This window comes from Gopherus flavomarginatus, chromosome 5, assembly GCF_025201925.1.
Source record: "Gopherus flavomarginatus isolate rGopFla2 chromosome 5, rGopFla2.mat.asm, whole genome shotgun sequence".
Taxonomy (NCBI): Eukaryota; Metazoa; Chordata; order Testudines; family Testudinidae; genus Gopherus; species Gopherus flavomarginatus.
Genome location: NC_066621.1, coordinates 6,530,032 through 6,599,705, shown reverse-complemented (window position 1 = coordinate 6,599,705; position 69,674 = coordinate 6,530,032). Strand labels below are relative to the sequence as shown.

The 69,674-nt window shown below is 50.9% G+C and overlaps 3 protein-coding genes across 3 annotated transcripts in view; all 3 read left to right on the top strand.

Annotated features, from left to right (window-relative positions):
• LOC127051398 (serine protease FAM111A-like) overlaps positions 1 to 15,810 on the top strand; it is a 17,334-nt gene extending 1,524 nt beyond the window's left edge. Inside the window, exons 2-4 of the mRNA XM_050953661.1 lie at positions 707 to 2,576; positions 12,410 to 12,614; positions 15,717 to 15,810. Of these exons, the coding sequence (XP_050809618.1) occupies positions 707 to 2,576; positions 12,410 to 12,614; positions 15,717 to 15,810 (2,169 nt within the window). The remainder of the gene's footprint in view (positions 1 to 706; positions 2,577 to 12,409; positions 12,615 to 15,716) is intronic.
• On the top strand, positions 15,807 to 21,074 carry LOC127051397 (serine protease FAM111A-like). Its single transcript, XM_050953660.1, has 2 exons — positions 15,807 to 15,953; positions 19,134 to 21,074. The coding sequence occupies exons 1-2, from the start codon at positions 15,807 to 15,809 to the stop codon at positions 21,072 to 21,074; spliced, it is 2,088 nt and encodes a 695-aa protein (XP_050809617.1).
• A 9,904-nt stretch (positions 21,075 to 30,978) lies between these two features.
• Positions 30,979 to 54,644, top strand: DTX4 (deltex E3 ubiquitin ligase 4). The gene is made up of 9 exons (XM_050957149.1): positions 30,979 to 31,870; positions 38,037 to 38,766; positions 43,496 to 43,557; positions 44,063 to 44,224; positions 44,494 to 44,555; positions 45,347 to 45,499; positions 48,023 to 48,184; positions 50,748 to 50,837; positions 52,520 to 54,644. The coding sequence occupies exons 1-9, from the start codon at positions 31,663 to 31,665 to the stop codon at positions 52,751 to 52,753; spliced, it is 1,863 nt and encodes a 620-aa protein (XP_050813106.1). The 5' UTR covers positions 30,979 to 31,662; the 3' UTR covers positions 52,754 to 54,644.
• The last annotated feature ends 15,030 nt before the right edge of the window (positions 54,645 to 69,674 follow it).

Sequence of the window (69,674 nt, the reverse complement as noted above, 5' to 3'; positions counted from 1 at the left end):
TCCTTGAGCCTGGGCTGGCTTAGACTCAAAACCAGTAGTGCCCAAACTTCTGGTTGCCCACCCCCACCCCCCCACGCCTTACCAGTAATGGAATCCCCCCTTTTTACTGCACAGTTGGTTCAGCAAAGGAGCTTGGGCTGTGGGCAGGAACTGGGGATGGGGCTGAAAGGGAATGAGGGCTGGGCAGAGGCAGAGCTGGGATGGGTGGCACTTTCTCCCTTACCCCCGCTGGTGGGGTCTGGGCCAGGCCTGGCACTCCTGTGCCTCCCCAAATGTTCCTCTGTGCCCCCTAGGGAGGGTGCATCCCACAGTTTGGGGACCACTGCTCAAAACACAACTTAGCTGTAGTGTGGGCAAGGCTTGAAAGGGGATATAACTGTAGATATACACACACGCACTCCCCCAGTGCTGTCTGTCAAAAGATGGAAAAACTTAACAGTTCCCCATTTATCCCCAGTTTCTCTGACTAGGTTCAAATGCTGCCATTATCCAAGTCCCTGTTATTTTTAAAAGTGCTGTCACAGGGACACATGAGGCTCTCATGGTTCCTTCTCCCAGCTGCTCCTAGGTGGTGGTGGGGTGAGGAACCTGTAGCTCCATGTGGCTGGGCAGAGGGCTATTTGATCAACAGTTTTGGGATGGAGCCCTTACCAGGTATACCCACAAAAAGGTGCTATTTCAGTTATTTTTGCTCTGTTTTGTTTAGCCCAATGCGAAGAATAAGGAAAACTCTCCCTTGAAAAACCCACCTCCCAAAAGGAAGAGATCTGTGAACAGTACACCTCCTCTGGGTGACACCAGTAAGAGACAGACAAGAGAGAGCCTCTTAATCAGTAAGAAATCCACTGAAGAGGAGCAAGAATTCACTGTCAACTTGGGCGATGGTGGCAAGGATCATGTGGTGATAGGCAAAACCCATGACAGCATCTACAAAGCCCTGATGGCGCAAGCAGACATCCATGCTCGGTTGGACAAAGAGAAAGGCAAAGAGATACACCTACTGGGGAAAAAAGGGATTGAGGGGTATGTTAACTTAGGGATGCCTCTCCAGTACGTTCCTGAGAATTCCCACTTTGAAATGAAATTTTACAAAATGAATAGGAATCCAAAAGAAGGCGTGGTGGGATACCGTCAGTTTGAGAGCAAGGGAAAGAAATGCGTAATATTTTACGTCTCCTCTTTTGGCAATAGATTGGAGAACAATGCTCGATACAGAATTCTTTGGTGCCGGCAGCTTGTTAAAGACCTGAGCAAGTTGTGTGTCTTTGCTCCAGAAGGGGAGACCATCAAGGATGCCTTATGCAAAGATGGCCGGTTTCATTCTTGCCTGGAGGAAAAAGAGTGGAAGTTGGTGGAGAACGGAAAGTGCAGAACTAGCAATCACTGTGTTGATAATCTAGCTAACAAGTCATTTGAGGTGGTGGTTAAAACCAAGCAACCTTTCAAGGCCAGAGATTGTTCAAGGAATGACCAATCCTGCATGGCCTCCGAGGAGGGGCAGGGGAAGACTTACCATTACTTTAAACCTATTATCCTGGACCTGTATCCTGACTTGAAGAAACAAAGTACAGTCATTGACGAGCTCTTTGCAAAAGCCTTTGCAAAAGCCTTGGAGGAAGGGAAATCGAAGCGTGCTGTGTTCAAACTGTACAGGAAGAACTTTGGGAAGGAGACTAAGAACTCCATTCTTATTAAGGTGCACAAACGCCTTGGTGTTCTCAGTGACTCTGTAGGGTTTATAGAGTGGGCCAACAATGGAAATAATGGCTCTGCCACTTGTTTTGTCTTGCATGATAAGTACGTACTCACCTGTCATCATGTGGTAGGGCATATTGTTGGTGAAGGAGTGGAGGAGAAGGACTGGGCGTCGATAATCAGTCACTCTGCCCGTGTGACTTTCTCTTATGAAGATAAATACCCAAAGGAAAACAGCTGGTTTTCGCTAGCTCCTTGGTTTGAAATATCTGACAAGGATCTTGATTTTGCTGTCCTGAAACTGGAAGGAGATAGAAGCTCATTACCAGCAGGCCTAGTACGATTTTCTCACCCATTGCCATTTAATGGTCTAATCTATATAATTGGCCACCCGGATGGGCAAGCGAAATCTGCAGATGGCTGTACTGTGGTCCCTGTATTTGAGCGGAAACGGGAGTGCCATTGTCGTGTCCAGCGTGGTCAGAAGGTGTGCAACAGTGTCAGATGCGGCTCAGAGGACAGGCAGTGCATTCACATGTTCACCCAAAGAAGTTTCCAGGAGGTGATCAACAATCCCAATGTAGTCACCTATGACACCAGCTTCTTCTTCGGGTCTTCTGGCTCACCGGTGTTCAATGCAGATGGCCAGCTGGTGGCCATGCACACCGCTGGTTATAAATATGAAAAGAATAAGCAGCTGCACAGCATTGTTGAGTTTGGCTTTTCCATGGTGGCCATCCTTGCAGCAATTAAAAAGAAGTATAAAGCCTGGTATGAGTTTGAGCTCCTCTCCCTTGGGGAAGATGCTAGGTCTTGTCCTGGTGAGCATGAGAATTTCACCAGTGCTTACACCAATGACATAGAAATGGAAAACTTGGAGGGCTTGTCTACATCAGAAAGTTGCAGCGCTGGTGAGGGAGTTACAGCGCTGCAACTTAGGAGGTGTACACATCTGCAGGGCACCACCAGCGCTGCAACTCCCTGTTTGCAGCGCTGGCCGTACTCCCGTTTTGTCTCGGGTGTAGAGGATCCAGCGCTGGTGATCCAGCGCTGGTAATCAAGTATAGTCACTTACCAGCGCTTTTCTTGACCTCCGTGGAATAAGCAGGTATCCCAGCATACCTGAGGAAGCCTCTGGTAATCAAGCTGGTCTCCTTCCCCGGCTTGCTCTCGCGTTCCCCGAACCCCGAGCAAGCAGGTCTCCTTCCCTGAGGTTTGCTGGGTGGTTCCGGGAAGGCGAGAGCAAACCGGGGAAGGAGACCAGCTTCGCCGCGGTTTGCTCTCGCGTTCCCCGAACCCCGAGCAAGCAGGTCTCCTTCCCTGAGGTTTGCTGGGTGGTTCCGGGAACGCGAGAGCAAACCGGGGAAGGAGACCAGCTTCGCCGCGGTTTGCTCTCGCGTTCCCCGAACCCCGAGCAAGCAGGTCTCCTTCCCTGAGGTTTGCTGGGTGGTTCCGGGAACGCGAGAGCAAACCGGGGAAGGAGACCAGCTTCGCCGCGGTTTGCTCTCGCGTTCCGCGAACCACCCTGCAAACCGCAGGGAAGGAGACCTGCTTGTTCGGGGAACGCGAGAGCAAACCGCGGCGAAGCTGGTCTCCTTCCCCGGTTTGCTCTCGCGTTCGCCGAACCCCCGAGCAAGCAGGTCTCCTTCCCTGCGGTTTGCAGGGTGGTTCGCGGAACGCGAGAGCAAACCGCGGCGAAGCTGGTCTCCTTCCCCGGTTTGCTCTCGCGTTCGCCGAACCCCCGAGCAAGCAGGTCTCCTTCCCTGCGGTTTGCAGGGTGGTTCGCGGAACGCGAGAGCAAACCGCGGCGAAGCTGGTCTCCTTCCCCGGTTTGCTCTCGCCTTCCCCAAAACCCCTTGAAGCCGCCCAACAGCGCTGCAGTGTGGCCACATCTAACACCACTTGCAGCGCTGGTTGCTGTAAGTGTGGCCACTCTGCAGCGCTGGCCCTATACAGCTGTACTAATACAGCTGTAACAACCAGCGCTGCAAAATTTTAGATGTAGACATGGCCGGAATAAAATCTCCAACTTTGAGAGCCTCCCGAACGCACCCTTCATGTTGATCTCCATGCTTTGAAGTCTCCATTATTCCTGACATGAACTTTCTTTGGTTGGTGATTTCCTACCAACTGCAATCTAGTTATACCCCTCTCTGCTTTCATTATTCTTATTGAAATGCCTAGTGACAAACCTTGAAATAACTTTTTATTTTTAATGAAAGGTGGTTAGAGTGATGGGGTCAGTACCTTGAGTGTGGGATTCTTTCATAAGAAATGCATAATCTTTGGACTTTGAAAGGCTGAGCTAGAGGAAGGAGTGGTTTTACAAATATCAACCATTCTTAAAATATAATGTTTATAAATATAAATATAAAGACAAATTATATAAATATGTAATACATACAAATATTCTATACTGTTTTTTTTTTTAAATACAAAAGCTACTTTAATGCCACCTTAAATTAGCACTGTTTGAAAACGGTCAAAGGATTCCACAGCATTAACTTGTCCCTCTGCCCCTTGTGCAAGATGTGTATTTTGTTATGCATTGAACAGATAAAAATTACGTTAAATAGTGGCCACAGAGGGCCTGCTTTTTTTTGACGTTACTGGGAATGGAGCTCTGAAGAAAAAAATACTGCATATATGCAGTATGGCAGAGGTAACACTATTGTAGAAGCCTTCATTTTTTGCCTTGTCTGACTGATTTTTAACTTCATTAATGTGGCCTTTTGTATTTAATTTCCCTTTTTCTCTTTAAAAAGGGGGGCTGGGTGGAAGTGAGAGAAACACTTCTACTGAAACCATTGGGAGTTGTTGTAAGTTCTGCACAGTTGCCACTATTAATTGCACTCTGCTTGAAATATGCAAGTGATCTGGTACCCTTGAAATGTGCAGAAAGCCAGAAGATCTGGGTTCAATTCCCAGCAATGTCATATATTTCCAAAGTGGCCTTGGGTATGTCACTTAATCTCTCTATGGGTATGTCTACATTACAAAATTAGGTCGATTTTATAGAAGCCAATGTTTAGAAATCAATTCCATACAGTTGATTACATATGTCCCCACTAAGCCCATGAAGTCGGCAGAGTGCTTCCTCACTACTGTGGCTAGCATCAGCTTATGGAGCAGTGCACTGTGGGTAGCTATCCCACAGTTCCTGCAGTCTCCGCTGCCCATTGGAATTCTGGGTTAAGCTCCCAATGCTTGCTGGGGCAAAAACATTGTCACAGATGGTTTTGGGTACATGTCGTCAGTCGCCCCACCCTCTGTGAAAGCAACGGCAGACAATCGTTTCACATCTTTTTTTCCTGGGTTACCTGTGCAGACGCCATACCACGGCAAGCATGGAGCCTGCTCAGCTCACCATCACCGCTGCTGTTATGGGCAAGTCTACTGTGGGGCCTGCTGTGATCCAAGTAGCCAATGCAATCATTGATGTTCTGTTATCAAGGGTAGCATCAGAGGCTTTGAAAACCAGTTTAATGACTGGCCAGGCTTCGGTGTGACAGTTGTGGGTGTGTCTGCTTGATGCATACCTGCCCCCTTTGTTGATTTTAATTCCCTGTAAGCCAACCACCCTCCCCCTTCAAAATAAAGTAACTATTGTTTTGAAACCATGCATTCTTTATTAAAAAAAAAAGAGAGAGAGAGAGACCAGGTTGGGTGGGGGAGGAGGGAAGGACAAGGCCATATTGCATATTGTAGCCACACTAAAAATCAAACTGTTTGAATTACAGCCTTCTGTTGCTTGGGCCATCCTCTGGAGTGGAGTGGCTGGGTGCCTGGAGCCTCCCCCTATACATTCTTGGGCGTCTGGGTGAGGAGGCTATGAAGCATGAGGAGGAGGGTAGGAGGCTATACAGTGGATGCGGCGGGTGTCTGCTCTTGTTGGCTTTCCTGCAGCTTCAGCAGACGCTTCATCATGTCCATTTGCTCCTCCATTAGCCTCAGCATCAGTGTCCTTGCGCTTAATTAATTTTTTTCTGGCCTCTGCCACTGAATGCCTCCATGCATTAAGCTGTGCCCTGTCAGTGCGGGAGGACTGCATGAGCTTGGAAAAACATGTCATTGCGAGTGCATTTTTTTTTTTTTTGCCTTCTAATCTGTGATAACCTCAGGGACGGAGATGATAGGGGGAGCGTAGACACATTCTATGCTCTATGATTCGGGGGAGGCTGCATGGTCACCTGACCACGCTGACCAAACGGGAAATGAAATTCAAAAGTTCCTGGGGCTTTTCCTGTGTACCTGGCTAGTGCATTGGAGTTCAAAGTGCTGTCCAGAGCTGTCACAATGGAGCACTCTGGGATAGCTCTCGGAGGCCAATACCATTGATTTGCGTCCATACTACCCCAGTTCAACCCAGCAAGGTGGATTTTAGCGCTATTCCCCTTGTTGGGGAAAAGTATAGAAGTCGATTTTAAGAGCCCTTTAGGTCAACGGAACGGGGTTGGTTGTGTGGACGCAGTCATTTTTAAATCAACCTAATGTGGCTAAATTTGACCTAACCCTATAGTGTAGACCAGGCCTAAGCCTCAGTTCCTGTTGCTAAAACTGGATCCTTTCTCCCACCCTTTGTCTGTCTTGTCATTTTAGACTGTAAGCTCTTTGGGGCAAGGTCTGTCTTTTACTATGTGTATGTAGAAATCCTGGCCTGGTTGGGGCCTCTAGGCACCACAGTAATAACTTAATAGAAGGATAGTCATAGTAATAGTTAAATTGTAACAACCATAACTTAAAACTTCTATGGCTATGCATCATGTTGATTGTAACCTATAAAACCCTAAATGGTATGGGACCAAGTTACCCAAGCGATTGCCACTGCCGCATCTGAGGTTGATAGATTGACTCTAGCTTGAGCTCCTCTCCCTACTCAGTTTAAAAGGTTTCCATGAAGGTGCCTTGGTTTTGGGAATTCAGTCCTCCATTTGCTCCATCAGAGCTCGGACTTGTTAATTGTTTTGGTCTTGCTGCAAAGTCTGTCTCTTGATGTGGGTGTTAGGGATGGAGGGTTGGTGGGTTAGCGATTCAGCGGGCTTGGATCTGGAGTGATGGATATACATTTGTATAAGTATTTAGCTTCACCCTTTAAGTAAAGCCAACTACATGAATGGAAAATTAAATGTACCTAGAATCTGAGAGAGATGCTGGGAAAAATGCATAATACTGACATGAATCTCTTGAAATTAAGTGAATCTTTCTACTGTGCTGGCTTCTCAGAGCTAACAGTCACATATTAGCATGCACTAAAGTTCACACTTGTGACATGTATGTGCAACCCATCTCTAAATTTGCCAACTGAGTCAATAGCACTTCATGCTGTGCTTGCTGGAGTACTGTGTCCAATTCTGGATGCCACACTTTAATAAAAATGTGATAAATTGAGGAAGAGAACAACAGAAATGATAAAAGGTTTAGAAAACCTGATCTATGAGGAAAGGTTTAAAAAAAAAAAGTAGGTGTGTTTAATCTTGAGAAAAGAAGACTGAGAGAAGACCTGGTAACAGTCTTCAAAGGACTGTTATAAAGAGGATGGTGATGAATTGTTCTTCATGTCCATTGAAGGTAGGACAAAAAGTAATGGGCTTAATCTTCAGCAAGGGTGACTGAGGTTTGACATTAAGAAAAACTTTCCAACTATAAGGATAGTTCAGTTTGGACTAGGTTACCAAGGGAGGTTGTGGAATCTGTCATTGCAGGTTTTTAAGACTAGGTTGGACAAACACCTGTCAGGGATGATCTAGATTTACTTGGTCCTGCCTCAGCGCAGGGTCCTGCCTCAGCGCAGGGGACTGCGCTTAATGATCTCTCAAGATTCTTTCCAGCCTTACATTTCTGTGATTCATAGATGTGAAGGCCACAAGGTCTGAATGTTGCATATTGATCAGACATGGTACAAATGATCAGTACAGGACCAAACTAATACTCTGGCCTGAGATATGCAGGAGATCCTACCAGATTATCATAATGCTCCCTTCTGCCTTAACATCTATGAGTCACTTAATTGCTTTTTTCAGATTTAGTCATGGATGTTCATTTCAACAAGGACTATGTGCTAAGAATCAAGTCTATATGCTTTTTTGTGTAGTTAGTCTAGATATCTATTTTTCCAGTGAGGGAAAAGACCCTTTACCTTCATATGACTAGAACAACAAAGATTTTTTCCTTAAACTCTCTCATCACTCTTTTGAGCAGAGGCAAAGCATGAGGAAATTTGAGACTTTGGTAACTTATGAGCGAATAAATACAGGGTTGTAATGTTACCTCCTTAACTATAACAAGTTGTGACGGGGCAAATGCTAAATGGACTGGCTTGTTCATTTTCAGTGGTTGCAGATGTACCATCTTAGCATTGATCAGATCTCAGATTCTAAGGAGAGCCAGTTTAGGCTAATACTTAGACATGATGTACCCGATGACAGAACAAGGAGTAAGGGTCTCAAGTTGCAGTGGGGGAGGTCTAGGTTGGATATTAGGAAAAACTTTCACTCAGAGAGTGGTGAAGCACTGGAATGGGTTACTTAGGGAGGTGGTGGAATCTCCTTCCTTAGAGGTATTTAAGGTCAGGCTTGACAAAGCCCTGGCTGGGATGATTTATTTGGGAATTGGTCCTGCTTTGAGCAGGGGGTTGGACTAGATGACCTCCTGAGGTCCCTTCCAACCCTGATATTCTATGATTCTGTGATTCTCCCTGTGCAGCTGGTAGTAATGTGGGTGAGCTGAGTGGCTCTCTTACTTCTGAGCCCATTCACTGCCCTTGAGATAGGGGCTCTGTGCTGGCAGAGGTGCTGTTTTCTGGAAGAAATATGAAACCAAGACCCCAATCAGTTGCACGAGCCTTGGTAAATTGTTCCAATGGCGAATTGCCCTCACTTAAAAATCGGTGCCTTGGTTCCCATTTGAATTTTTCTAGCTTCAACTTCCAGCCAATGGATCTTGCTAAACGTTTGTCTGTTTGATCAAAGAGCTTGTTATCAAATACTTGTTCCTTGTGCCATGTACTTATAGATTGTGATCAAATCACCCCTTAACCTTCTCTGTGTTAAGCTAAATACATTGAGCTCCCTGAGTCTCAGTATAAGGCATGTTTTCTAATCCTTTAATCATTCTGGTGGCTCTTCTCTGAACCCTCTTGCATTAGAAATAACTACCTCAGTGGTGGGCAAATGATTCCTATATACATGACTTGTAAAGCACTTTGGGACTCTTTAGGAGGAAAGAAAGATGTCTAACGCAGGCCATTATGATTTTATAGGCTAAATTCTGATTCTTTGAGCACGGGTTATCTAAGAATAATCTATAGTGCTCTGGCTCTTCCACCTCCTTTTTTTTTGCTGTAGTGCTCAGGGATCTTAGGAAGTAAAGAGTTTCCAAGTAAAAGGACCGTTTTTTCCCTCTTTTGTTTCTTAATGTATCATTTGGCTATTGGTTTTTAGCTTTCAGTCTTTATTGAAATATGCCATGTGCTGATTGATCAGTTCTCCGAAGGGACTGCACTTTTGGTTAACTGCATTAGCACTAGTTCAGTCTGAGTCTGCTCAAGCATCTAGAAACCTCTAGTTCAGCATGGGCATGCTCAGAGGCATAACACAGGCATTAGAATAACCAATATGATATCAATAGTCACTTCTGTACTAGCATTACTTTATTATTAGCATAATTATCCCCAAACAAGCAATTTGATACTCACAGGAACATTTAGTGACTATATATAAAATCCTGTTGTATCCACCTCTTTGCTTCAAGGCATAAGATGAGCATCCATGGGAAAGCAGGAATGAATTCCCCCCATTTGTTGCACAATTGAGCAGGTGTATTGTGGGAACTTTTCACCTTGCTTTGAAGCATGCAGAGTTGGCCATTGCTGAAGAAGGCATATTGGATCACATAGACCAGTGCTCTGAGTTTGATACGGGGTCTGTTCCGTATTGCAGTTGTACTCCCATAACCTGAGCTTGGAATATGTTATATGTAGGGCCCTACATTTTCAGTTTTTATTTTATTTTATTTTTCCCAGGAATTTATCAGTGTTTATTACACAAGAAGAAGAACAGGTGAACATCAGTGCAAAAATTACTAATTTTTCTAGGTAAATATCAGGTTTATTTTTGGTGAATGGAAAGCCAGGAGAAAAGTATTCAGTAGATTAATGCTTTGAATTCTGTTCATCAGTGTGGTTTGCTGCAGAACTAAAACTGAACTCAAAACACAATGCCTCCTCTGAGTTTCATGTGAATAAACAGTTTACTGCTGTAGACTTGGAACTATTAGCCTATAAATATTTACATTTATTATTTGGGCCACAACATTTGCAGTGCATACACTCAGCTTCATCTTTGTCTCCTGTTTTTGTTTTTAAACTTTTGAAGACTTCCCTGTGTTCTGAAGCATATTGATGTATTTTTGTTTTCTTCCCATTTTAGTGTCAAATCTTTAAACCATTATCTAACAGCTTGAAATGTATATGTGAGATTCATCAGTATGTTCAAATGCACACGCACTTCAGAGCTTTTGTGCGTGCCTGTCTGTTTATTGTGTGTATCTACACTAATACATAGCACTACTTCAACGGGCTGCTTTGCATATGCACACAGACTAATGAATTATCCTAATATGTATATCTCATGCAATGTATTGTATTTTCCTAATAAAACAAGTTATTTTTTATATATTTGAATGATACAAATTTAGGGTGAAAATCAGAAAATAACTGAATAATACTTTTTGTAAAACCTGGGACACTTTTGTTAAGAATAGTTTTAAACTGAAAACGAAGAGGCTTAGTTATATGTAGATGGATTTCCTAAATAATGAACGGATCAGTATTTTGTGTGCCTAGTGAGTTTGCTCTGGCTCTCAAATGAGGAGCTGTATGAAGTGAGAACCAGGACATCACATTCTCTACAGGGGATGACACACCTATAACTAAAAAATTAGCTTTAAACTGGGCTCAGAAATGACACATTTCTATTAAAGAGACAGTCAGGTTAAGCTTCTCTTAGAACTTGGGCTTGAAGTGAGGAAGGATGGGGGAGTTTCACTCATTTTGTCTTTAATTTCAGTGTGCTCAATGCTCTAAGATGGTAGAATCCTCTTTCTTAGATGCCTGGCTGGTGTGTCTTGCCCATGCTCAGGGTCCAACTGATCACCAGACTTGGGGTTGGGAAGGAATATTTCCCTGGGTCAAATTGGCAGGAGCCTTGGGGTTTTTTGCCTTCCTCTGCAGTGTACGATGTGGGTCACCTGCTGGGATCATATGGGAATATCTCAACTGATCAATTCCCTGCCATTGCAGGGGCCTGGGCATTGGTGGTACTTAGGTCTCTTCTGTTTTCTGCCTATGGCACAAAACAGCTTTAGTCTCCCAAGTGACTGAAATACTTTGATCAGACTAAAGTCATTGTGCTTAATATAAGGGTATCTGGGTGAAATCTAATGGCCTGTGATATACAAGAGGTCAGACTAAATAATCTAATGACCTTCTGGCTTTATACTTTGAAATCCGTGAAACTTTTAAAACATTGTCCTCTTTGCAATCCAAACATTGCAGCCTTCGGCTGAGGCATGAGAATTAAATGAAATTGACTAAACTATTTTCATTTCTTAAGTTGAGACAAATGCTAACAATATATCAAAGTCAGAAGTGAATACTAGCACAACCTTATAAAGCTTTAAAAATCAATCTGAGAAAGGAAAGTGGTATTTCTAAATATTTTTGAACCTGACATGCCCCTCCAAAATATAAACTAAAAAAAAATTAAACTTGGGAGAAAATAAACTGGTAATTTTTTCTTGTTTTTTGTGTTGATGCCCATGTACTACAGATGTGTGTGTATATATACTGCTGTGTGTACCAAATACAAGCATGTGTACTTACATCTGTATCCTGCCAATTTAAGTACATTTTAAAAAACATTTCATACTGATGTCTTCATTATACTGAATATTCTTTACATGAAGGGGAGAAAATAAACAATCCCACTGTATTTACCAACTGTTTCTGGGTTGGAGAAGGGAAGTGGGCAGAAGCAATCTTTAATGTTGAGAGACCGTTCAGTCCAGTGGATAGGACACTGAGAGGCAGGAAACATGGGTTCTGTTCTTGGCTTTGCTACTGACCTGCTGTGAGGTGAGTCACTTCCCTCCCTGTGCTTCTTTCCCCTCCCATCTTCTGTCTTGTCTATTGAGGGTGTAAGCTCTTTGGGTAGGCACTTTCTTTCATTGTGTGTGTCCTGGACCTTTCCCTCTGTCAAGGCAAGCTCTGAAGTTAACAAGGGGCCTTTGGTGGTGTGTACTCTTTACTAGAGAGGGTTCTCCTAGCCCACTGCATCCAAACAGAGCCATGGATGCAAGTGGAACCCACAACTTTTAGGATACTGGGGAAAAATCCAGGAGATGGAGAACAGTAGTAAAGGGCAATATTAAAGCAAAGAGACGAGAAAAAAGTCTTGAAAAGTTTAGTTCCCAAATCGTACAGGTCCATTCACTTCCTGCAGGGAACTGTGCTTTTGCTGTCTAATGCTTTCCTTGTGTCCCAACTCAAGAACTTGCTCCTCTGGTCATGGAACACCAAATTCATCAACATTGTTAGAGATAACAAAGGGATACTGGCAAATTCCCCTCCCAGGTGAGCCCAAAGAGAGCTGTTTTTGCCTCTCCCCGTGTCAGGGGTCCCCAACGCGGTGCTTGCGGGTGCCATGGCACCCGCCAGGACATCTATGTGCGCCCGCCTACTGGCTGCCGGACAAACAGCCACTGAAAAGCAGCCATGTCAAGAAGTGCTGCCGCCTCTTGATGACGCTGCCGCCTCTTGATGACGCTGCCGCATTATATGACATTGCCGCATTTCGAAGGCTGCTTGTCCAGCGACCATGCTCCTCGGCAGCTAGTCATCTGGCGCCCACCCCACGGAAAAGGTTGGGCACCACTGCCCTGTGTTCTGTTCACCTCTGTTATTCAGATTGCATGGAATTCCAGCCACCTTCAGTGGCGTATAGGCCCTGTCTTTCAGCAGCAGCATCCTAACAAAGTAGGTGCTTGCATGACTAGGTGATTTGCTTATCTCTAGAGCTGGTTGGAGACTGTAGCTGTCTTGTCATTGTTGGAAGCAGAGCTGGGCAAAATTTTTCGAATAGTGTATTTGCCAAAATATATAGTTTCAGTCTTAGTCCCTTCGGTGCTGTTCTGTAAAGATAGCCAGCTGAACCCCCAGGATCTGATTGCACCTTTCCACCACCCCATCAGAAGGAGACCCCTTTGGAACCAGCAGTGCTGACTGCAACGTTGGCTGTATCTCAGGATAAGCCATTGCCAGCAAAGCTCCAGTTCTCATTCACATGGGAAGCTTAAAGACCTGATATAAAAGGGGAAAAGGAAATCAAGTCACAGGACAGTGCAACAAATGCAGTGAGTGTCAGTGCCACTTACTGGTACAGATAGGGCAAGGCAAGTGGTTATTGCTAATTTTCATGCCCTTGTAACATTTGTCACCACTGTGCTGTACATATGGAGCAAGGACAGAGCTCAGGCAGGCAGTGGAGATAGAACAATGCTCCTCATGCCCTAAAAACTGAGCTTACTCACTCACCTAGGCTAAAGGAAAATCTTGAGCAGTACAGGGCATATGACAAGTACAAAACTTCTGATTCCCTCCGTTAGAGAGAATTCACACATTCACATTGCCTCGTTCATTGTAACACCATGGGAGAAAGTAGTAATTGTTTTCAATTATTTCAAATAAAGAAGCTTATAAACATGTAATTTCAGGCGGGGCTTAGTGTTGCTTTAAAATTAGTCACTGGGAAATTATTGGGAAGGGGCTGACGTGGAGAGGAGCAGAAATTGATTCTCTGCTGCTTTGGTGTGGGGTCATACACATCTGTACAGAGTAAGTGTTAAAATGTCACCGAATCAGCATGGGAACATTATGTACTCACTGTAGAGCTCTAGGACACAGGCCATTGTCTTCTGGCGTATGGCTTCTGATGGCACAGGGATGGTTTCTCATGCGTGTGTATATAGAGACTGTGCATATTACATTGTTTTAAGTACGAGACTAGATTGTAACACTAAGACTAAAAGCCTTTGTGTATGTGGAAACTTTATACACATTACATTGAAACTACTGTATGTTCTGTATGTGATAGCTATCCTATATAGTCTGTCTTATTTTTGCACCACTTTAATTATATGATTCTTTAAATGTAATTCTATTGCATTTTACTATGTTCTATGTATTTTCTTGCTTTATTAAATACACTGTAATCACTTATTTCTTTTAAATAAATAATTCTTTTGTTTTCAAAGAATTATTGCATGTGTGTCCATCTTTGAGCGCGAGACTGTATCTGTGTCTTTCAGGGTTTAGCAAGACTAGCTTGCTCTAGGGAGCCTTCTGAAGGTCAGAGACAAGCCCCCTGGTAACATCCTTGCAATTCCTTTAGGGCAGATCACAACCTTGTTACCCTTTTGTTAAATTAGACAAATTTGTAGGTAACATAAATGGCATCTAAATTTTAGGATAACAAAGTAGTCACTCTGTCATGGCAGCATCAACCAGAGATATCAAGCCACAAGAAGGCAGTCCATAACCAGCTGGTATATGGTTTGTTCTTAAGCTTCACGTAGGTAGGATGGCAAGCTTGTAGTATTTGGGAATGTCTGCTTATGAGGTGTAGCTCCTTTTAGAAACCCAGAAGAGGAAGAGGCCCTGCCCAGGTGGGGGTCATGTGGAAGAGAAGCCGAGCAGGGGTGCCAGTAAGTCCCTGTGAATAAAGTTTGTTCTTGTTTTCATTGAAACCTGAGTGGTCTTCAAGTTATTGGGATATCACCAAGCTCAAGAAGCTCCCATGGTAAAGATGTGTGTTAAACCACTGTGCCCACAACATACCCTGGTGTAATGCAGAAAAATTTCAGGCTATGTGGTTCTGAGAGCGAGGGGATCACCCTATGGAGATTGGTAGTAGATCACAGGGGTCAGCTGAAGGGGAAGATATTTGTGAGGGAGAAATAATGAGCACAGGGATGAGGGGGGTTAAAAAGAGCAAGAGCTAGAGTAAAATATAAAAAGTGACTTTAACTGCCCATTTCCAGATCAGCCGCTGCCACCCCTCCCCTAAGGCAGGGGTGGGCAAACTTTTTGGCCCTAGGGCCACATCAGATACAGAAATTGTATGGAGAGCCAGGTAGGGAAGGCTGGGGGAGGCTACGCCTCCCCAAACAGTGAGGCGTGGCCTGGCCCCCTATCCAGCCCCCCTGCTCCACACCCCTGACACCCACATCCTAACCAAACACCCCTGCTCTCTGCCCCCGACCATCCCCTATCCAACCCCCCCATCTAATCCCCCCTGGTCCCCACCCGCTGATCGTTCCCCCTCCAACCCTCCCTGCTCCCCCCACCCCATGTTATCTGTGGGGTGGGGGACAGGGGGCTCAGTCCTTTCCCTGTGGTGTCCCGTGCTGGTTTGGCTGCTCTCCCTGGCCGTCGGGCAGGGCTCGCTCCCTGTCTGCGCTCGGCTGCTGCGGACAGGGGCCAAGCACGCTGGGGGTGGCGGGGGGGCCTGGCTTGCTCTGCCCCTGTCCCCGGCAGCAGGGCCCGGGCCCCTTGACCGCCCCCCGGCAACCTCCGCCCCGGAACTCCCCCAGCACCGGGCCTGGCGCCGCTAGAGCCGGAACGCCCGGCCGGAGCCGCAGCCCGCGGCGGTGAGGGAGGCGGGGGGCGTGGACAGGCGCGGCCGGGGCGTGGCGCTGGCTCCTCCCCCAGCGTGTGCTGACCCCGCCCCCCGGCAGGAGCTCGGGGCCAGAGGGGCGGGTCCTGCGGGCCGGACTTTGCCCCGCCCCGCCCCGCCCCGCCCCACCCGCCTTAGGGCTTCGGCCCTGAGGACCCGCCGGCACCTGTGCAGACCATGGGACGCGCTCCAGCCGCTTTCCCGCCGTGTGGGGGCGGGGCCAGGGACACGAGGGGGTTGTCATGGTGATCGAGCCTCTCTCCCAACCTCCGCTGCGCTCCTTGAACGAAGCCCAACTACCTCCCTGCCCCCCCGGCCACCCGGCGTCCGCTGCAAAGCCGGCAGCCAATCAGCTTTCGAGGACGGCGAGGCCCAGGCCCAATGACGAGGTGGATTCGCCCCGTTCTCTCCCCCGTCTCCTCCCAGCGTCCAATGAGACGTGGGCACCTGCAGCGAATCCCGCCTCTTCCCCGTGGCGGGAAACGGGTGACTGTCCTGCGGCCTCCCGAGCTGCGCAGCCGAGACCCGGTGAGAGGCTCGAGCAGCCCCCGGGGACTGGCGGGGAGCGAAGTGGGCAGGACCCTGTGGGCAGGCCGGGGGGGCTAGATGGGGAGAGGATCCCGTGGGGGCAGGTCCTAGGTGGAGGCTGGGAGGCGGGTGGATCCCGTGGGGACCAGGAGAGGGGGCAGGACCCTATGGGGGGCAGGACCCTGTGGGGACCAGGAGGGGGGGAAGGACCCTGTGGGGGGCAGGACCCTGTGGGGACCAGGAGGGAGAGCAGGACCCTATGGGGGGCAGGACAGGGAAGGATCCTGTGGGGACCAGGAGGGAGGGCAGGACCCTGTGGGGGGCAGGAGAGGGAAGGATCCTGTGGGAACCAGGAGGGGGGGCAGGACTCTGTGGGGGGCAGGACCCTGTGGGGACCAGGAGGGGGGGAAGGACCCTGTGGGGGGCAGGACCCTGTGGGGACCAGGAGGGAGAGCAGGACCCTATGGGGGGCAGGACAGGGAAGGATCCTGTGGGGACCAGGAGGGAGGGCAGCACCCTATGGGGGGCAGGACTCTGGGGGGGGGGCAGGAGAGGGAAGGATCCTGTGGGAACCAGGAGAGGGGGCAGGACCCTGTGGGGGGATGGGAGGGATGAGCAGGGGAGGGATGTGTGGGGACCAGGAGGAGGGAGGCCCCCATACGGAAGGGATGGATTTCATGGGCGACCAGGAGTGGGGGAGGACCCCTCAGGGAGGGTCAAGTGGATAAATGAATCAAAAATCTCTTTTGCAGAGAAAACAAAGAATCCCTCCCACCTAGCCAGCTCCTCCCTTCCCTTTCCCCGTGGTATCTGCCTGCTCCACCACAGTGTTGTGTGGTCAGTACTGAGTGTGACCTGTGGCCCCTGGCCAGGTGGGATGATCCATGGGGATTTCCAAAGGGGACAGTGTTTCCAAAAGCCTGTGCGCAGTGGTGCACAGTTCCAGACTCACTCTGCCGCATGTCACGGATGTAAGGGTGGTGATGAGGTGTGAGAGTGAAAGGCAAAGCAAATCGGACGTGCATAGGGATTGTCCATACTCTTTCGCAGCTGTCTCCTAACAGTGAAATCTCTTGACTCCTCAGTTTCTTATTCCCGCTTCTGAGCCAGCATGAGTGCCAGGAAGCCGCCCATCGGCAGGAGTCCAGCCAGTTCCCCCGAGAAACCTACCATCCCATATTCCTTTCCGGTAATTCACTCTTAAGTCAGATTTCCTCATGTGATGTATTATTGTTTTATTAGCAGTATGGTAGCTTATAGAAGCTCCAATCATGGGCTGGGACCTTCCTGTGATAGGTGCTGTCTGCACACATAGTAAGACAGTTCCTATCCCAAACCCGTTACAGCAGCGGTGCTCAAACTTTTCCTGTCATGCCCCCGTAATGGAATCTGTCTGTACCCCACTCCACTACTGCACGCTTGGCTCAGCAGAGGAGCTTGGGCTGAAGGCAGAGCTGGGAAAGAGGGAGGAGCTGGGACTAGAGGTAGAGCTGGCCTGTGGGGCAGAGAGGGAATGAAAGCAGAGCTGGGCTAGGGGCAGAGTGGAGGGTGGTGCTCCGTCCCTCCTGCCCCTACGGACTCCACCTCACCCTGTGGTGGGTGGCCTGGGTCCCACCATGCACCCCCTTGAATGTTTCTTCATGCCTCCCTCGGGAGATGCGTTCCACAGTTTAGAGAGCATTGCCTCACAGGCTAAGTATAAGAAAAAAGATAATAGGTGTGAACAGAGGGCAGGAATACAAGGAAACAATAAGACAGTATTAATCAGAATGATGGGCAGTGACATGAGCACACCAGCTGTCTAACTGTTGTCAACTTCACACTTGAAGCACTGGTCTGGGTTTTGGTTTCAATATAGAGTCCTCGTCACCTCAGATGACCCTGCCATCATGTGTGTGTGGGTGTATTATTTTGCCTTCAGGCCCTATCCACTAAACAGTGCTCTTACCTTGCTTTGGGGTAAGGTGGTCCTGGGTATGGTTTAGTTAATGGGTGCAACACAGAGTTACTGGGTTTGCAGCAAAGCTATATTAGTCAGTTCTCCCAGGCAATCCCACAATGCTAGGGGAAGGGATTTGGTGCATGAGTGAGCACCAAAGATAATTTCGCCAATCAGAACATGTTTGGAAGGAGTGTTCACGGCTGTTCTCTAATCTTCTTTTCTTTATATGTTACTATTAAAATTCTGGATTTTAGGAAGGGAGCTGAGTTAGGGTTAACAGGAACAGGTGCAATATTCTGGGATAATCACCTCTGGGTTCGTAACCAGAACTAGAGGAATCATGCCAGATTTTATACTTGGTGCGACAGGACTTTATGGGAGTGGTGTGTGAACATGCACACAGTGCAGACATGACCAATAAAGCCTGCAGTGATGTACCTCAGTACTGAGCCTTGGTGCTTTGATTTAACATAACGTACGGCAGCGTTCTTCATTGCAAGGCCTGCGAATCATTGGTGGCTCCCATCGACCCTAAGTGTGGGTCCTAAATTCTCTAAGCTGTGTGGGTGCGCAGCAGGCTATAAATAGCTGTGCAGCAGCTCTAAAGGGCCAGGGAGCAGGGACCTGGAGAGGAGAGGAGAGAAATAGGGGGTGGGTGGGAACTGGGGAGGGGAGCAAGTTGAGGCTTGCAGGGCTGCTTTGGGCCTCTCCCTCAGCCCCGGCCGGAGCTCCCGTGTTGCCTGCCAGCAGAGAGGAGAGAGGGCCCCTTTGGCTGGAGCTCCCATGCCACTTGCAGGCAGGGGGGAGAGAGGCCCCTTCCCTGGAGTTAGCTGCTGCTGGCAGGGAGAGGGCTGAGGGGAGTCTTCTGGCCCCAGCCCCAGGGCAGCCTGCCTGCACCCCAAACTCCTCATCCCTGGCTGCATCCCAGATCCCTAACCCCCAGCCAGAGCCCTAGCCCCCCGCATACCAACCCTCTACCCCAGCCCTGAGCCCTGTCCTGCACCCTGAATCCCTCATCTCCAGCCAGCAGCACTCACCCCCGCACGCCACCATCTTCCCTACCCTGGCCCACCTCTCACACTCTGAACCCCTCAGCCCCACCCCGTGTGGCTCTCACACTGAAGGTTTTTTGCCAAAGTGGCCCTCACTTCAAAAATAGTGAAGAGCACTGACATAGGGCTACAAAAGGGAAACTGCAGCTGTTGTTTATTCACACTGTTTTTGTTGTTGTTGTTCAGCAAGAGAATGTGAAGGGTTCAAACCCCCCCACGCCAAAAAGGATGAGATCCAACACTGGTACCAATGCTCTGAAAGACATTGGTAATGTGCCGATGTCGACTGAGAAACCTGGAACCCAAGACTCTGAATCCATTGCCAGTGAGGACAGAAAATTCACTATTAACTTAGGTAAAAATGGAGTGGAGTATGTGGTGAAAGGCAAAGCCAATGACAGTATTTACAGAGCTCTGATGGCTCTGAAAGATATCCGGACTCACATCAAGAAGCAGCAGGGCAAGGAGATGCATCTGCAGGGGAAGAGGGAGATTAAGGGGTTTGTGAACTTGGGAATGCCCCTCAAGTGCCTGCCTCAGAAGTCCCACTTTGAAATGAAGTTTTATAAAGTGAAGGGAAAACAGGGAGGTGGTGAGCGAGGATACCGCCAACTCGACAGCACAGGGACTGAATGCGTTGTATTTTATATTGCACCCATTGGAAAGAAGGGGCCTGATGGGGCACAAATTCAAAAAATAATGCGCCAGGAGTTTATAAAAGAGCGTTGCAAGATATGCATCTTTGCCCCGAAAGGGGAGACCATCAAGAATGCTCTGTGCGAGGATGGACGGTTTCTGCCCCTCTTGGAGGAAAAGGAGTGGTATCTAGTGGAGAACAGCAAAACTTTACACGATAGTCACTATTCTGTCGATGACTTAGACAATCGGTCATTTGAGGTGCAGGTTGTATCTGAGCGTGCCGTTAAGACAAGGAATGAGCAGCGTGGTGAGGCCACTCGGGAGCGACAGGGGGAAGCATTCTATCAGTTTAAACCAGCTCTTCTGGCCCAGTATCCTGAATTAAAGAACCAAGGTGAATTGATCAAAGAGTTCTTTGAAGAGGAAGTTACAGATTCAGGCAAACATGTCAAAGCTCTGCTGGAATTGCATAGAAAAAATTTTAGTAAGGAGGTGAAGAACTCCACTCCGGTTCGGGTGCATAAACTCCTTGCTGGACTCAGCAACTCAGTAGGGTATGTAGAATGGGACTACAACGGAAAGAGGGGCTGTGCCACTTGCTTTGTGTTATGTGATGGGTACATCCTCACCTGTCATCATGTGGTGAGCGATGTAGCAGGATCAGGAGTTGAGGAGCAGCACTGGGCAGAAATTAGTCAGTCTGTCAAGGTTTCCTTCTCTTATGAAAACAGTCATCCTAAGGAAGATGATTGGTTCTACATAGAGCCTTGTTTGGAAATCTCAGACCAGGCTCTTGATTACGCCATCTTGAAATTGAAGGAAAGGAGCTCTAAATTCCCAAATGGGTTGGCAAAATACATATCTTCACCACCATATAGCGGCCTGATTTATATTATTGGCCACCCAGACGGAAAGGAGAAGTCCACAGATGGGTGTTCTATAATAACTCCACTTGAGCGGGGGTGGCGATGCATTGAACGCCTCCAGAAAGGGCAGGTGGAAGGCCACAGCAGTACCAATTGTGGTACCATCCCTGAGAGCAGAACCAGCCAGTGCATCCACATGTTCACTCCAAGGAGTTTCCAGGAAGTGACTATCAATCCTAACATAGTCACCTATGACACCAGTTTCTTCTGTGGCTCCTCAGGTTCACCTGTGTTTGATGCGTCTGGATGCCTGATCGCCATGCACACCGCGGGCTATTTGTACCGTTACTGTAAACAGGAGCACAGCATTGTTGAGTGGGGCCAGTTGTTAAAAGCCATTTTGTCTGATATCAAAAAGAAAAATCCAGAGTGGTATAAGTCTGTGCTCGAAGGCCATCTGAGAGATACTGGTGGCTCTGAGGACACAGCAGAGGTTCCCCATAATAACTGTGAGGGAGCCCTCAGTGCTGAGACCAATGATGTGATAATGGAAAGTGACAGCGACTTGGAAAATGATGACTTAGTGGCGGATTTAATTCCATCTCCAAGACCCATTGCCTGAATCCTTGCAATGCTTTTCCAATGCCATCTCCCAATGGCCAGTTTGTTGGAACAATTTTATCTCTGCGTTCCATAACCTTTGTCATTCGACTTATTTTTCTTGGCAGTTCCCATCAAAATTGACCTGTGGACTTACCCACCCATAAAATCCCCATTCAGCTGACTTGGCTTCACTTAATCCACATGAATGATCACTTGCACCTTGGAAGGTAGTGGTGGTAAGAAGAGACCCATACCTTCATGGGTCCTGTTCCATAATTTGGGCTGAGTAACATGCATCTTCACTGCCAAGAGATGCAACTAATTAGTGGGCTGTTAAAATGGATTCTGTAATTAAGCAATCTTTTAAAATACCATGTTCTGTCTCCCACAGGAAGAATCTCACTCTGAGATCTTTGTTTCTGGTAAGGAAGCAACAGGGTCAGAGTTTCAAATTAGGGAAATTTTAAAGCAGAAATCTAATCCAAAAATGTATGATTTCTTAATTTTTGTCCGTGTCTTATTTTTTAAACTAAGTCATGAAAATAAGTGTTATAAAGCCTTAACTGAATCCATAGTCTGTCAGGGAGGGATTGAACCGTACTGCAGGGTTTTTTGTTTCATGCTGAGGTTTTGTCTCCACAAAAAAGTTGTACTAGTTTAAAGGTGTGAAATTAAACTGATTAGTTCACACAGAGATCTGCGCTAGTTAAACTAAATCACTTTCATTTCACATCTTTGTTTTAACTGATGCAACTTTCTCATGGTCTCAAAACCAGCTGAGTCCTTACGGAACTGTTCCATCTGGCAAACAAGTTTTATGGAGAGTAGAAACTTTGTGTGTTGAGAGGAAGCAACTAATAAAACAGTTGCTTTACTTGATTAGAATGAAAAGACCCCAGGACAGCAGCATCAGAAGTTTACCCTGACGTGGTTAATTTGACTCACCGAGATAGAAAGGTGAACTGCAAACCACTTTTAAAACGGTGCTTGTGCTGTCTAATACCTCCAAGAGGCAAAAAGGTTTGAAAGTTCTTACTTTGTGTGTCTTGATCTCTGCAATTTCTCATGGAGCTTCATTGTGAGCTCTCGCTCCTTAACTAAAAGGGTGAGGGTGTTGAATCTTCCTTTATCCAAAATGTTAATCAGTCATTGAAGTTAAATAGGCGTAAAACAAAACCCAAAGCTTTAAGCAGGCTGCACTTTTACAGCACGTTTTTGGAGCAAAAACAAGGATATTAGCCAGGCTATCCTAACTAAAATCTGTCCTTGATAATTAGATTTTAGCAAATAGGAAGGAAAAACTTGTAGTTTCAGTCAAAGTTCTTCATATCGCTTCCTGTACGTTGTGCTGTGCATTGTCCCTGTTAAATTGTCGCTAGCGGTAACGGTGTTTTAGTGGTAGGCAAGTGATCCCTATATATACAATATATAAAGCAGTTTGGAAAGGATGAAAGATGCATGTAACTATAGGCTTTATAGCTCTGGCATTTTAACCCTTTCTCCTGCCTGTGGTACTCACAGGTGATGGATCTCTGGACTAAGAGTATTTCCACATTGCTTTCTCTTGTAGTCTATCATTTGGCTAATGAGTTTTCGCTTTCCATCTGTACTGGGAATAAGCACTCAGGAATCAGGCTTGTCAGGAGAGAGGAAGTCACTGCACTTTTTATTAGCTGCACTAGCACTTAACTGACTCTGGGTCTGCTCAGGATTCTGGAATCATCAAGTTCACCCTCAGTACGTTCAAAGGAGTAACACAGGCATTAGCAGCATCACTTCCATACTAACACTCCATTATCATCAGCATAACTAGTAATTTATCCCTAGCATTACAAGCTCACTGGCAATATATAAAATCCAGATATCCGAGTCCTTGTGCTTCAGGGCGTGATATGATCACGCATGGTGGGGTCTGAGAAGGAATTTCCCTCTTGTTTGACACTACGGGGTTGGCAAGGTGCATTATGGGAGCTTTTTGCCTTCTGCTTAAGCATCTAGCGTTGGCCACAGATGAACTGGGATTCTGAACTAGATGGACCAATGCTCAGGTTTTATAGGAAATCTGTTCCTCTTTGCTGTTTGTTCTTTCTTCCAAAACCCCAAGTGATGAGTTATAGTTGGATTGAATTTTATATCTAAACAATCAGTGTTTTGTGTGTGTGGCTGAGGAAGAGATTATTCTGCCTTGTAGACTGGGAGTTGCATGAAATTTGAGTTGGTGCAGCAAACTCTACATGCAGGGAACGACATGCACACTTGTAACTGAAATATTGTCTTTAAACTGGGCCACAGAATGACATCCTCCTTCAGTTTAACCTGACAGATTCCTTTTTATCTCAATGCCTGGGGAAGGGGGGGAGTTTCCTGCTCTTTTTGTTCTTGCTCCTGTGAGTCATTTTAAAGTAAAGTAAACAGTGCACTACACTGCTGGCAACCCAGAGGTTGCAGCCTTATGCTACCTCATATGAACTGCAAAGTGCAAGTTTGGACAAGTTGAGACTTACACAAAGAATACATCAAGATCGTAAGTAAAAAAAACAAATCACTCCTCTATTTAATCTCTAAAATGAAGTTAGTCACTAGATAAAGGAAATAAAGGCTGTTGAATCTGAAAATGTCTCTTAAAAATTCGTAATGGGATAAAATTTGTTCCTATCTGTGTATTGATGCTCATGTACCAATAGCTATGCAAGCTGTCAATCTTTAAATAAATGTTTTAAAAAATCTCTCATATTGATGTGTTCATTGAGTTTTTATTAAGCCAGTAAGAAACCTCTACCATTTAGTATGTGTATTGGGGGTGGGGAGCAGTCAGGAGTGGAGTTTGGTGGGTTGTCAGAAGCTGCAGAGTCCAAAAAGCCTCCAGTGGTATCACCTTGTGCTGTGACCCCTACAGTCAGCTCAGCGCATGGATAAAAAGTCTCCAGAGAAAATCACTGTGCTGTAGGAATCAGTGTCATTTCAGTAGGTGGTGCTCTTCTCCCTCTGTACTCAGCCAGCCTTGAGAGCAACACAGCTGCAGGGAGATTACAGCCTATGGCACTCTAACCCTAGTGCCCCAGGCAAATCCCCCACTAGTCATAGGTCTGCAAAGCTCTGGATGAAAAGGCTTTGCCAGGGAAAACTTGCCTACCAGCGCTGACTCTTCTCTCTTCCGTGCTGGCTGGAGATCTCATGGCTGCATCAATCCCCTGCAGTGACTGCTAATCACACACAGCGCTGTGCTGGGCGTTACTGGTGGCCAATGCCAGGAGCTCCCTGGCACAATAGCCAGGACACTGATGGGTATCCATGCAATCCCACCAAACACAGCTCTGCCTCAGTGTCAGGGAGCTCAGTGCTAGTGGCTAGTTTGCTGCCTTATCTCAGCCCATGTGCTCAGGACTGTTATCAGTTTCATTTGAGGAGGGAAGTGGAGTCACTTGAATCTCCATGCAAGAGCCCAATGATGCCATCTCCTGCTGTGCATCCAAGAAGGGGCCTTGTCTAGGGTGACCAGATGTCCCGATTTTATAGGGACAGTCCCGATTTTTGGTTCTTTTTCTTATATAGGCTCCTATTATCCCCCACCCCTTCTCCCAATTTTTCACACTTGCTCCTGATCACCCTAGTCTTGTGTGCCAGCCAGGTCTCTGCTCTCCGCCTGCGGGGCAGGGGCAGCTGTTCTGTCCAGTCGCTGTCTCTCTGGGCGCCTTGTCCCTGCACCGAAGGCGTTGGCTCAGCCCTGAGAGCTGTGCTGTGCCAGTTGCCAGGAGTGCAGGGAGACATTGTGACCGCAAGGGGGAGAGCCCAGCTTTGCTCCTGAAGCTTCAAGGCACTTGGGCATTGGTCCCAGACTCGTTTGTGTCCTCCTCAACTTGGGCACTGGACTGGATTCTTTGTGGCGAAACCGAAAATAGACCTGTCAGCTCATAACAAGTGGTCCCCTGTACTGTGTCAGAACAGGGATCGTAAGCCTCCCTCTGTCAAACTCCCCTGTCTGCTCTGCTCCCCACTTCCTTAGTTCCAGCCAAGTTACAAAGCTTGTTTTGTCAATGCCAAGAACAAACAGAGAACGAGATAACAAAGAATAAAGAGTTAAAAAGATGCCTGTACCTATTGGGTTCCGGGAAGCCTGCCCACTGCTAAAGGATCCCCCCCTCCAGCCTAAGAGGAGGAGGTGCTAGCCCTGCAGTCCTGGCCAAACTCCAGTGGGATTGGGTCAGTGGGTCTTAAACCCCACCCCTGCAGCTTCATTTGACCATGGGATCCCTTCCTGATTTCTGTGCTAAACACCACGCGTGTGCTGTTCCCCAGAGGTGGCTGTATCTTGGCACTGGGGGAAGCAGCCCTTGCCTGTAGGTTATATCAGTCTGGGTCATTCAGGGAATGTAAGACCTTTGCTCTGGGTATTAACCCTTGAACCCCAGCTGGTGTGACCCCTGGCAAAAGCCTGACATCAAAGGGTTACCTCGCTTCTCCTGAGTCCAAGGTCCATGCTAGTTCTCCCCTCCCTGCTCTGTCCTTGCTCCCCAGCCCTGCCCCTGCCTCAGCGTATTGATGTGTTCTGCAGTTTCCCTGCACACAGCTGCAGTGTGTGTAACTGCTCAGTCCAGAGTGACGGGCCAGGCAGCCAGGAGCTTCTTAGACTCCCGCTGCCCCTTGGCTTCTGCCCACCTGCTTATCTGTGGTGAGGGCTCTGGTCTTCTGCCACTTCGCTCTACAGTGTCCTAACTACGCCCCAGCTGCCCTTACCTTGCTGATCTCTGCCAGCTGCTCTCCATTCACCCCTCTTCCCAATTATTTTTAAATCAGGAACAGAAGAGAAACGAAGGGATTTTTTTCTAAACAGGTCTGCCCTCTAATTACCTTTTGCCTGGGCCTGGAAAGCCCTAGCAGCAGTGGGCTAAGCGCAAGCTCCCTGACAGTTTTGCTTGCTGGAAGGGCACAGAGGCACCCTTGCTATCGCTGCAGGAACCTGCTTTCTGGTGCCTGCCCTGCCAGAACAAACTGAGGCTTGACTGTATCCATTGGAAGCTCACAGGTTTGACAAAGCAAACGATCCTCAGGATCTCTGCTTGTTACCAACCATTTTTCTTTCATTCCTCTTTGCTGGTACTCCAGGCACAGAGGAGTAAATCTAAGGTTGTCTCGTACTAGAACTTTTAACTGAGTTTGTAGCCAGCAGTTGCTCTGAACGTAGTTTGTGCCTGCCCTTCTCATGGTGAGCACAATGGCATGGCACGTGGGCAGATTCTTGCAATCAGAGCCTAACACTGTCTTAGCTGTACAGAGGGGAGGGAAGTCTCCCAGCTGTGCCCCTGTCACTGAACCAGCTGAGCTGTCTTTGCAGTACTGTGTCCCAGAATGCATTGCCTTGCCAGTGCTGCTCCGCGTCCTGTGCAAACTCCATCCCCTGGCAAGGCAGCCTGGGAAAATGGCCTAGATTTTTCCCTACAATTCAATGGTTTAAAACACAGTGTGGGTTGATGGCAAGGTGTGCCATGGGACAGCCCTTGCTGTGCAGCTGCAGCCCGGTTGTGTTGGTAGCCAGGGCAAAGGAGTGTGCCCCAAACAGCTTATAAAAATGGGGTGGGGCTTGTAAGGCCAAGTTTGAGTGTCTAGAGTTTTGGAGGGGGCCTTAATCTTAGGGGTGCATGGAAAGGGAGACTCCCCACAAAGGCCTGGCTTCCAATGAGTTAGTCTCTCCAGCTGACAAACCCACCTCCCCCACCCCCTGGAAACTGAAGCCCTCAAATTTGCTAACCAAATCTGAAAACCATGGCTGTAGTGTAGACAGCGAGTCTATGTCACTGGCACAGAACCTCTAGTGGGTATGTAGGTGCCTAACTCCTCTTGAAACCAGTGGGAGTTAGGAACCTAAATATTTTTAAGGCTCAGGGCCTCTGTTCTCCCTCTAAGTCTTCTCATTGCTTCCAGAGAGCTTTGGCTCAGGCCTAGTAGGGGAGACCCGCAGGCCTGAGTGTTAGCAAAGGGCTAGTTCCCCCCTTAGAGCTGCAGTGCTTGCCTGCCTGCAGACTCAGGACTACGGTACAGCAGGCTCATGGTTCTACGAGTTCCCTTACAACCAGAAGAGCGAGTAACTGTAAAGTGAAATCCTAAATCCTGCAGCCTAGCTATGGAATTTATCTGGGGGGACCTGGCATGGGAAGGGGGGAGTCTTGGGAGGATCCAGAACCCCTGGCCTGAGGGGAGAAGCAGGGGAGTGCAAAGTGCCTGCAGTACAGGGGGAAAGGTGGGTGGTATCCAGGGAGCTTGTGGAGGAAGGGAGAGACAGGAGTCCCATCCCTGGGGTGTGCAGTAAGCTCAGCTGACAGCCACTATGACGTGTGGCACAACTGCAGTACTAGCTAGGCCACAGTCGCAGCTGTAATGTAGACATGGCCTGAGAAGGCCCTACACTGGAATGCTAAACTAGGCAGCACCATTTGTAATATCCCTTCCCTGAGCCTATACCAGACATACCTGGCAGTGTATTCATGTCCCTTAAAGGGAACGCATCTTTGGTAACTCTTTCTCTGGTGGAAGCTCTGCAGCCAGTCCATATCTGGTACAGGAGCCTGACCTGCTAGGAGCAGCCCTGCAACCTACCGTGCACAAGGTGTACATGACAGGCCGAGCTCCTCATCTGTATTTAGCTGCCTGAGTCACCCAAGGCCTTGGAAAGAGTCCAGAGCAGAGCTGGGAAATGAAGCCAGACACTAAACCCACTGGAAGGATGTGAGGCCTCAGCGCTGTAGCTCGGCACTTGCTCATGTCACATAGCGAGGTGTTTGGGGGCACCAGGAAGCAAGGTGTTTGAGGGCATCTAGGAGGGTGGTGAAGCACTGGAATGGGTTACCTAGGGTGGTGGTGGAATCTCCTTCCTTAGAGGTTTTTAAGGCCCAGCTTGACAAAGCCCTGGCTGGGATGATTTAGTTGGTGTTGGTCCTGTTTTGAGCAGGGGGTTGGACTAGATCACCTCCTGAGGTCCCTTCCAACCCGATATTCTATGATTGAGCTGGTTCGTGAAGGAAGGGTGAAGCTGAGATCTTAGCTGGCTCCGACCTAGTTTTCAGGGTTCATCACTAGCTCCACAATAATGATTTCCCTTTTTAGGTCAATGATAATGAATCCAAGAAACTTACGAGGTGCCTGTGCTGGGGGTTGTGGGAATTTCCTAGTGGTATTGGAGCAGCCCCAGCTGTGTGACTCAGAACATTCTAACTTGGCTGGGGCAGCCCCCGCTACTGTGAAATTATCGGACCCTTGGCTCCTGGCTTGGTGTCTCAGGACTGTAGGTGGCAGCTGTAGTGCTGCTGATTGCTCCCATCCAGCTGGCATCTGCTCTCTCAGCTGCACCTACCGCTGCTGTATTAGGGAGTTGCTGGGCTTCATGCTGCTGGGGATGAGGGGGCCTCTCACATGTGTAGGAAGTGGGAGGCTCTTAGGCAGGCAAAGAGGAAACCAGGGCTGGGTCTCCTCCCCATGGTTGGGGGAGATCTTTCTCTTAGCAGCCAACCCTGTTGGTTGGAAGAGATTGGAGACTCGTTCAGCTAAATGGGGAGCGGAGGAGGAAGGGGAATCAGTTGAGGGATGGGTAGCAGCCAAGAGTGAGCAGGGTCGCAGTTAGGAAAGAGCTGAGATACTTAGGGGACAATTTTCCAGCCATGCTATAACCCTAGCATCCCCAGAGAACTGCCTATGTCTTGGTGAGGGGATACATCTTCTCGACCAAGGCAATTCCCCTCTGAGGAGTGTGATTTTTTTTTTACCAGTTTAACTCAAAAGCTAAGCAAACAGCTGGGAGAAACACTCACTGTGTGAAAGGGGCCTCAAGGTTTCAGGGCAGGCTGGCTGCAGTCAGGAAAATTTATTGCCATTCACAGACAAGTGGGGCAGTGTGCTGTATGCATAACCCAGGCTAGCAGCACTCTGTCTTCCTCTAGTGGCAACCTCACTTACAGAGATTTATGACTTCTACAGCCCCGGGGCTGCAGGAGCCCATCCTTTAGCTCAGGCAATCAAAGCCCCTGCTCTATAGCTGCCCAGAGTCACAGCTACTCATGGGTTCAAACTGCAGCGGAGCTATCTAGGGTGTCACTGCAGTGCATGCAATAGGTGAGACATGATGGGTTTGTGGCTGTTACAGGTGTGAAGGGCAACAGGGACAGGAATGGTGATCGTTGCTGGTGGGTTGAATCTTCCAGGTTTCAGCTGCTAAGCAATGGTCACTGTTCCCCTTGGGCCTACGCCCAAGTTTCTAGGAAGCCAGCTCCAACGGAATGACTCAGTGCACAGGGTTGATACTCAGGTCACTTCTCAGTAAAAGCCAAGCCCAAAGACTCTGGCTGTGGGGATCCTGTTCCTTTGCAAGGATTTGCACCACTGGCAGGCTTGGGTCATAAAGACCCAGACACCTGGCTAGCAGTTGCCTATTAATCAGAGTTTGCAGCTGTTCAAACCGGTTCTGGCTGTGCACAGCGCTCTGTCTGCAAACACCAAGCAGATTGTGTTGACAAATTCTAAGGATTATTAGGAAGGGGAGTGCTGGCTGGGAAGCAGCCAACAAGCCCTGAGAGCTCCTTAAGGGAGTTTCTAAAAGGGATCCTGCCAGGCTAAAAAAGCCACAGGTCTGATTTCAGAATTGAGTTAGGCATACAACTGCAGAACCATGTGAGGAAGGCCCAGGCTGGGATAGCAGGTGGTTGCAAGTCAGGATCAAGGGGCACAAGCAGAGTTGAGGGGGTGCAAGGCTGGGATATGGGAGGGAGCTGCAGGTTTGGATTGAGGAGTTCTAGGGGCAGGGCTGGGATAGTGGGAGGGGCTCAGGTTGGGGTTGAGGAGTTCTAGGGGCAGGGCTGGGATAGAGGGGGGGCTCAGGTTGGAGTTGAGAGGCACCAGCAGGCTCTGGGGGGAAGGGCTGGGATAGCAGGGGGCTGTGGGTTAGGATTGAGGGCAGGGCAGGTGTAAGGATGTTTCGCACCGTAGGCAAAACTTCCACCTTGCGTCCCCTGGAGCCCTGTGGCAGCTCTCCGCCCTCCCCGTCCTAAGGCACCCCCCCCCATGGCAACTCCCCCCCACCCTGAGGTACCCCCCTGCAGCAGCTCCCCTCCTCTGCCCTGTGACACCCCCAACCCATGGCAGCTCCCCCTGGCCTGGGGAGCCGTGCGCCAGCTCCCCGCCCCAGCTCACCTCTGTTCCGCCTCCTCCCAGAGCACGCCGTCGCCACTCCACTTCTCCTGCCTCCCAGACTTGTGGTGCCAATCAGCTGTTTGGCACCGCAAGCCTGGGAGGGAGAGAAGCAGAGCGGGGCAGCGAGCTCAGGGGAGCAAGCGGATCAGAGGTGAGCCAGGGCAGGGGGTTCCCCTGCGTGCCGCCCCCCCTTACTTGCTGCAGGTGGCCCTCCCCGCGCCCCCCTTCCCGCCCCAGCTCCCTCCGCCTAAATGCCGATGACAACCAAGGTGGCCGAAGATCCAGTCGCCGCCAAAGGACCCAAAATGCCGCCCCCCAAATGCTAGTGCCCTAGGCGACCGCCTAGGTCACCTAATGGGTTGCACCAGCCCTGACTGAGGGGCAGCAGCAGAGTTGGGGGCACAAGGCTGCAATAGTGAGGGGGCTGCCGATTAGCACTGACGGGCAGGAGCAGAGCTGGGGTGCAGGCCTGGGACAGCAAGGGGCCGTGGGTTGGGAGGGGCACTGTCCCAGCTGTGGGGGGGGAATCTCACAGACACCCTCAAGCCCACCCAGATCCTGGAGCTTCCTTTTCTGGGAGAACCCCCCGCCCCCCTCTTTATGCCAAAGTGCTGATAAATGGTTTAACCCCCCCAGGTGAAATCCCCCCTCTTTTCAGGTGAGATGGTTCAACCCAACCCTGCAGCTGCAGTTCCAGCTACGTGGCCAGTAGGTGGCGCCCTGGCGCTGGGCCGGGCATGAGGTAATGTGGTGAGAGTGGGGAGGGGGCAGCGAGGGCCCTCGAGACGCTATGCTCCTGGGAGCTCGCGCTGCGGCTCAGATTCCCCGGCTGCAAAACCCAAGGAAGTTGTTTGGGGAGGGTGCAATAGGCAGGAGGGAAGGAAGCAACTGAGCCGTGCAATGGGGCTCCGCTTCCCGGCCTTGGAAAGGGGACGTCGCGCTGGGTGACGGCTTGCATTTCCCTGTCTGCGTCCGGGAAATCCCGGCCACCCGGATTCCTTTAAAACAAGGAGGCAGGAGAGCAACAGGGGGGTGGAGCTGCTGCTCATCCCGTGCAAAGGGGGGAGAAGGGGGGAGGAAAAAAACTAGAGCATGAAATTTCGAGAAGGGCTTGTTGCAGCGAAAAGCAGCAGCAGGAGGCGGAGGCGCTGCAACTGGTGTAACTAACCCCCCCCCCCCCCAAGAAACCCAGAGCGAGCTAATCCCCCTCCCGGGACCCCATTGCAGAGCAGCGCCCTGTGGCCGGGTCTTGGCGGATGGGTGCAATGGCTGGGCGCTGCAGGGGAGCTCCGGGGGGGCGCGCTGCAGGGAGGGGGGAGTGAGGGCGACCTGCATATCCCCCCCTCCAAAAAAAGCAGCCCGGAGACTCTCCCCCCACCCCGATTTGTTGAGGTCGCGGGCCAATGCGGCGCTGAGCCCCGGCCGGCAGAGCCATGCTGTTGGCCTCGGCCGTGGTGGTCTGGGAATGGCTGAACGAGCACGGCCGCTGGAGACCCTACAGCCCGGCCGTCAGCCACCACATCGAGGCGGTGATCCGGGCCGGACCGCGGGCGGGCAGCGTGGTGCTGGGCCAGGCGGACCGGCGGCTGGCGCCCTACTTACTGGACCTGCACTCCATGCACCAGTTCCGCCAGGATACCGGTGAGTTTGTTGGGGGGGGGCAGCGTGACCCGGATCGCCCTGCTTTGCCGGGGGTGGGGCGGTCCCGGCTCGACCTGGCCTGACCAGGATCGCCCTGGGGAAGGGACGCCCTGTCCGGAGTGTCTCGGCCCTGTCTCGGGTCGTTCTGTCTGTTTTCTGCCCTGTGGCGCCCTGGTCCATATTACGCTGTATTGTCCGGGCTGAGGGGCATTGGCAGAGCTGTGGCGGGAGTCCAGGGCTGGGATAGCAGGGACTTGGGGGGGGGGAATTAAGGGGCACTGGTAGAGTTGGGGGGGAGTTCCCCGAAGCGTGGCAGGGTTGGTGCCTGTTTTTTTTTTTTTTTTTCAGTCTCCGAGACTGGGAGGCTGGTGTTCCCAGCCCAGCTGCAGCTGGGCTCCCTGCAGGGAGGCAGCCCCCGGTCTCGCAATGGGAAGGATGGGGCTGCGTGGGTGTTTCCGAGAACAGGAATATACCCAGGAAAGGCGGCTTGCCTGGGAATCCCTGGGCGCCTGTGAGCTCACACGGAGCTGGGGAATCCCCATTGCATCCCGAGAGGCGGTTGCAGGTGGGGCAGCGCCCCCAGCATACAGGGTGTGGAGCAGTGCGAGCCCACCCTGGCACCGGGCTGTGGGTGGCCAGTGCACTTGGGAGGGGGTATTGGAGCCAGGGTGAGAAGGGACTGGAACTCGGAGGGTGGAGGAAAGAGATGGCAGCATGGGGAGTGCCAGGGGCACAGAGGGGAAAGTCAGAGCTGGAGTGGGTCCCAGCTGGAATGGGGAACCCCCGACAGCACAGGGGCTCCTGGCTTTATGGCAGCCCCTCCCTACTTTGTTATGAAGCAGGGAAGCGCTCCCTCTTGGCTGAAGCTATGCCGCTTGAGAGGGCGGCGCAGAATCAAGCTGTTGGTATAGGAAGGGCCGCCCGCGCAGGCTGGGGCTACTATGTGGCCACGATGGTTGGCTCCTCGGCTAGCCTCTCTGGCACTCTGAGCTTAGCGCCCTGTGCGGCCCTGTAGATGCAAGGGTATAAGCTGGATTTGGGGGCAGGACTGGAGATATCAGTGGCCCTGGCCAGAAATGAGGGCGCAGTGGTGGCGTGTGTGTGGCCGGAGATGATGCTGGGGAAGATGGGCACCATGCCCCTCTCACTGGATGTTCCCGAGCGGGATGGATCGTGATCTGGCACCGTTCTTCCTTTGGGTTCCTCTCCCCCATGGGGCGTGGCTCAGCTCCCTCTCCCCATCCTTCCCGCTGGCCCTGTGTCTGCTCAGTCCAGGCCCTTCCGAAATCGCCCCACTCAGTGGGCCAGTCACTATGAAGACAGAGGCAAGTTATCTGTCCAGGTTTATTGGGGCCAGATTTTCCTCTTGAGACTGTCCAGAATACACCCCCCTCCACCACTACCATTCGCAGTGATGGAAGGGCCAGGGATCCATTGTTCACAGTCTGTCCAGAAAGGTGACACAGTGAGCCAGCACAGAGGAGCGGGAGGGAGGTGGTGACCCCCAGGGGGATGCCTGGGAGGGAGGCGGTGACCCAGGGTGTGGGCAGCCCTTCCGGATGGGGTCCTGGTTTTGCTCTTGGTGTGATGCCCCTTCAGAAGCTACAGGTGTCTGTGGCTGGGGGCTGTGGTCCGAAGGTGATTGTGCCTGTTCTCAAATCCCTATTCATTTCCTGTGTGGTTGGGGAGGGTGCCACAGCACTCCAGGTGAGCTGCCCCTTTGAGAGCTGGTGCTCCTGGCACAGAGAGTTAAGCCCACCCCACTCCCAGCTCCGTCATCTCCCCTGGGGTGATAGAGGAGAGGCTCTCCATTTTTGTACAGGTCTGAGATCTGCAGACAGCAGGGCCCCCCATCTGCTTCGGTGGGATGGGGAGTCGGTTTCCAGTGGGGGCACCCCTACATACATGGGGCTCCCAATGGGGACCCCCTCTTTCCCCATGTTCTAGCTGAGGGGAAGGCAGGGAGTAATAGTGAAACGGGCTCTGATGGAGGGAGGAGGGGTGGGATGGTGGGGGCTAGAAGAGGCCCCCGGTCCCACCCCTGCCGCTGGGCTGAATGGGGAATTGTTCTGCCTCTGGCTGGCTTGTTCTGAATATTGTTATTTTGGGTCATTAAGGGGCTCTGATGTGGGGGGTCACGACCCCAGCTGAGCCTTGAATAGCTATTGTCCCTTTTCTTCCCTTCTTGAATGGGAGGCTGGATGCACGTCTCTGGCTAGGGGAGGGGAGTGGGGGACTTTCCCACAGGATTGCTGCATGGCACTGGACCTGCCAGATGCTGAATGCCGGCACTGGCTCCTTCCCCTTCTCATCTGGGATTATAATAAATTACAGATGCTGTTCGGAGCTTGGTTTCTCTCCCCACCCCTCCCCACTGCTTCCTCGGCAGTTCCCCCTTTGTCCCCCACGTGTCTCATTGCATGGCCTTTCTCGATGGGGTCAATATTTTTGACTGAAAACTCAGACTAATTGGCTGAGGAATTTTGTCAAGCTTGGAGTTCGGAAAGTCAGGTGGGAAGCGGTTGAACTCCCTTCACCCGCCGTGTTAATGTGCACAATTAAAAAATCGTAGCGTGACCTCCCATGGAGATTTAATGAAGTGCTGGAGCTGACAAAGTGGGGGGCTGTACCCCAAAATTGTAGCACTTTAACTATATACCGGTGCTTATGCTGTGATAGCTGTTGCCATTGGGGAAGAAGCAGAAGTTATACCAGTATAAACCATACTAGGGGTTGTACTGATTTAAACGTTAGGGTAGAAGCTCACCAGAATAATTACAGTGGTACCAACCTGGTGCGTGGACCAGGTCTGAGACTTCCTTGTGCTTTACAGCATGCTTACGTGCATGTTACGGAGCAGCGGATGTAATGAAGTTAAACTCCAGTTTATCCTTTCTTTGTTCACACACTGAGCTGCAAAATTCATTGTTTTCTAGTCTGCTTCCACCATTGCAGTGTCTAGGTGCCTCACAATCTCTAATATTTAGCCACACGCATCACGTGTGTGTGTTTCTGCTTTACTGACATGGAATTGAGGCCCAAAGAAACTAAGGGACTTGCCCAAGAACTTGCAGGAAATCTGTGCTGGAGCAGAGAATTGACCTTGGGTGTCCTAAATCCTAGGCTGGTACCCTAACCTTTGGGCTGTCCACCCTCGATGGGATTTCTAATGGGAATCTGTCATTAGGATTGATGTGGTTCTACTGCTGTGTTTTTGTTGTTGTTTTTTTTAAGTCTGTAGAAACTTCTTATTTTTGGGAAAGCCCTATCTCACAAAGTGCTGGGTCCAGCAGCTGCACATTTGTTTGGCGCAATAGTGACTGGATGAGGTGTAGCATATAAGACTAAAGGTTAGTTTTTTCATGAGAAGTTTGATCCTGCAATGTCGAAGTCAGTGGAAATTGTGCTGCTGACCTTGGTGGCGGCGGGACTGGGCGCAAGAGGGGAAACACAACAGAGTGGTTATGTGCCCCAGAAATCTCTGTCTTAGATCTTGTGCTATCATAATAAGTCCAGCAGGGTTTAAAAACTCGATACTGTCAGAGTTTGTGAGATTCACCAACTGAGCAGCGTTGGGTCAGAAAGGGTCCAGACGGCACCCACGGAGTACTGGATCTGAGTAGTGTTGTCTTGTGTTCCATTGCCTAACGTGGTTTGGCTTTGCAGGGCTGTAGTCTCCCGTGTATTGCTTGTGACAGTTTTTTTGCATCATTGTTGTAAAACATTTCCTTTAAAAACGAAGGAAATTGCCCAACGCACAATTGTGTGAAGGTTACGTATGGAGGCTGGTTCTTAAAATGGGAAGATAAATTTTGTAGCAATTTTAACAACAAAACATCAGAAATTCGGGAATCGCCTAGATGAGGTTCCACAAACTAACTGGACTCTGCACTTTTACCAATGCCTGTCCTCTACCCATTCCCCACTCCTTTCTACCCCTATCCTGTATCCGCATTCTCAGTCTGCACTGCAGGCCTTGAATTACCAAAAATACACAGAATGCCATTGCATCGTGCCATGGATGAAATGAGTTGCCAGGGCTCAGCCCAATTCTGGGGTGCCCACACACAAAGACCTAAAGCTCACTGAGACTCTCCCAATACTGGAGTTGCATTAATTTTGGGTTCTGATTCATGCTGGGGAAAACTATCAACGACCATAATGTAGATACACTTCTCCTCCTCCATTCCCACCTCTCCATGGACCAGCAGCTCACACATAGACTCTCCTTCCATTCAGCCACGTGTCAACAGAGACATCTCTGCTCTTACCCCTCTGCCTACAGTCCAGAAATAATGCTGCCTTGGATACCCGTGGCTTGGCTCTGCTACACAATATAACCACCTCTGAATATAGTCCTCTACGACTCGCATAGCTGGGCTGGGTCTGAGTGCTATAGATAGTGTCAAACTGCATTCAGGTCCAATTCAACGAATGTCCTTGCTGCAAACAGCATTTGGAGGTGGTTATGTTTGGGAGGAAAACAAAGCCAAGGGAACAGAAAGCTCAGGCTGTCCTTTCTACCCTGTTGATTGCAATACACCTTGTATCTGTAACCTTCACATCAGCAGCAGACTCCCAAGAGGGAGGTGGGGTCAGAGTTAAGGCCATTTGTGGAACCATGACTGTAATTTTTCTGTCTTTTACAGAGGTTAAAAAAAAATAATTGTTTGTAGCCCATAAAGGCCCTAGCTCCAATTGGGCCCCATGGTGGTGGGTGCTGCACAGACCCTCAGCTTGTCTATGCTCCCAAGTTCCATTGGTCTAACTTAAATCTGTTTAGTCAGATGAGTGCAACTTCTGAATGGACTCGTGTACCAGCGTAATGCTGGGTATATTTGTTTAGCTTGTGCTTGTAAATCTACTGATGAGGGACAAACTACTACCAGATGGATTAAGGCCTGGGCTGCACTTAGAATATTTGCTGGCATAGCTATGTTGATTAGGAGTGGGGAGGGGAGGGGGAAATCACACCTCTAGTCAACATAACTGTGCTGTTAAAAGCTCCAGTGTAGATGAAGTGACACTGGCAAAAAAAAGTCCTTTTGCTGGTTTTGTTCAGAGAACAGGTATAAACTATGCCAGCAGAGGAACTCTTGCCAGAATCAGCTGTCTCCAGTAGGAGCATTTGCCAGGATCTCTATACCTGCAAACACTTTACTTTGTAACGGTGAGGCTAAAGAACTGGTCGAACAATTTAGAAAGGCTCATGGGGGATTCTCCATCATTGGTCATTAAAAGTTCTGCTCTGGAAATTGTTTCAGGGCAAGGCTCTGAGCTGTGTTAGACAGGAAGTCATACAAGATGATCACAGTGGTCCTTTCTGGTCTTGGAATCTATGAATCTAGTGGAGACAAGGCCTGATGGAAGAGAGTCCACATGCACAGTTGTGCTGATAAATAAACTGGTATAAAATCAGCCGTTCCCCTTAAGCTGATGCAACTTTGTTTGAAGTGCAAGAAACAGTCTTTGCCCCTAAGAACTGAAGTCCAGATCCCTAAAGGTGCTTAGGTGCTTGATTTCCATCAATTTCAATTACAGTCTAAGGCAGTGCCTCTCAGCCTTTCCAGACAACTGTACTCCTTTCAGGAGTTGATTTGTCTCGCGTACTCTCAAGTTTCACCACACTTAAAAACTACTTGCTTTCAACATCAGACATAAAAATACAAAAGTGTCACCGCCTGCTAATACTGAAAAATTGCTGACTTACTCATTTTTACCATACATTAAAAAAAATCAATTGGAATATAAATATCTTACTTATATTTCACTATAGAGTATATAGAGCAGTATAAACACATCATTGTCTGTATGAAATTTTAGTTTGTACTGACTTTGCTAGTGGTTTTTTTGTATAGCCTGTTGTAAAACTAGGCAAATATCTAGATGAGGTGATGTACCCCCTGGCAGACCTCTGCAAACCCCCAGGGGTACACGTACCCCTGGTTGCGAACCACTAGTGTAAGGCTGTGGCATCTTGCTTTGGGCTGGTTATGTGTTGTATCTCCCAGCTCGTACCCCCATCCCCTGCCATGGAGGCTTTGGGCCCCAGCTCGTAACGCCTGTCCCTTCCCAGGGATGTTCTTGGGGAGTGGGGTAGGGCACTCTTCTCTTCTCTTCTCCCACAGACTCTTCTCATCTCTCTGTTTCTCCCTGCTGTCCCCAGGCACCATCCGCCCGGTGCGGCGCAGTTACTATGACCCCTCCTCGGCGCCCGGCAAAGGTGTGGTGTGGGAGTGGGAGAATGATAGCGGCTCATGGACGCCCTACGACATGGAGGTGGGCATCACCATCCAGCACGCCTACGAGAAGCAGCACCCCTGGATTGACCTCACCTCCATCGGGTTCTGCTACGTCATTGACTTCAGCACCATGGGCCAGATCAACCGGCAGACCCAACGCAAGCGCCGCATCCGCCGACGCCTCGACCTGGTCTACCCACTGGTCACTGGCACCCTGCCCAAGTCCCAGTCATGGCCGGCCAGCCCTGGCGTTTCCAGCTCACCCCCCACCCCACCCTGCACCTGCCCCCAGTGCCTTCTGGTCATGAGTGTCAAGGCAGTGGTCACGGCTGGGGCCAATGGCAGGACTGGCGCCGCAGTCCCCCAGCAGCAGCGTAAAGCCTCCGCCCCATTGGGCGGCCCCAAGCCTCCCATCCCAGCACCTGGGCTCAAGCCCCCGGATGCCATGACCATCACGCGCGGCTCGCTGAAGACCCTGGCCTCCCAAGTGAGCCGGAGGCAGGCGACCAGCACACCAGCCCTGAGCTCGGCCAGCTCGGCCACCAGCCCACCTTCCGCCAATGGGAAGGCCATGCGTGCCAACCTCAACACCCTCAACCGCACCCACCTGCAGCGCCTGGCCATCGCCCAGTCCCGTGTGCTGATTGCGTCGGGGTGAGTGAGCGAGCGAACCAGGTTCCCCTTCATAGTCATCCGGGGTCCAGGGTACGCACATCACCTGCCCTCTAATAGCTGGTGCTAATCGGCCTCTTAGCCAAGAGTCAATGAAGTGGGCTATGGAGACCAAACTCCCTGGTGGCTGTTGGCAGGACTGTGCATGGGGGGTAACCTATTCAGTTCCCACTCTGGGAGTGAGCTCCAAGGGTTGCCCCGCTGACCCTTTCAGCTGTGTTCAGTTAACATCCATTGAAAGGAGAGCCTGCATCAGGGGTCCTGCTGTTTGCTTCCGGTGCCCTGCACCCTAGGCCTCATCCGTGGGCATCTGTGCTGCCGCTAGAGCAGCGGCTCTCAAACTTTTGTACTGGTGACCCCTAGCAAGCCTCTGAGTGCGATTTCCCCCCCCCCCCTTATAAATTAAAAACACATTTTATATATTTAACACCATTATGAATGCTGGAGGCAAAGCGGGGTTTGGGGCAGATGTTGACAGCTCACGACCCCCCCCAGTGTCATAACCTCACGGCCCCCTGAGGGGTCCCGGCCCCCAGTTTGAGAACCCCTGCACTATAGCATGGGTCCACCTGTCACGGCTACCCATCTGGAACCATGCATCCGCTGCTTCGATCTCACGCTGTGTCTGTACTTTCATAGAATATCAGGGTTGGAAGAGACATCAGGAGGTCATCTAGTCCCATCCCCTTTCGTTTTGATGTTGCTGCTGTTTTGCTTTAAGGGCCTTTGGCAGTTGAGACACCAGGCTGGCATGGGACAGGAGGCCAAGTGGTGGCCTAGATCAAAACCTGGGTAGGAGTCAGAAAACATAAAGTAGGGTCCAGTGGTCAGTTCTCCTCCCAGCAGAAGGCAACAGAGGGATTATAATGGCCATGCTAGATCCTGTGGTATTTTATATATTAGTGATCTGGAAAGGAGGATGGGCAGGAAAATGTGCAGAAGACACAAAGGTATTTAGGTGAGTTAAGACCAGAGAGGGTTCCGAGGAACTTCAGAGAGACCCAGACAAGCCTGCGGAATGGGAAACATGATGATAAATGAAGTTGTGTCAATAAATGCCGTGTAATGCACACTGGAGGGGAACATTTAAACCACTTGTGCACTGTACATTCATCACATTAGCTCGGGAATAAGTTGTCATTATAGATGGCTCAGTGGAGACCTCTGCTCGGTGTGCGACTATGGTCAGAAAAGCAAAAAAGCTGTTAGGATGCTCAAGGAATGGGATGGAGAATAACACAGAGACTATTGTAGTGCCGATACATCAATCAGTGGGGCGGCTTTGCCTGGATGCCATTGACAGCACAGGTCACCCGGTCTCCAGAAGGATGTTGTAGAATTAGAGGGGTTCAGAGAAGGGCAGTGTGAATGGTGAGGACCTGAAAAAAAACTTCTTTGAAGAGAGATTGCAAAAGATTGGGACCGTTACCTTAAAGAGGAGCTGTGTAAGAGGGGACGTGATGGAAATATGTAAAATACTTAGTGGTCTAGAGAAGGGAGATCGGGAGCTGCTGTTCTCCCTGTCTTAAAACATAAGAACAAGGGTGAGTCAGTGAAATGGAGAGGAGGAGAATTCATAATTGATTAAAGGAAATACTTTTCCACACATTTTGTCATTAGCCAGTGGAACTCACTGCCACAGGATGTTGTTGAGGCCGTCGACCTAGCAAAGTTCAAAAAGAAATTGGACGTTTTCACCATTAACAAGAATATCCAGAGTTACAATAGTCAGTGCTAACAAAGGTAGCGGGGATATTAAACCTCCTGCTGTAGGGGTTAAGCCAGCCTCTAGTAGAGACCAGGATGAGACCTAATGTGGGGGGAGATTATACCATGTCTGCTCCTGTGGGGCTCTTATAACTTCTTCTGCAGCATCTGGTGTCAACCACTGTCAGAGACAGGAGATTGGACTAGCTGGATCTGGGGTCTGATCCAGACTGGCAGTTTCCTTGTGAGTTCCAGCCCAAGTGTGCAGGGCGTGCGTCCCAGCGTTTCAGCCATTAAGACCTGGGAGTTTCATCAACAACTGGCCTGGGTAATCCATAGTGTCTGTGTTTTAGCTGCCGTAGGTGGGGGAAACCCCACGGTCCAGATCCCAGCTGGTGTAAATCAGCTATCGCTTTGGTGGAGTCAGTGGGCCAGATCCCCAGCTGGGCTCAATGGGCCATTGCTCCAGAATCTTTGTGGTGACTATTTGTCGCCTCCAAAACTGTACGGCACAAACCTTCAGGGTGGTGGAAAGTCCCTAAGGAAGAAATCAAGCCCCCTGTGACTGTAGCCCACACCCCAGCCCCTCTATATCCCCCTCTTCCCATCCCAGCCCCTCTCTTTCCCCCTCGACAAATACCAGAGACCTCTTTAACCATAAAATGGGGGAGGCCCTGCAATCCCCTTTTGAATCTTAATGAAGCTATGGGACATTCTTTCACTCGGCCCTGCAGGGGGAGGGAGGCGCTATCAAAAGGCCTATAGAAAGCTTTTCATGCGGCTGCCTGATGAGGAAAACATCTCGCCCCCCTCCCCAGAAATCCCTTTCTTGGCCATTTAATTAGCGTGGTTCTCGCCCTTTGTCTGGCTTTGCCATCGGCCTTCTGTCGCCGTTCGCCCGGGCCTGTGACCCTCTGGGAAACTTTCCCATGATAGGGAGCGGGAGGAAGGGGCCGCAGGAACAAAAGGGGCTATGAATGGTTCGAAGACTCAGGCAGAGTTTCTAAAGACGGAGAGAAAAGGGATGCAAGGAGGAGGGGCGCGGGGGGTGGGATGTCTCTAGATTAGAGGATTCTCTGGCTAGGCCTTGGTCTGTCGCTATGGCAACTGTTGTCCGGCTAGGAAGGTGCCCGGTTCTGGCTCACCCGCCTACGTTGCTGTGGTGCCACCCCCAGGAATGAAATAGATCCCCCTGCTTCCCCCTGCCCTAAGCAGTGTCAAAAGTCCAGCCAGGAAATGGCACATTGTGACTCAGCCGGGCGCGCTGGTGCCTTGGCGTTGTGCCACCCGACCCCTGTGTCTCGCCACGGAGCTGCGTCTCATTCCGCAGCCTCGCACGGCTGTTTGTCCCTTCAAAGGCTGCAGAATGGGACACGGGCCTCTCCCCGTGCAAAATGTGGGGGGCTGTTTTGCCATTGTCGCCCCCTGGGAGCCCTACTTCTTCTCCTGGCCCTCCAATGCCACTTAGCCCTTCAGGGGCATACGCATTGATGGAGAAAGTGGGCAAACCAGGCCTCACTGGGATGCTAGCAAGAAGTGCAGAGCGTGGAGGGGAGAGAGAGGAACACCCGTTGTGGGCTCAGCTAACCCCACTGGCAATGAGCGGGCAGCAGTCTGCACAATTTCCTGGGCTCACCCTGGTTGACAGCAAACACCAGATACGAGAGTGGGTGGTGTAGTGGGGCCTCTGCCCTCTGGGTTCTGCCTTGTGCCCAGAGCCCCTCTCAGTGGTATATTTCCCCAAGTCTTGTTGCAGCGTCATCTTTCTTTCTCCATCATTCCATCTCAGATGGTGCAGTCGTTAGACTCGGTGCCGGCCCAAGATCTTGTGATATTCAGTCCTGGCACCGTGGTCTGGGCCAGAACAGCATTGCCACCCCCAGAACTTGGTTGCGGTTCCAGGTCTGATAGATTGCAGCCCCGCCAGCCCTAGAAATTATCTCTTAAACGTATAGGAGATGGGTGTATAAAAATCCCATTGCCCGGATTACCATGGTACTCCTGCTGTGTCAGTCCTGGCGGAAGAGCTAGCCCCGGAAAACAGGGCTGTGCACCATCTGGGTGTAACTGGAGCTTTCTGCTGCTGTCAGGCTGCCATGGACATGTCTGAAATGTGTAGGTGGGTGGAGCAGTTGCCTGAGGTGATTTTTAGGGCTAGGTACAGAGCTTAGAAATATGTTGGAGGGTCAGTGCAGTTGTCATCAGGACAAGGACGTTTTTGGGGCAAGGCCTTGTGGGGACTAAAGATCTCTAGCCTCTGTGCCACACTCCCCTCAGCCTGGCGTTGTCTCTGGTGGCGTTATTTCCAGAACGAGTGATGAGTGTCTTCCTCCACCCACACTCACCCCTCCCACTCTATGTTCCTGCCCAGATTGGGTTCGCACCCTGGCTCACGTATGCACATGCTGGCCCCTGCCAGACCAGGTTGGCCTACAAGGTGTATGAACTGCGGATGTTAGCCAGGGCCGAAACCTGCTAGTCTGGTTGGGTCACGTGAACAATAACAGTTTCTGTCCTCTGCAAGGTGCAGTCCTCCCTGGAGAGGAGAGGACACAGCAAGGGCAAGGCATCCTGGGAAGGGGAATGTGCCATGTGCCCTTGCTGTGTCAGCTCCCTTCTCCAGTGAGGGGTGTCTTGTAAACTTGGGGACCCAGCCACATTCACTCCCTGGTTTGATGAGCCTCTTGTGTGGAGCCATTCTGTCCAGAGGTGCTCGGATGGCTCAGCCTACCCCAGCCCCAGACCATGTCCCCTGCTTTTGGGATTCTCCACTGTCCATTGACGTTCCTGCTGCCCCTCTGTTTGCAGGGCTCCTGTGTGCACCTCGCTAGCCCCCCTCCCCCCCCCCCCCCGGCCAGGGCTTCCTTGGTGGGGGATGATGGACTGAGACAGGGGAGCCTCTGGGAACCGGTGGTCCAAGCATTGCACCAATCAGTGGGGCAGGGGCTTTCTCCAAGGGGATGAACCCACAGTGAATTCTGACCCCCCAATTCCTTCCCCTCAGGGTCCCCACCGTCCCAGTGAAGAACCTCAACGGCTCGAGCCCTGTTAACCCCGCGCTGGCAGGTGAGGGAGCCAACCGGTCAGGCCAGCCTAGCATGACTGAGCAACAAAGACCTCCAGGGGAAGGGGGCAGACCCACACTTCTGGGGCTGGTGTGGGGAGTGGGCTTTGGGCAGCACCTGTGTAGTAGTGTATGGGGGATATTGGACAAGCCTGTACCCCAGAGGAGTGGAGACAGAGCGATACTGGCCCCTTCGTTGTAAGGGGTGGGTGGGGAGGGTCCCTGTTCTAGGTAGGGGATAGAGAGCACCATTAGAGGGCAGGATGGGGGGTTCTTGTGCTTCGTATGGCAGCAGGAGAGAGGACTCATAGGCTGCTGTTTAGGAGCGAATGGGGTTGGGGTGTCTGCTCTATGAGAGTGCTGGGGTGCAGGGGATTCACGGGGTGGGTCTGGGCCTGTTAGAGGCAGGGTGTGGCTTTGGGCCGCTGGCCAGAAGCGCTTGTGGGAGGGTGCCTGGGGTTTATCGGAGCTGGCTTCTCAGGGCCTTTCCCCATCTCTCTCTGCCAGGGATCACAGGGATCCTCATGAGCGCGGCGGGGCTTCCCGTCTGCCTCACCCGCCCCCCCAAGCTGGTGCTGCACCCCCCACCCGTCAGCAAGAGTGAGATCAAATCCATCCCGGGCGTGGCCAACACCTGCCGCAAGACCACCAAAAAGCAGGCCCAGAAAGGTGAGCGTGAGCCCTCACCCAGAGCCTCGGGGCATCCGCACGCCGCTGGCAGGAGCCCCTTCCTGTCCCCATGTCCTGCCAATCTCCCCATCAGGGAAAGTCCTTCCCATCTGGTGCCATTCACCTCAGCCCCACTGCACATCTTCCCCTCCCTACAGGCTCTGTCCCCATCCATCCCTCCCTGCTCCATAGCACCGCTTTCCTAGGGTGCCTCGTGTCTCCACAGACCCCTTCAGGGCAGTTGTAACTCTTGCTCCAATGTGCTGCAGGTAAAACCCCAGAGGAAGTGCTGAAGAAATACCTGCAGAAAGTGCGTCATCCTCCGGATGAGGTGAGAGCACGATGTGTCAGGTTGCCATCTGTCTGTCTGTCTTGGGCTAGGTCTTCACTGCCAAAAGTCCCTGTAGTGCATTAGCACTCTGGCTGTATAGTGCTGGAGAAGACAAGGCACAGGTAACTGTGACCTCAATGAGCTGGTCAAAAACACACACACCCCCACTACGCCACCTACAGCGAGACCAGAGCCACGTCTGCACCAGGATCGCACAGTCTCGGGGTTGGTTATTGTGCCATGCAAACATGCCCTTTTGGGTGAGTTGTGAGGAAAGGTTGCTCACGCTGTATGTGAGGTGTAGGAGTTGCATGCTGTGTGCATGTTGTCTGGGTGGGTGTAAGCATGTGGTGGAGTTGCACTTGGGGTGTTTCGTAGCTGCTTGCTTCTGGCTGTCAGTGTGTGTTCTGGAAGGGGATCCTCATGCCGTCAACAGGGCTAGGCTGGTATCCCTAGAGCTCACATCTGCCTGTCCTTCCGCAGAGCAAGGCCAACTCTGGCTTCCCCCGCCAATGGGCCCTGACCCCACCCTGGTGACGGGCTCTGTTTCCTGGTTAGCCTCGCCTCCCCACTGAACCTGCGTGGTGGTAGTTCTTGCCTAGTGGGACCTGGGCTGAGACATGCACTCCTCTCCCCTCCACACTTGGCTCATATACTTTGGCCTGCATGCTCAATCAGTCCGAGCCTGGGCTGGATTCAGACCAGGTCCGTGTCTCCGTCTGACTCGATTTTCTCCTCTCACTGCCGCCTCCTCTCACTGCTGCTGCCTCCCCCCCCCCCCACACCCGAAGGACTGCACCATCTGCATGGAGCGCCTCTCCACCCCGTCTGGCTACAAGGGGCCCCAGCCAGCTGTCAAGCCCGACCTAGTGGGGAAGCTGTCCAAGTGTGGCCACATCTACCACCTCCACTGCCTGGTCGCCATGTACAACAACGGCAACAAGGTGCGTGGTGGGCCCTGGGAGAGGTGAGCGTGTGCTCGGCCAGCTGCTACTAGGGGGCCCCAGCGAGAACTGGGTCCTAGCATAGAACAGAGGTTGTACATGAGGTTGGACGCTGAGCCAATCGGATCGCTTGCCTGGGGCTGAATCCTCCTGCTTGATAGGCTGTAAGAGCCCAGGCTTCTCTCTGCCATTTCTCCTGGTGTCTCCCATTGGCTCTGTGGGACAGGAGGGCTTTGCTTAGTTATTTTGCAGTGAGCACTGACTGACTCTTTTCGAATGTTTGGCTGTCTCTGTAAACTTGAATCAAGCAGAAACCATTCTCAGAGTGGGTCTTCCTTCTATCTGGCCATCCCTGCCCCAGAAGGCCTCTTCCATTCTCTTCCCTTAAAGCGTCACTGAATTTTACACAGCTTTCCCATGATTTTATCCTGTTTCATTAAGACACATGTCTGTGCTGCAAAGTTTATCTGGTCTGCTGCCCTTCATGTGCTGTGTGTGAGGCAGTGGTTAGAGATACAGGTGGGGAGTCATGAGACTGTTGCTGATGTGCAGATATGGTTGGAAAATGTCCCCTCACCTGCCGGAGAATTTTTGAGTTTTCGGCAAAAAAAATCTAAAGCTAGAATATCTTGGCTACAATCAAAATATTTCCGTTTGGAAAGTAAGCTGTGGTGTCTCCTGGGAGTTACTTTGTGGGTGCCTTATGACGGCATTCTCCTCTACTGCCCAGGCTGCCTGGTTAGATTCAGGGCCGGCGCAACCCGTTAGGCGACCTAGGTGGCTGTCTAGGGCGCTAACATTCGGGGGGCGGTGACCGCCGCGGCCAGACCTTCCGCCGTTTCTGTTGAGGGTGGCATTTTAGGGGTAGAACTTTTAACTGCCTAGAGTGACAAAAAAGCTGGCGGCGCTCCTGGTTAGACTACATCTCCCCTGTTGCATCATGGTCTTCTTGTCTTGGTATGGGGAGGCGGTTGCATCAGGATGGGTATACAGCCACGATGCATCATGGGAGTTGAAGTTCAGCGGAGGAGCCCAGCCCATAGAAGAGAATGGGAGCATGACAGCTGAAATTCAACTGGTCCCTCTCTGTGCCTCAGTTTCCCCATCTGTACTACAGAAGGTATTGTGAGTAGAGCGGGGTGAATCATTGAATTTTTTTATTTTATTTAGTTAGTTAGTTAGTTCTGAAAAATAAAAATTAAAAAATGGTTTGGGTCAAGCTGAATTTGAAAATTCTGAAAATTTTTGCCACATCAAAACCATTTGGTTTGGGTCAACTGAAGTGTTTTAGCAACACCAAAACATTTTGTTTCTGTGCATTTTTAAAGGTCTAGAGCAGTGGTACTCAACCAGGGGTTCACGTATCCCTGGGGGTTTGCAGAGGTCTTCCAAGGGCTACATCAGCTCATCTAGATATTTGCCTAGTTTTACAATAGGCTGCATTAAAAGCACTTGTGAAGTCAGTACAAACTAAATTTCATACAGGGACTTGTTTATACTGCTCCATATACTATATACTGAATTGTAAGTACAATATTTATATCCCAATTGATTTATTGTATAATTAAAGGTAAAGATGAAAAAGTCAGCAATTTGTCTGTAGTAGTGTGCTCTGACACTTTTGTATTTTTATGTCTGATTTTGTAAGCAAGTATTTTTCAAGTGAGGTGAAACTTGGGGTACATAAGACAAATCAGCCTCCAGAAAGGGGTACAATAGTCTGGAAAGATTGAAAACCACTAATCTAGAGTCACAAAATGGCCGGAGAAGGAAGCATAGGTGCCACCTCCCTTAAAAGCTTTTTCCCAGGAGTTAGGACACTCCCCTGGATTGTGGGAGACATGGATTCAATCCCGCTCCCTCCCCACTGCCTGATCAAGAAAAAAGATTTGAAGTTGAGTCTCTCACATTGGAGAAGAGTGTCCTGATGGGCACTGGGGCAGGTCTCTCTCTCTCTCTCTCTCTCTCTCCTTGAAAACAATTCACGCAGATGACCATTGGTCAGTTTGTGTGGGGAAGAAGATGCGTTCAATGTATTCTAGGGAAGGTTGAAGTTTTTCTGATGGAAAAATGGTTTTTCAAACCAAACACAAACTTTTGTTTGGTTTGAAATTTTTTGGAGAATCAAAATTTTTTTGCTTCATTTTCATTTCCATTTTTGGGTGTTTTCTCCCCCACTGAGAAAAGGGAGCGAAAGGCGTAAGGAAGAAACACGAAACTCAGAACGAAACTTTTCGGTTTTAAATTAAATGGGGGAGAAAAAGAAATTGTTTAGTCAAAAAACCTGAAAAAATTCCATAAAAGTTTTTGAAAGAAACAAAGAACGTTTCATTCTCAACCAGTTTATGGGAAAAACCATTTTTGATCATATACTGCTTCCTAATCAAGGTGTTGGGGGAGCGTGTGTGGTTCAGTAGAGGGGTGTGTGGGAGAATTGGAGGAAGGTGAGTCTGACAACAGTAAAAGTGAAGGATTTGATTTGGTTTCTTACTCTCCTTTCTTCCTTCCTTGCTCCTTTCTCAGGATGGGAGCTTGCAATGTCCAACCTGCAAAACCATATATGGGGTGAAGACTGGGACTCAGCCCCCCGGGAAGATGGAATATCACCTCATCCCTCACTCGCTGCCTGGGCACCCTGAGTGTAAAACCATTCGGATCATCTACAACATCCCGCCGGGGATCCAGGTGAGACCCCAGCTCTACAGGAGGGAAGGTGTGTGTGTGACGCTTCCCAGAGTTACCTGGGGTCAGGAGGCACTTTGCTACCACCTGCCCTTAGTGTGAGGAAACCTTGTCTATGCCTGCCAGGGATCAGCTCCCGCCCTCCACGGGCAACACACACAATCCCCACTAGGCCTCGCCAGCCCCCCGTCACTCAATGGCATAGTGAACACGCCAACCTTGAACCCTCTAAGCATCTCCCTGAAGCATCCAGCCCCTGCTCCACTGGACTCTCACAAAATTCACAGATTCGCTGCTCCCAGTTTACCAGATCCATCTCCGGTAATGGCTCCATGAAACACACAGCGCTGAGACAAGTGTGTCATGAAAACAAGCCAAAGTTTATTTAACAAGGCATAAGAATGGCCATACTGGGTCTGACCAATGGTCCATCTAGCCCAGTATCCTGTCTTCCAACAGTGGCCAATGCCAGGTGTCCCAGAGGGAATGAACAACAGGTAATCATCAAGAGATCCATCCCCTGTCGCCCATTCCCAGCTTCTGGCAAACAGAGGCCACAGACACTATCCCTACCAATCCTGGCTTATAGCCATTGATAGATCTATCCTCCATGAATTTATCTAGTTCTTTTTTGAACCCTGTTATAGTCTTGGCCTTCAGAACATCTTCTAGCAAAGAGTTTCACAGGTTGACTGCGTTGTGTGAAAAAATACTTCCTATTGTTTGTTTTAAACCTGCTTGCTGCCTATTAATTTCATTTGGTGACCCCTAGTTCTTGTGTTATGACAAGTAGTAAATAACACTTACTTACTTTCTTCACACCAGTCATGATTTTATAGACCTCCATCATATCCCCCCTTAGTTGTCTTTTTTTCCAAGCTGAAAAGTCTGTCTTGTTAATCTCTCCTCATGTGGAAGCTGTTCCATGCCCCTAATAATTTTTGTTGCCCTTTTCTGTACCTTTTCCAATTCCAGTATAGGCACGGAGATTCAAATGAAAGCAAGTAGAAATTTTGGAAACAAAAGGTTACATCTAAAGTAAAATCATAACGTGTGTTCAGTAACCTAGACTGAGTCAGCTAAAGCTCCCCTCAAAGCTTTGTCAGTGTTTTTCAGCCAGGCCTGGCTGTGATCCTTTTCCCATGAGGCAAGTCACACTTGTGTCCTCAGTAAAGAACGCTGGGGGTACCTCTTCCCCCTCCCCGCCAGATATACTCTGACAGTCTGTCATCAGTACTTGCGTATATTTCCTTACTTGATTAGCATCTTGGTTATGTATGCAAATAGATCTGTATTGTGAAGAAGACAACAGACAATGCTCAGACAGGGAGGTAAGCTCAGCCTGGAATGGTCTGAAGCACGTCATCTGTTTAGCTGCTGTGACGGGTTCCCCCCGGGGTGCCACGTGGAACTTTGGTACCCCTGAGCCCTCTGACCTGCCAGCCGGGGCTCCCTCTCACACTGTGCCGCTGTGACAAATGGCAGACCTGCTCCCGGTCCTACACCTCCTCCAGCATTCACACAAGTAGGGACACACCCAGCTGCAGTTACATGCAGGCTCTCTGACCAGCCGCTGCATGAACCAACAATAGAGAGGCTACAGCCAAAATAACCACCAGCTTCCCAGCCTAGGAACAACCCCAGAGGAGTATAAACCCCAAATTATACCATCTTCCACTGTAAGCTCATAGGGTCCCCCCTCCCTCAATGTGGAGAGGAAATGGAACAGCTTCCTGAGCTAAGATTCCCAAACACTCACTCCAAACTTACTGGTTTAGATTAAAACATAAAATAAGTTTATTAATTACAGAAGATAGATTTTAAGTCGTTATAAGTGATAGCAGATAACCTAGTGAATAAACAAAAATGCAGACTAAGCTCAACCTACTAGAAAGATAGGATTTGAATTAACAGTCTCTCACTGTGATGGATGGTACAAGCAGGCTGCAGATTCTTAGGGCACAAGCTATACTTTCTTTGCAGCTTGGAATCCCCAGGTTTTCCTGCACAGGCTAGAAATCCCTTTAGCCTGGGTCCAGCACTTCCCCCAGTTCAGTCTTTGTTCCTCAGGTGTTTTCAGGAGTCCTCTTGTGTGTGGACGGGTGTGGAGGGCGCCTCTTGTGAGAGAAGTTGCTGTATTGATGCATGCAGCTGCCTTGGTGCAGCCGTGGAGAGATCTCTGCGATAACTCCATACCCCAAGGGATGTCTCTGGTTATGACCTGGTTTCTGGAGGGGACAATCGCGCTGGCACGGCAGCTATCTTGTGCTTGGTGATGGCGTGTGCGCTAGAAGCAGCCGTGTTTGGAAGTGTTGCCAGCCAGGAAGGCTGAGTGGGGAGCTCGGGGGAATGTCTCTCTGCAGGGCCCGGGCCCCCTTTCTGGGCACCCTCCTCTCCCGGCAGGGGCGGTTTGTAGCAGATCCAGCAGTGGGTGACGGGGGCACTGGAAGGCCCTGCAGTTTGTAGCCCTGCAGCTGGGGGTGCTGTGATGACTCAAGGTTAGACAGAGTTTAAGCAACCTCTCAAGATCCCAAAGGATGCCATTTCTCTCTCTCCCTCTGCCCAGGGACCAGAGCACCCAAACCCCGGAAAAAGCTTCACAGCCCGCGGATTCCCTCGACACTGCTACCTCCCGGACAGCGAGAAGGGCCGAAAGGTGAGGGATGTCCTGCCACGGTTCCCTCTAATTTTTCCCACCAATGTGCGGAATGAATTTTGTTATGTGTGCCAATATGGAGGCGATGTGTAACACATCATCTTCATATTGATGCACATAACAAAATTCGTGGGTGTGGGGCCAAGGGGTTTGGAGTGTGGGAGGGGGTTCAGGGCTGGGGCAGATGGTTGGGGGTGCGGGCTCTGGGTTGGGGCTGGGGATAAGGGACTCAGGGCTGGGGCAGAGGGTTGAGGGCTGTGAGGGGTGTTGGCTCTGACTGGGGGTGCTGGCTCTGGGGAGGGGCTGGGGGATGAGGGGCTCAGGATTGGGGCAGTGGGGTTGGGGTGTGGGCACTAGGGTGGGGCCAGAGGTGAAGGGTTTGGGGTGCAGGGTGCCCCAGGAGTACAGCGGGGAGAGAGGACTCCCACCAGCTCTTTCTCCCCGCAGCAGCACCTGGGCTGGGAGGGTAGCTGGGGAGAGGTGCCTCTCCCCACCACAGAAGCTCCAGGGCTGGGCTGGGTTGGGGCTGGGGCAGGGGCGCCTCTCCCCCCTGACTGCAGCAGGTCCAGGACTGGGGGAGGGGGAGCATCTCTCCCCGCCGCAGCCCTGAGCACCACACAGTGCTTAATAAGCTGCTGTGCAGCTGTGCAGTTCAGAGGGAACTTAGACCCTGGCCTGTCTCCCCCAAAACCAGGACATTCGGCCTTGGCGGGGAGGGAGGGGGCTGTGCGTTCAGTCAATGGTTCATTAGGGTGGGGTGAGGTGAGCTTTATCCAATTGAGCAGCTGGTTTGAGGAGGGACAATAGTCAAAGGAAGAGCCACACACCCCTAACATCCCAGATAGAAAATGTTCTCCAGACCCAGAGCGGGGACAGAGCATCCCTGCAGACTGTGGTTATTGTCCTGTGGAGCTGAGAGAAGGGGCTGTCACAGGCTGCCCCCTCCTCATTGGAGAGCCGATGAGGGAGGGAAATCTGCAGGAGATGCAGGGTTTCTTGACTAGCCTGGGGGTCTTTGAATGATGATGGGGATCGTAGCCTGGCACAAGCTCCTCATAGGAGATGAGCTTTCAGCCCTGGGATGTACCACCTCCTTTCACTTGGTCTCCTGCAAAAGATCAAAGATGCCAGGAGCCCACCATTTCAGTGACATCTCTAAGGGATGATCAAGGCCTTTTCAGAGGCTGTGGGTTCATATATGCCACAGCGAGCTAGACCTAAATCGAGCAGCACTCTGTGTGCAAGAGACCAGATACTTCAGTTGCAGACATTTAAAAAACAAACCTCAAAATTGAACCATGGAGTTTTTTATTGAATTTTGATAGGGAAATAAACTCATGTTTGTTTTGTGCGGCCTCAGAATTTGCTGATCATAACATGTTGCTGCATTTTGTATGGAAACCTCGGTGCCTTGCAAAATCTGTCATGGGAGGCAGCTGGAGGTTTTGGTTGGGAAGCCAGGTTGGTGGTGTTGGGGATAAGCACATCAGCTGGATGATCAGCTGTGAAATAGTCAACAGCATTATTATGGTATCGATCATCATTATGTTTCAGAGTTAACGACACAATGGGATGAATCGCACCACTCAAGGTTGAGAGAGGCTGTGTGCAAACTCCAGCCTGTCTTGGGGTGGGCTCTCAGCTGCTTGTGTATTAACCCTTTCCCTCCTGCACGCCCCCAGGTGCTGAAGCTGCTGCTGGTGGCCTGGGACCGCCGCCTGATCTTCGCCATCGGTACCTCCAGCACCACAGGCGAGTCGGACACGGTAATCTGGAATGAGATCCACCACAAGACAGAGTTTGGCTCTAACCTCACGGGCCACGGCTACCCCGACGCCAACTACCTGGACAATGTGCTGGCTGAGCTGGCAGTGCAGGGCATCACGGAGGAGAGCACGGCCCAGGAGAAGGACTGAGAACGGGGGAGGGGAGGAGATGGCATTCCTTTGTGGCGGGAGCAGCACTTTGCCATGTGGCAGCGCCCCACACTCACCTCCTCCTCCCTGCCCTGGTGGCTGCACCCTCTCCCACCTCCTCCTCCCGCTGCTGTGACGCTCAGAGGGCACCAGTCGCACCATTGAGACGTGTGGCTTGGGGTTGGAGCAGAGGAGGAGGCCCATGGTGCCTCGTCAATGGGCATATCTGTGGGGCTGGTCTCCCAACATGGGCGCCGCCCCTCATCCAAGGTTACGTTAATCTTGTTGCACTTGGCTGGGAAGGGAGGGGGAATTGAACCGCTAAACCCTGTGAAAATGAACTGTCTCTTAGGGCACTACCCAGCGGGAAGTGCTCCCATCCCATAAGGCAGCTCCGGCACCGCATGGGCGCCGCTGCAAAGGCCTGTGGGAATGCCAAGGATTCAAACCAGTTAGGAGACTGGTTGTGTGTTGTCATGTCACTGCTGCTTTCATGTTGTGGGCTCGATGTGAGTTGGAAATGTGCTGTTTGCAGGTCTGATACCCCCCTCCCAAGCCACCTCACCCTCCCAAGCCTGCCTCCCCGATCCCACCCCACATCGGGTCAGAACCAGGCCTGCTGCCTGCTCGGAAATGAGGTGGAAATCCCATCTCCTTGATATGTTCCAAACTGGGTCAGGACCAGAAATAGCTGGGTACAAGTCTCCTGGTGCCGATCCATAGTGAGCTGGAGCAGAACCAGTTCCTTAATGATTCATTCTGGCCGCTGTGTGAACGGTACTAGAGCAGCGGACAGGAATCTGATAGTTGGATGGATCAGAACCAGGCCTGGTCTTCTCCGGGTCCCTTTTCCCCTCCCACTCTCCCTAATCCTTTCTCACCTGGGTCAGCTTTGTCCAGTGGGGTGTGGGAGAGAGAAATCCCTCCTGTACTGGCTCAGAACCAAGTCTGGTTCTCCCTGTCTCAGTGAGTCTAGTTTACTCCAGCCCGTCCAGAACTGTGTGAGCTGATCTTCTTGTACCTATGAAGGAACCGTGCCCCAGGGATGGCTCTGTCTGGTCAGACCTGGTGGATGTGAATTGAGATATGAGGGGAAGGGAGGTCTGATTCTCCCCTCCCCGTCCCCCCTACCTCCCATAAGATGGGTTCTTTGAACTGTTTGTATGGGGGAGTCCCCCGGATACTGATCTGAATTTATATACCTCATGTTTTGGGGGCTTGTCGTATATATGTACATATATCTATCATGTCACGCTTGAAGATGACGTTGGCGCTAGGACGCTTAAAGGAAACGGTACTTAAGTTAGACCTGAGGCCAAGTCTGCTGGCAGTGGCCGTTCACCACGGCATGGGGGTGAGGCAAGCTAGGCGGCCATCTTGAAACAGAGGCGCCCAGTCAGGCTTGGCCACATTTCAAAATGGCCACTGCACGCCCCTCAGGAAGGTGGGAAAAGGGCACAAATACACACACTCCCATTAGTGTGACTCTGCGCAATGGGGGCAGTTCTGAGTCCTCCCATGCCAAGATCCATAGTCTCCTCTTGCTGGCAGTAATGGGAGGCCTTGGAAACACACCTGGCCTGGGGTTAGCCCCCATGTTGGGGAAACAGGAGCCCAGCAAAATCTATAGGGCATCCATAACCCTGATTGGCCTCTGTGGTGCTGCCACCCTAGTGGCCTCTTTGCAGCTAGTGAGGGAGGTGGGTCCCATGGGCTATGCCCCAGGTCCCATCCCTGTTGTGAGCTGGGGAAGGGGTGGGTGAGATGGCTCCCTGCTGGGATCCTGACCCTCTCCTGTCTGGTTGCTTAGGTCTTTGGCTCCTTGGGCTTTCCTGGCTTGAGGATTTTTCCCTTGCAGCCCTTGTGAAGTCCCTGTGGGCAAGATGCAGAGGAGGTGGGGGGGCAGGTGATGTGGCTGGGTGGGGGCAGGTGAGGCAGGAATGGGGAGGGATAGGAGTTGCGATTGGCTGCAGATGGGGTTCGGAGGGGAAACCCAGAGGCTTCACAAGGCCTGTTCACACTGCCCCGGAGAGTTCAGAGCAGCCCCCTCACTGGGGTGCCTGAGGAGCTGATCCTGTCCCAAACTGCCTGGAAACCCCCTTCATTGCCACAGCAACCCCTCCCTTAGTGAGGGGCTGAGATCATCCTGTCCTGAGCATCCCTTTTATCCCCCAGGGTGCCAGTGCCCCAAGGCCCCCCCTTTTCTGTATTTCCCAAGCACTCTCTAATGATGGGGGGAGGGGGGAAATCCTACCCCCAAACTAGAACTGGGGGAAATTTTCATTTAAAACATTTTTCAGTGAAAAATTCAGAAATCACAACATTTTGTGTCCACTTTGCTGGCTTGTTTTGGGCAAAAGGGGGAAAAAACACTAAAAAATGAAACATTTTGATTTTTTTTACAAGGCAAACAATGCCTTTTTGCTTCAAAATTGCTTTCCATTTTCTTTTCTTTTCTTTTCTTTTTTTACAAATGTTTAAAATGCTCTTAACTTGAAATAATCTTTTTTCTTTGAGTTGCCAGAATTTTTTGGTTTCTAAATTTTTGGGTTTTTTTGAACCACCAGTAAACTGAAAATCCTGTTAATCGCACAGATCTCCCCCCAGCCTTGAGATTCCCTGCTCTAGCCTCCCCACCATCCTCTATCCCCCCAGTCTATTCCAGCTCCCTCCCCAGTCCCATATTCCGTCCCCTCCCAAAATATCTTGGTGCTCAGCTTACCCACCCAGTCCCGTATTCTCCCTCCTAGCCAGTAAGATTGTCACACATTACTCACCCCCTACCTGTGCCTTTCTACCTCTGCCATGCAAGCAAGGAGCGGCCTCCAGTCTGACTTGGTTTCTGGGGTAGGGGAAGAGGCTTGGAAAGGGTCTCATACAGGCCCCTGTGATCGTTCCCCCCAGCTGTGCTTTTGTTTAATTTCTAACTGTGGTTTTATACTTTCTCCAGAAGGATCTGGGTAGGGCAGGGAGGCCGGGCCATGGGAAGGGTCATCCCTCCCCTGTCTTTGTGTGTCCTCGTGGTGTTGGATGCGGGGTGTGCAGCTGGGGTGGGGCAGTGTCCTGCTGTATATTGTGTTCTGTTTGTGAAGGGTGCATTGTGCCCGTCTCTCTGGTGTGTTGCCACGTGATGGCGCTGCCCGCCCATGTAGGCTGGATGTGCCAATTTAATAAACGGAGAGCTCTCCCACCAGGCGGGAGGGCGTTTGCTGTCTGCGTCATCCGGGCCTGTCCGTGTGTCTTTTGTTACCCATTTGTGGCAACTGGTCATGCGAGAGCCCCTTCTTTCCAGGGGGACAGTCGACCCACGGCCAAGAGGGAGTTACGGAGTCTGATTCTCGTTCACCAGCACGATTCGATCCCATAAGAGAGAGTCCCTCACCCACTTGCTCTCACTAATAATCTGGGACCAGCATGGCTGCCACCAATCTTTATGTATCAGTGAGTTGAGTTGAAACGGTTCTCTGCATTGGTCTGTCTGAGCAGGCAGTGCCCCCCTCACCTGCCAGAGACGATGTCCCCTCTGATCTGTGATTAATTCCCTCTACCCCAAAGATACTCAGGTTTTCTCCCCTCCCCCATCTGCCTCAAAGCCCACTGAATGCCCCCTGACAGCTGTTTAATGCAGGGCTGAGCTCAGCGAGTGGTAGAACAGGGTGGATTATACTAGGAGTGACCCCTAAAATCCCAGGACTGTTTCCCTAGGGAAGAGCAGGGCCAGTCTATTGAAAAAACCTTGATCTAGGAATCTGTCCACCTTGTTCCCCCAAACACAATGCTGGATTTCACAGACTACAACACTGTGTACATTTTATTTTTATTTTTTTACAATTTTTTAATGCATTATCCCTTGTGCAATTAACTGCTGGCTGAAATAAAAGAAAAGCTGCATCTTTCTAATCTATTGTAGTAACCTGCCGGAGGTTACGGAGAGAAGGTAGTGGCTGACTCAGGATTCTGGGTTCCTTTTCTGCATCCTGTTCCTAGGAGGCTGTCTGTCGTTAATGGCATGTGAGCTGACCATGTGCACTCAGAAAAGGGGAGGAGGATTGGAGGTGAGAGGAGGTATTTTCAATAGAACACAACCTAGAACCATTTTTGTTCTTGCTTTTATGGATGCCCCCTGGGAGCACGCTGGAAAAAACTTCCTATGGATGCACAGAGGCCGCTCCTCTCGTGTATCATGATAGTTGTCCAAGAGCAGGGTCTTTGGCTTTCATTGGACTTTGCATTGCCTCCTTGGGTGCTGAGGAGGTCTGCCCATCCATTACTACCCTCCCCCCCACCCCCCGCAGGGTGAACATCATCTTGGCTTTCCAGCTGGGGAAACTAACGTGGGGCAGTGGTGGGGCCGCGGAGCTGTGACCGGAGCTCTGTGCTCTGCCAATCTGCTGCTATAGCGCAGCAGCCCTGTGGCACCATGCAGAGAAGGGCCAAGGGAGGTCTGGGGCCTGTAGCATGAGAGAAAGGGGGAGGAGAGATGTGTGGGGGGGGGGTTCCCCTTGTTGAAGGATGACCCTAAAGGCACCCAAAACTACACAGCACCCCCGGTGGGGTCATGTGGGCATAGGTGAGACGAGGGGCGTTAAGCCAGCGTGGCTGGGCAGTGGGTGCCAGGGATTAGGGAGAGAGGCAGGCTGCAGACTGAGGGTTCCTGGGAGGGGATGGGGGCTCTGAAATACAAAGTGCATGTACTTCCCCACCCCTTGGTGTCAGCCCCCTGGCACTGCTGCGTAGGAGGGTGGGTGTCTCTGTGGCTAGGGGCTCAGAGGGCTCTGAAGCCCCCGCCACCTCCCAGTAGATCCATGACATCCACTATTCAGACACCTCAGCGTTGCAACCCTGCCCTCCTCCTGGCTCCTCCCCTGCCTGGTTATGCTTTTCCCTCTACTGGGCATTAGGAAGAGGCTCAAGACTTGGCAGGCCCAAAGTGACACCCCAAAAGGGGTAGGTGACAGGTCAATCAGAAACTGAGGCCCCCATCTCATGGGGGTGAATTGGCAGAAGGGGATTTGTGGGGGCGGGGGGGGTGGAGAGGAAAAGGGCAGAGAAGCTCTGCACTGGCCCATGTGGGGGGGGCATTTAGAGTGATCCCTGAATTGGGTCGTGCCTGGGTCACAGCCACCCCCAGCCTGATCTCAACCAACCCATATCCATGGGTTGTTTGTTCCCCATCACCCTGCTGGATTAATTCCACCCCCACACGTCAGCCCTGGGCGAGGGCTAGGGAGTTGCCCTCCCTGTCTCTGTCTCTAATCGCTGGGTGGTTCAGAGCACAGACAGCACCTGGCACCATTCCAGTGTCTCTCTGAGGTAGGATCAAGTGTTACCCCGACACATCTCTAGCTCCAGGGGGCTGGCCGGTGGGGGCATGGGGACACAGCTACAGGCTGGGGGGGAGGGATCTCGTCTCTGCCCAGCAGAGGAGAGGGAGCTTGTGGCTCTGCGATGCAGTGTGGAGAGGGGGAGCCCACAGCTCTGTGCAGCAGGAAGCTTGTTGCTCTGCCTGGGGGTGGAGTGGGCTTTCCCCAGTAGTAGCCAGCAGGATTGGAGGAGAGGGATAACTCAGTGGTTTGAGCATTAGCCTGCTATATCCAGGGTTGTGAGTTCAATCCTTGAGGGGGACATTTAGGGATCTGGGGCAAAAATCTGTCTGGGGACTGGTCCTGCTTTGAGCAGGGGATTGGACTAGATGACCTCCTGAGGTCCCTTCCAATCCTGATAGTCTATGAACCTGTCTGGGTCTCCAGGTCTTGCTGGCATCTCTCCCCAGCTCGGCAGCAGTGCCATACGCAAGCTGTGTGGGACCAGGCTCTGCCCCTCCACCACTGTGCAGTAACCACTGGCCTTGTACCACCAGGAGCCACAGACAGCCAGGGCAAGGAGGATGGCCAGGCCAGTGGTGACAGCCACCATGACACCAGCTGTCTCTTTGCCAACAGGCCCCCTCCCTCATCCAGCCCTACAGCACAGCACATCTCAGCAGGATCCCCAAGCTGCTTAGGGTGACCAGATGTCCCAATTTTATAGAGAGAGTCTCAATTTTGGGGTCTTTTTCTTATGTAGGCTCCTATTACCCCTCCCACCCCACCCCCAAAATCCTAATTATTAACATTTGCTGTCTGGTCCCCATATAGCCACCACAGCTGCATCTGGGCATCTTTGACCCAGGAGCGCTCTACATTGACATTGGTCACCAGGACAGTGTCAGTGCCCACCAGGATCATAGCACATGGGTAGGTGTATGGAGGGAGCCGTGCTGGGGGCAGGGCCCCTCCAGTGAACAACGCAGACTGGATGTAGAATGCCACTTGGCAGCTGTCGCTGATCAGAGCCAGGTGTTGGCTGAATTCTGCCAGGCAGTGCTTCAGGTAGTGGTCATTCACAGTCCCTTGGTGGGGCCCCCATGAAGGAGTTCCCTGTTGCACAGCTGAAGAGGCCTCCGAAGGGCACGGAGTACCCAGGCCCCATCTCGTAGTCCTTACTGATGCACAGCTGGAGCACTCTTGCTGATGGGGAAGGGGGTGCAGCCCCAGCTTGGGAGGCAGATGGGTAGCCTCGCTGCATTCATGAGAATCCCTGTTGGACTCGACAAGTAATCCAGAGTGCCAGTGACCTGAGCACTAAAGGCAGTGGCCACATGGTGGCAGCACAAGCCAGGGGTCCCTATAGACTCATAGTATTGTCCATCAGCGGATCTGAAAGCACTTTCCAGAGCAGATCAGCATCACTCTCTTTGTGCTACAGGAAACTGAGGCACCAAAGAGGTGAAGTGATGTACCCCAGGCCAGGCAGCCAATAGCATAGACCCAGGTCTCTCCAGCCCCAGTCAAGTGCCCTATCCCCCAGGCAACATTACCCCCTTTGCATTTCACTGGGAAAGAGCCTCTGGGAATCAAGATGGGCGAGAAGAGGGGTGGGCACTAACATAGTCTCCCCCGTGACAAAAAAGCAGCCCTGAAGGTTGCAGCATTGGCTTTTACACCCTGGTACCAGGGCTCAGCTGGTTCCACTGGGGCTTGAACCCAGGTCCTTCTGTACGTAAAAGCAGCTGCAACCAGGACTACACTAGAGAGTCAAATGCCATGAGAAAACCCCCTTGAGCTCCTTAGCAAAGGTCACAGTGGCTGCTAGGCCTATGGATGGATGATATTCTGAGGCCCAGATCAAAGGTATTTAGGCACCTAATGCATATTAAAAACAATGGGAGTTGGGCACTGAAGTATCCGTGAAGACATGGGCCTAAGTACCTTGCTCCATAGCGCTTCAGCTGCTAGAGCCTGTAGGTTCCTCGCAGTCCTTGGAGGCATTTCCCAGCCTGCTCTTGCAGGCAAAGTGCATAGACCCTGCTCCGGGGCTGGCCGTGGCAAGCTGCAGCAGCTGCATTGTGCTTAGACTGGAAGAGAGCGATAGAGGAAACAGGGGGAGGGCAAGACAATGAGGCAGCAGGAACCATGTTTGGGTTTTTAATAAGTGTCCAGCAGTGAGGGCACTGACTAAGCTCACCTCACTGAGCCCAGCTGCAGCCTCTTTCTTAGGGCTCCGGAAGTGGAAGACCAGTGCAGGGATGTGTCATTGGGAGCACAAAGCAGGATTGTTTTAAATTAATACAATAGCTCCTTCTAGTGATGGTTGTGATCCATAGACTTCTAACCATTCATACACAGAAAGAACCAGCCACAACTAGTGTCAAACAAATTGGCTTCCACCTGGTGTGAATTCCTTTGTTTACTAGGACCCACATTCTGTTTGGAACGCTATAAAGTGCATAGAAATATCTAATGCCTGAATAATATACTGCAGGTACAGATCATTACACTGGTAACAATACAGCTTTACTCAGGATTAGTAAATTGTGGAGAAATCACATTTTTCACAGGTTGATCACGGCATAAATAGTAAATGTTGTGGATATGCGCATACAGTATATACACAGGTATTGTACTGTACAACTGTAATGTTTGTGAGTTGCCAAGGATGTCTGCTAAAATTTAGAGTTGGAGTTAGAACCCCAATTAGGGTGACCAGACAGCAAGTGTGAAAAATCGGAGGGGGGGAAAGGTTAATAGGAGCCCTTATAAGAAAAAGCCCCAAATATCAGGACTGTCTCTATAAAATCAGGACATCTGGTCACCCTAACCCCAATAGCATATCATGTCACCCTTACTTCTGCGCTGCCTTCAGAACTGGATGGTCGGAGAGCAACAGCTGCTCTCTGACCATCCAGCTCTGAAGGCAGGGCAGCAGTAAGGGTGACAGTATCATGACCACCCTACAATAGCCAGATTTCACGGGGAAGACCAGCTTTCACGGTCTGTGACATGTTTTTCATGGCTGTGAATCTGGTAGGGCCCAATTTATGATGTCATATAATTGTGGAGTAATAAACAATTATTCCAACTGAACAATGTTAGGAATAGGACAAGGGCAGGGTGTGTAGATAGAGGCACTGAGAAGTCTCTTCATTTTTCTGATTGCGGCTGTTGCAGCTCAACCTGTGATGGGAATTAAGGCTGCGAAGCATGAAGAGGAATGCAAACACAATGGGAGCCTTGTCTGACCCTGATGAAAATGACAGGCCAGAAACAGAACAACGTATCTGATGAAATCCAAAGCTTTCAGGATACAAGCACTATTCATTTTACCCAAGCCCTAATCCCTAGGGAGCATTCCACAGGACTGGCCTAATGGGGAATGTATTTTATTCATTCCATGACAAAAATACTGCATTAAGATTGCTGCCTTGTCAGTGCTCAGATGCCAAAGCTAAGGGGCTCTGCACAACCTTAACTTTGATTACAGGTCATCTAGTACATCTCCTTACAGCCTGAGAGCTGGCACTGAGCGCTGTAGTTAAGGCTGCAGACCAGATTAGTCATCCCTAGGGTTTATGGTGCACTTTCCATCAGGCGATTTCAGAGCACTTCACAAAGTAATTAGCATCCCCTTTCACGGATGGGGAAACTGAGGCTCAGAAAGGGGAGGTGACCTGCCCAAGCTGTCGCAGCAGAGCCAGGAATAGAAGCCACCTCTCTGAATTCCAGTCCACAGCGCCATCAAACAGCCCCTCCTCCCCTCCACCTTCTTAAATACTTACATTGTTCCACACTTGTGCTCCGTCACTGTGCACAGCCGTGGTCAGCTGGAGGCAACTGGTGGGAAGGATCCTGAGTGGCCTGACAGCTGGAGGAAGCACAGAAACTGAAATCAGGTTAGCCTGTGTAGCCCACACACACCTCCTGGGTGTGGTGCTGTGGCCCCTCTAGAGGCACTGATTAGAGGTTAATTAATCTGCTACAACATTAACTATGCACCATGTGGCTTTTAGCTAATGCAGCAGAGGCTCATTTAGCTCCAGGTTCGATCCTGCCTGCCGACGACCAGGGTCTGGATCTGGAAAATGCTAAGCTCTCAATATTGTTCCTCTCGCTCTGTCAGCTCTCCCCTGCTGCTCCTGGGTCTCTCCTTTCCTCCTCAGAGTCAAGCAGCTTCCAGTGGACTGGCCTAGGGCCCAGGTGCCCTCTCTTAAACCCAATCAGGAGGCAGTTCATCAGTCCCTATAACAAGGGGTTTCCCCGCTTTCAAAGCATGTGTGTATTGGAGACAGAGAAAGCCAGAAGCAGCAGTTGTGAGCGTGGCCCTGAAAGGAAGGACCTGTTGGGCTTCTTGGGCAGACAGCCCGCTGGAGAGGCAGGCATGGGGATTTCTGGTAACGGAGCTGCCTGCCAGGGCTGGCCTTACCATGAGGCAAACTGAGGCAGCTGCCTCAGGTGCCAGGCTGTGGGGGCGCCGCTAGGACCCAGAGTGTAGAAAATTGTGCCTGCTGCTGGTGCATATGTTTTCTCTCTGCTCTAGATGCACAGAGATGCTGGAGTGCTGTGCTGGAGGAAGGAGGGCACAAGAGACATAACAGGCAGGCGGGCGAAAAGGTGAGAGGGAATAACAGAAAGCAGCAGGAGCTGCAGGGAGAGAGAGGAGGAGGAGCCTCTTATGTACCTCTCAAGCACACCGAGGAGCCTGGACTGATTAACATCAGCTTCTCAGGGAGTTTCCTGCTGCTTCCCTGAACCCGCTTGAGGAGAACAGGCAGTCAACTGAAGTAGTAGGAGCCAGTTAGGCCCTTAAGACGCTGATATCTTCCCTCACTCAGGCCCTGCTACCAGCCTGCTTATTTGTCCCCTTCAATTGAGTGTGGAGAGCCACAGAGGAGAGTGCGGTGGAGGCGCAAGAAACGGCTGCTGCTGAGTTTAGTTCCTTAAGTCTAGATGATCCAGGACTGTGGACTCACTTGAGCAATAGCCTGAGCCTTGTACTGCAAGAGCCGCAGCAAGTGAAAAACTTCACATTCCCCAAAGACACTGAAAATAGAAGTTTCCATCCAACACATTCCTGGTGTGAAATCCCCAATGGTGACAAAGAGGAGAGGCCATGGCTTATGTACTCAAAAACCCAGAATGCTGCATACTGTTTGTTGCAAACTCTTCCAGTCTAATGTTCCAGCCACACTGGGTTCTACAGGAACAAAGGACTGGAAGAATCTGTCTAGAAATCTGGCATGCCGTGAGAAGGCAGCAAATCACCAGAGAGAATTCCATAGTTGGAAAGAACTTGAGATGAGACTAAGGTTAAAGGCCACCATAGATGGTCAGCATCAAGAGAAGATTGCATCACAGTCTCTTTACTGGCAAAATGTTCTGAAAAGGCTCATTGCCATTGTGAGAATGCTGCTACCCAAACCTTAGCACTGCGTGGCACTTCAGATCAGTTATATGTGCCAAATAATGGAAACTTCCTTAAAATTGTGGAGCTGATGACTGAGTTTGGTGCTGTACTCCAGGAGCATCTAAGAAGAGTCTGTGACGGAGCAGGAAGCAGGGCGGGTTTGACCTGGGAATGTTGCAGGAGAGTTACATTGGGGACTGGGAACTTCCCTTGAAGGAAGCTACCTGAGCTGCAACGTGAGCCAGGAGGGGGGTTGGGAGAAGTGACACCTTCTCTCCTTTGTTCACTCTCCCAGGCAGGAGGAGCTGGGGGGAGGGGGAAGAGAGCTGCTGGACGAGTTCTGTTTTCAGTCTTGGGCTGGGTGGTGCAACGCAGGGAACCCCAAGTTGGGGTCTAAGCTCCCTGAACCCCTTAGAAGGACTTGATTGAGGGGTTATGGTTGTACCTAGACATTCTGCTTGGGACTGTGTTCCTGTCATCTGACAAACCTTCTGTTTTACTGGCTGGCTGAAAGTCATGGTGAATCTCAGGCAGAGGGGTGCAGGGCACTGACTTCCTCACACTCCGTGCAGGAGTGACGCCAGGGTTTTTGGCGACCTAGGCGAGGGTCCTTCCATGCTCCCGGTCGGTGGCGGCAATTCTGCGGCGGGGGGGTCCTTCCGCGCTCCCGGTCTTCAGGGCACTTCAGCGGTGGGTCCCAGAGCAATTGAAGGACCCGCCACAGAATTGTCGCTGAAGACCCAGAGTGTGGAAGGACCCCCCGCCACCGAATTGCCGCTGAGAGCAGCAAAATGCTGCCCCCCCCAAATCCTGGCACCCTAGGCGACCGCCTAGGTCACCTAAATGGAAGCGCCGGCCCTGACTCTGTGACAGAGTCACCACCCAAGAAATGTACACACATCACTACCTTGGAAAAACAATTCAAAATGAGATCATACAGTTACTGGCAACAAAAGTCAAACAGAAGATTGTGGCAGATCTGAAGCCAGCAAGATATGACTCTGTTATTCTGGACTTTACACCGGACATCAGCCATATGGAACAAACAACTTTAATGATGCGTTTTGTAACAACAACAACAGAACCTAGTGAAAATGTCCCTGCAATGGTGACTGTCAGAGAGCATTTTCTAGAATGTATTGACATTGATGATACAACAGGAGCTGGTATGGCATATGTGCTTCTTAAAAAGCTGGAAGATCTGGGGATTGCAATAGCTGACATGAGAGGTCAGGGCTATGATAATGGTGCCAACATGAGAGGAAAGAACAGAGGAGTGCAGACATGGATCCGAGAGTTAAACCCTCGAGTTTTTTTGTCCCATTCAATTCCCATTCATTGAACTTGGTGGTCAGTGATGCAGCATCAGCTTCTAGTGAGGCTGTTGAATTTTTTAATGTAATTCAAAGTGTCTACGTATTTTTCTCCGCATCAACTCATCGATGGCAAATTTCAAAGCAACATCTGGGAACATCCTCTCTGACACTGAAACCACTGAGTGCCACACGATGGGAAAGTCGAGTGGAGGCGATAAAGCCTAACAAACACCAAATTGGCAAGATAGATGATGCCATAGTTGCCATTATGGTGGATAATGCTATGACAAGAACTGTCTGTGGGAGAACAGTGGCAGAGGGAAATAGAATCACCAGAAACATACATTATTTCACCTTTCTGTGTGGCTTAGTGTTGTGGCATGACATGCTTACAACTTTTATTTCAAACAGTAAGAGACTCCAAGGTGTTGACCTTGATATATCTGGAGCAATGGAAACACTGGACAAAGCAAAGTCATACCTACAGTCTTACCAGTCAGATGAGGGATTTCAAAACGTTCAGAAGAGTGCACAGAAGTTGGCAGAGGAACTTCACACTAAAGCTATTTTCCCACCCATTCAAAAATACAAGAGTCACCAAAGCAGAAGACATTGATTACAAGGCACAGGGTGATCCCATAAGAGACCCCAAACAATAATTCAAAGTTGAATTCTTTAACCAGGTGCTAGATTGTGCAATACAGTCAGTTGAAGAACGTTCCATGCAGCTCAAGGAACACAGCAGTATATTTGGGATGTTGTATGATATTCCAAAACTCCTCACTATACCTGAGAGACCTACACCAGCAATACAGGGCACTAGAGACAGTGTTAACACATGATGACATGCGAGTGATTTAGGTGATGAACTGAAAGCCCTGTCAAGATACATTTCAGCAGGATCAACTCCAAAGGCTGTTCTGGAATGTATGTGCACCCATAAGATGACCACCCTCTTTTCAAATGCTTTTGCTCTGCACATACTTCTAACACTTCCTGTAACAGGTGCCAGTGGAGAACGCAGCTTCTCCAAGCTGAAGTTAATAAAATACATCTACGCTCCACAATGACACAGGAGAGGCTGGCTGGCCTTGCAACCACCTCAACAGAGCATGAGTTGGCCCAGACTATGGACCTTCAGCAGGAAACAGTTCAAATCTTTGCAGCCACGAAGGCACGGAAAGCACCACTTTGATTATTCAAACAGATAAAAATGCAGTGTTTACTATGCAAAGAAAAGTTACATTTGCTGTTCAGGCGTTTAAGTGTTACTTAAAATTTTTGACCAAGGCATTTTAAGTTATATCTCCTTTATTGGGATAGGTAGGCAGAGCAGTACGATGAGCGGGGTAGAACAGGAAGAAGGCAGAACTGAGACCTTTCAAAGTTTTGGCCCAAGCGAGGGGGCATGGGGCTCCCCGCCTCAGGTGCCAAAATGTTGTGGGCCGGTCCTGATGCCTGCTGCTGTCAGGACTGTGTACATTCTTTGGAGATATGCAAGATGGCACCAAAGAATAGACGTGACTTGTCTCATCAACTGCCCACAGTAACAGAAATAAGGCCCCAAACATCAAACAGCTCGGGCCAAAGGACCAAAGGTAAAATGAACATCCTGTGGTGCAGTTTCTTCCTCCAAAGGGTTTGTGGCCACAGCCTTTAGTGGGGCATTGTCCCCCCCAACCTGTTGCTCTGGGCTGACACTTTGTGGTGAGTACCACAGCCCCGGGGGAAGCACGGCCATTCATTTCCCAGCACCGAGCCAGCCCTGCAAACACTGGGCCACCTTCCACCTTGGCGTGACCCCATCCTGCAGGGCCAGGAAGGGCCTGAGTCCCGGGTGAGGCTGCCTGGCAACCTGTTTGAGGCAAACACCTCAGCAGGAGCTAGGCACCCAGAACAGGACAGTGAAGCACAAGGCTACAGGGGGCCAGTGCAGCTACCGACACACCAGGGTGTCAGGATGCAAAGCGACAAGCCTTTGCAGGGATGCTGTCTCTGGGATGGGCGTGTCACAGGGTGCATCACCCGCTGCCAGACTGGCACCTCCTCCTGGTCACACTGGGGTGGAGCTTGAAGCCGCCCACCCTGTCTGCAGCTTGCACACCGTCACTGCATCTGCCTGCAGCTCCCCTCACCACCTCAGGCATCACAACATCCTCTTTGCAACTCAGGCCTCCATCCGTGTCACCATCCATGTTCCCCCTTCCAGGGGTTAGTACACCTTTACTCTGATATAATGCGGTCTGATATAACGCGAATTCGGCTATCACGGTAAAGTAGCGCTCCGGGGGACAGGGATGCTTTACCTCATTATATCCGAATTTGTGTTACCGCAAGCGGTTCTTCTGCTCCCCCTCCCCCATTACTTACTGCAGCCCTCCCCAGGCTCCCCTGCCCCAGCTCATCTCCGCTTCGCCGCCTCCCACGAGCACGCCACAGCTCCGCTCCCCCCCACCCCGGCTTGCAGCGCCAATCAGCTGATTTGCACCGCAAGCCTGGGAGGGAGGGGGGAGAAGCAGGGCTGCGGCGCGCTCGTGGAAGGAGATGGAGCAGAGGTGAGCTGGGGCGGGGGGGGGGTGGAGCGCAGAGGAACCGCTCCTCACTCTAGCTCATCTTCGCCTCCTCCTCTGAGCGCGCTGCTGCTGCTCTGCTCCACCCCCCCCCCCCACACCCACTCCAGGCTTGCAGGGTCAAACAGCTGATTGGCGTGGCAAGCCTGGGGGAGGAGGAGAAGCTGGGGCAGGGAGTGGTAAAAGCGGTTCCTCTCCCTACCCCAGTGTAATGCAGTCTCAGCTATAACACGGTGAGATTTTTTTGGCTCTCGAGGACCGCGTTATATCAGGGTAGAGGTGTATCCCAGTCTAACAATCCAGCTGCTTCCCCTGTGGGGCAGAGGAGAGACTCAGGCCCACCCACTACTCCTGGTCCCAGCCCAGGGACCCTGTAGATGGCCACCACATGCTGCATCCCAACCAACTGCTCAGCACATTTTCCTGGGCCACTTCCCTGTGACCCCAGCACCTTCTTCCCTCTTCCCTCAGGGCCAAGGTCCTAGCAGCCAGCTGGGAGTTCCCTCTCGCTCCCCCGGTCCCTGCCAGCACTGCTCTGTCCATGGCACTGCAGGGCTCTCTGCCTGCTAGAGACACAGTGCTGACTCCTCAAGCTCCCAGCAGCCACTGACCAGCTCTGGTCCAGGGACTTCTTTTATGTGAGCCTGCTGGGCTCTGATTGGCTGCTCCCTGCAGCCCTTCCCTGATTGCCTGCACCCAACACAGCCTCTCTAGGCTGACTGGAGGACCCAACTCCACTGCTCACATGCAGGATTAGCCCCTTTTATACCTGTGTGGGGTAGACACCCCATCACACACCGTCCCACTCAAGACTGCATCCCTCAGGGGGTTGGGTGACTCCTACACTGCAGCTGCCTAAGCTGTAGCTGTAGCTCATCCCTTTCTCTTTCTGCCTCCCTCAACAGGAGACACTTCTGCCTGGCCCTGCATATCATCGCTAAATGTTTCTCTCTGGTATGCGAGGTGTCCCTCTGCTCTTTGCAATGGGTAGTTTATCTTTCACTTGCCCCACTTGGGGGACTCAGACCCTTACGTTCAGGGTCTGAGTCCCCCCACTCGCCACTGGGGTAGAGACTGGACACCTGACTGCCAGTCCCCCAGGTGAGCACAGATAGTGACTCAGAGGATACCTCGGTCCTTGGCGTGACATGGATCCGAGAGCAGACGTGATGGCAGGCAAGGCACGTCAGGAATGGGGCTACTGACTTGCGGTGCTAATCCCCAAGACAGCCAGCAGGAGGTGCCACTCTGGGCAAAAATCACTCCCCACCGGCTCCCTGGAGACTGCTCCAGAGACCGCATTGACTTTCCTGAGGTGCTCCAATCCTGCAGCAGGGCATCTCAAGGGCAGATGCCTGTTGAGGTGTCCCTCTGTTGGCTTTCAGGGGCCTGGAGCAGAGCCGTAGGAGCCCAAGATCCAGCACAGACCTGCCTGGCCGAGCCTGAGCATGCAGTGCCTTGCAGAGACTCATGGAGTTTAAGACCTGAAGGGATCATTAGATCATCAAGTCCGAACTCCTGTATATCACAGGCCCTTAAAGTTCACCCATTTCCTCCTGCCCTGCGCCCAGTAACGACTGTCTGGATGAAGCGTCTTCCCCCAAGGCCTCCCGGCTGGGTTTGAAGGCCCCCTTCCCTTGGCAGGCTGTGCCAGGGTTACTCACCCAGCCTGGCAAACATCTGTGTCTTGTTTCTAACTCGAGTGTGTCATGTGCTGCCTTTTTCCACCAGGACAGAGAGCCCATCGGTACCTGGACTGTCCCCCCTTGGCAGAACTTATACGCTGCATCAAGTCAGCTACAGTCTTCCAATGGCCTGATCCACGTGGGATCCGGGGATCCAGGCAGGCTGAGGGGGATGAACCCCATTTTTCTGCCGTGGAGCAAACACTGCCTCCCTGCAGGAGCAGAGTCTCCATTTGGGGCACCTCGTAACTTGAGGCTGTAGGGTTGGGCCTGCAGATTTCACACAGCCCTTAGCCAGGGAAACGCCCCAATGTTACCAGCTGGATAAGGGCTCTGGGTTTCAGCCCTTTGTGGTTATAGTCAAGAGCAGACACAGCCCAACGCCTGCCAGAGCAATTCCACTTCAGGGATTCAGCAGAGCCCCGTAGGGTCGTGCTGGTGACTTGCGATGGGGAATTCAGCTGAGGGACAGGGTAGAAATCGCCCTGTCCCTTGAAATCTCAGAGAGTCAAGAGGAAATTTGGAACCTTGACTCATCCCCAAGGCGACACTGCAAGCGAATGTTCCACCTGGCAAAGCTGCAGTGGTTTTATACACCTTTCCCCACACGTTGCTGCCCTTACCCCTT

What these genes read in the sequence shown, in the direction of transcription:
- DTX4 (XM_050957149.1), top strand. Translation starts at nt 31,663, where the DNA reads ATGCTGTTGGCCTCGGCCGTGGTGGTCTGGGAATGGCTGAACGAGCAC. An exon ending in ACATCCCGCCGGGGATCCAG is followed by an intron (nt 48,185 to 50,747) that starts GTGAGACCCCAG and finishes CCCTCTGCCCAG; the next exon opens with GGACCAGAGCACCCAAACCC. An exon ending in ACAGCGAGAAGGGCCGAAAG is followed by an intron (nt 50,838 to 52,519) that starts GTGAGGGATGTC and finishes GCACGCCCCCAG; the next exon opens with GTGCTGAAGCTGCTGCTGGT.
- LOC127051397 (XM_050953660.1), top strand. Translation starts at nt 15,807, where the DNA reads ATGACGAGGTGGATTCGCCCCGTTCTCTCCCCCGTCTCCTCCCAGCGT. An exon ending in AGCTGCGCAGCCGAGACCCG is followed by an intron (nt 15,954 to 19,133) that starts GTGAGAGGCTCG and finishes GTTGTTGTTCAG; the next exon opens with CAAGAGAATGTGAAGGGTTC.